This window comes from Maylandia zebra, linkage group LG3 (assembly GCF_041146795.1).
Source record: "Maylandia zebra isolate NMK-2024a linkage group LG3, Mzebra_GT3a, whole genome shotgun sequence".
In the NCBI taxonomy this organism is placed as follows: domain Eukaryota; kingdom Metazoa; phylum Chordata; class Actinopteri; order Cichliformes; family Cichlidae; genus Maylandia; species Maylandia zebra.
In genome coordinates this window covers 22012954-22083108 of record NC_135169.1, presented here as the reverse complement: position 1 = coordinate 22083108, position 70155 = coordinate 22012954, and the positions used below count along the sequence as shown (strand labels likewise).

General features: G+C 40.0%; 8 protein-coding genes and 1 long non-coding RNA gene across 14 annotated transcripts in view; 4 read left to right on the top strand and 5 right to left on the bottom strand.

Moving 5' to 3' along the window:
• Window positions 1-19713: 19713 nt before the first annotated feature.
• Window positions 19714-30246, bottom strand: LOC112429650 (protein NLRC3). The gene is made up of 7 exons (XM_024801515.2): window positions 29956-30246; window positions 24139-24190; window positions 23443-23662; window positions 21681-23345; window positions 21205-21399; window positions 21040-21116; window positions 19714-20791 (listed from the first exon to the last, which is right to left on the bottom strand). Exons 3-4 carry the CDS (start codon window positions 23660-23662, stop codon window positions 22450-22452), a joined length of 1116 nt encoding a protein of 371 aa, XP_024657283.2. The 5' UTR covers window positions 24139-24190; window positions 29956-30246; the 3' UTR covers window positions 19714-20791; window positions 21040-21116; window positions 21205-21399; window positions 21681-22449.
• LOC106674909 (histone H2A-like) lies at window positions 24551-25290 on the bottom strand. Its single transcript, XM_014408402.3, has one exon. The coding sequence runs from the start codon at window positions 25155-25157 to the stop codon at window positions 24771-24773; it is 387 nt and encodes a 128-aa protein (XP_014263888.1). The 5' UTR covers window positions 25158-25290; the 3' UTR covers window positions 24551-24770.
• LOC106674720 (histone H3) lies at window positions 25432-27185 on the top strand. The gene has a single exon (XM_076882428.1). It carries the CDS (start codon window positions 25483-25485, stop codon window positions 25891-25893), a length of 411 nt encoding a protein of 136 aa, XP_076738543.1. The 5' UTR covers window positions 25432-25482; the 3' UTR covers window positions 25894-27185.
• LOC106674910 (histone H4) lies at window positions 28959-29394 on the bottom strand. Its single transcript, XM_014408403.4, has one exon. The coding sequence runs from the start codon at window positions 29311-29313 to the stop codon at window positions 29002-29004; it is 312 nt and encodes a 103-aa protein (XP_014263889.1). The 5' UTR covers window positions 29314-29394; the 3' UTR covers window positions 28959-29001.
• Window positions 30247-32502: 2256 nt separating the features above from the next.
• Window positions 32503-37250, top strand: LOC143416804 (uncharacterized). Its single transcript, XR_013097058.1, has 6 exons — window positions 32503-33581; window positions 34780-34924; window positions 35030-35118; window positions 35289-35596; window positions 36280-36466; window positions 36560-37250. It is a non-coding gene; the product is annotated as an uncharacterized LOC143416804 (long non-coding RNA).
• Window positions 37251-37454: 204 nt separating this feature from the next.
• Window positions 37455-44767, bottom strand: LOC105940625 (uncharacterized). The gene is made up of 4 exons (XM_076882423.1): window positions 44609-44767; window positions 38575-38630; window positions 38108-38467; window positions 37455-37982 (listed from the first exon to the last, which is right to left on the bottom strand). Coding segments are annotated over exons 1-4 (570 nt in total). The 5' UTR covers window positions 44611-44767; the 3' UTR covers window positions 37455-37830.
• Window positions 44768-45181: 414 nt separating this feature from the next.
• LOC112433265 (uncharacterized) lies at window positions 45182-47663 on the top strand. 2 transcript variants are annotated; one of them, XM_024801526.2, is made up of 4 exons: window positions 45182-45395; window positions 46091-46146; window positions 46254-46613; window positions 46793-47662. In XM_024801526.2, the coding sequence occupies exons 1-4, from the start codon at window positions 45343-45345 to the stop codon at window positions 46948-46950; spliced, it is 627 nt and encodes a 208-aa protein (XP_024657294.2). In that variant the 5' UTR covers window positions 45182-45342; the 3' UTR covers window positions 46951-47662. The 2 variants fall into 2 exon arrangements, with proteins under 2 accessions (XP_024657294.2, XP_076738532.1); XM_076882417.1 differs by lacking the exon at window positions 45182-45395 and adding an exon at window positions 45683-45727 and having other exon boundaries at window positions 46793-47663.
• A 4852-nt stretch (window positions 47664-52515) lies between these two features.
• On the top strand, window positions 52516-57015 carry LOC143416799 (uncharacterized). Its single transcript, XM_076882422.1, has 4 exons — window positions 52516-52576; window positions 53969-54086; window positions 54194-54553; window positions 56112-57015. Exons 2-4 carry the CDS (start codon window positions 54038-54040, stop codon window positions 56279-56281), a joined length of 579 nt encoding a protein of 192 aa, XP_076738537.1. The 5' UTR covers window positions 52516-52576; window positions 53969-54037; the 3' UTR covers window positions 56282-57015.
• Window positions 57016-68997: 11982 nt separating this feature from the next.
• Window positions 68998-70155, bottom strand: part of LOC101476146 (inter-alpha-trypsin inhibitor heavy chain H3-like) — a 17312-nt gene continuing 16154 nt past the window's right edge. For all 5 annotated transcript variants that reach the window (XM_076882368.1, XM_076882371.1, XM_076882369.1 and 2 more), the window contains 3 exons: window positions 69672-69820; window positions 69408-69492; window positions 68998-69317 (listed from right to left, as the gene is read on the bottom strand). In XM_076882368.1, the coding sequence (XP_076738483.1) occupies window positions 69203-69317; window positions 69408-69492; window positions 69672-69820 (349 nt within the window). In that variant the 3' untranslated portion in view covers window positions 68998-69202. The remainder of the gene's footprint in view (window positions 69318-69407; window positions 69493-69671; window positions 69821-70155) is intronic.

The following is a 70155-nucleotide window of genomic DNA, read 5'->3' as shown; positions in this document are numbered from 1 at the left end:
AGGGGCTGCTCTTGCGGCGACCAGCAGGCTGTCTCTGTCTGTCAGTGTCAGTGTTTTAACTTATTTTACTTCATTCTTTTATTCTTTTATTTTTTGAGCCTGAGGAAATCCTATAGCATTGGCTTGTGCTTTGTGGAACTTCTTTTAACAAAGATGGGTTTTTTATTTCGCATGGTTTTACTAGCAATCCTGATGGTTGTTTGGAGTCATACTCTCAAACAATTACATACTCACGGGAGTTTCTTCTGGATCTTCGGTGGACAGGCCCGTCTCTGGACTCTTTTCACCCTCCAGTGTTTTCCAGCTCTGGATTATCCAGTAACCACAGGGGCACTTTTGTTTTTAACAGAGTCAAAGCTAGGAAGTGGGTTAAGAAGGGAGGCTTACGTCAGCGATTGCAGAAGCAAATGCGATACAGTCGTATTCCTTTACCATCAATAATCCGCGCTAATGTGCCGTCTCTGAGAAGTAAATTGGACGAACTGCATTTGAATGTCACACACTTACGTGACTACAGGGATACATGTCTAATGGCATTCACAGAGACTTGGCTCAAGGATTCTGACCCTGATTGTTCTCTGGAACAAAATGGCTTCGGGTTTCCCATATGTTTGGATAGAGATCCCGGAGCTACCCAGAAATCTCAAGGAGGAGGGGTGTGTTTGTATATAAATCAGAAATGGTGTAAAAACATGACCGTTCGTAGACAAGTGTGTCTGCCTGACATTGAGCTCCTCTCTGTGTCTTTGAGGCCGTTTTATCTGCTGAGGGAATAAAATACAAGGATAAGATAGAGGCGGAGATGGGTAGCAATAACTTAAGAGTGGCCTGGGCAGGCATGAAACACATGACTGGTCACTGTTACAGTGACTGTAATAAGATAAGTCTCCCTGGTTTTAGTTCAGATTCTCAGTTAGCCAATGAGCTGAATAAATTTTATTTGTGATTTAATGATAATTACAATTCAAGGAATACACTTGATTTCTTAATAGAGAGCACCAAAGCCCCCCAGCTTTGTTGTCTGATGAAAGAAGGGTGGGAAATCTTTTCAAAATGAGTAAGACTAATAAGAGTCCAGGTCCTGATAATATATGTGGTGCTTAGAACATGCGCTGAGCAATTATGCACATTTTTTTATTACATCTTTCTTTTATCTCTTCAGCAACAGAAGGTTCCAGAGGTATGGAAAAAACTCTTTTTCTTCAGCTTTTAATATAATCCAAACTAAACTTCTTAACCAGTTTAAACTCGATTTTAATCTCGTTGGTTGGATTTTAGACTTTTTAACTGACAGATCTCAGTGTGTGAGAGTAAACGGCTGTTTCTCCAAACAGCTGAACTCTTCTACTGGCTCACCACAAGGTTGTTGTCTCTCTCCTTTACTTTATATTTTGTACACTAATGACTGTCGAAGTACATAGGCCAACAGGCATTTCATTAAATATGCAGATGACACAGTGAAGAGGATTCACATGGGCCTGTTGTGGATGAGTTTGTTTTGGGCTGTGATCAGTCCTTCTTAATGATTAACACCTTGAAAACCAAGGACATGGTTATTGACTTCAGGAAGTGACCACCCCCCCCCCCCCCCCCCCCATCCTGCACTAACAGTGGTAAATGGTGCAGCCATTGAACTGGTGGACAGTCATAAGTATTTGGGGGTTGTTCTTGATCAGACTATGTCCTTTGAGTCACATCTTGCTGCTACAGTGAAAAAGGTTCAACAAAGACTGTACTTTTTAAGGAGGTTGAGAGGTTTTAATGTTTCATCTGAAATGATGACTCTTTTTTATAAAAGTTTTATTGAATCTGTTTTAACTTTCTGTATCTTTGCTTGGTACGGTAATATGTCCCTGAATAATAAGACCAGAATTAGCAACCTGGTTAAAGTGACTGGTCAGATTTCAGGGAGGTCTCAGGTCCAGCTTGTGGACTTTTATAACAGGCAGGTGCTTAAGAAGGCAACTTCTGTCCTGTTGTGCTCAGGTCATCCTCTCTTTAATGATTTTCTTCTTCCATCAGGTCGTCATTATAAAGTGCCTGCAGTAAAGACAAAGAGACATAGATTGCCTTTTGTACCTACTGCAATTATCATAGTTAATAACACTAAACCATAAGTGTTGTTGGCATTGCACATTGCGCTTTTTTGATGATAAATTCTAGGTTGTTTTCTCAGGCTTATATTATATTATATTATATTATATTATATTATATTATTTTTGTGTGTGTATGTGATGTGTTGTTTGTTTGTTTGTTTGTTTGTTTGTTTGTTTGTTTGTTTGTTTGTTTGTTTGTTTGTTTGTTTGTTTGTTTGTTTGTTTGTTTGTTTGTTTGTTTGTTTGTTTGTTTGTTTGTATGGACATACTGCAAATCAATTTCCCGTTAGGGACAATAAAGTTACTATTGACCATTGATTAAGGTCTAGTAAGGCTTCTGATTCTAGTAAGGCTATAATTAGGTTTAATGTTCTTATTCTTATGAAATAGGCCTGATACAGTTTGTCTGCCCTGTCTGCAGTTTAAAAAGAAGAAGCATCAGAAACTAACAGAGATCACTGTAATTGTTTCCTCTTTACACAAATCAACTGACCTTCACTAGATGTAACTCAGATTTAAAAGCTTTGTGAGCTCCTGATGTCATTTCAATGTTAGAATTCATAGACACTGTTGCGTCTAACATTTTATTTTCAGGCTGAATAAACTTTTTGTATTTCCCATCAGTTTCACTGCAGTGTTTTCACACGTAAAGAACAACACGAGAATTTCTGTAATTCTCCAGCAGACATGTCTGATCAGATTACTGGAATAAAGAAATATTTATGGCTTTTTAACTTATTCCATTTATCTTTGGTTAGAAAAAATAAAACCATTTAATTGTAAACTGGTTTGGTTACTACATATTTGTGTATGAACATATAAACTCTGTTGATTCTTTCATGGTGAACTTCACCATCATTATGTGAGTTGGATGTAGCCAAGCCTCATGTAGAGGCACAGGACTCCCTTGAGGAGGAAAAAAAAACTGACACCAGAGCTTTTCACCAAGACTCAATCCAACAACAGACTGTAAGATTATCTTACTGTTACGTCTGTTTTATTGCCAGAAAATAAATTATATATCAGGTAATGAAGCCACATCTAAGGAAGGTTATATACATATGTGGATAGATACAGTGTTGACAGTGACAGTTGACAGTGTTGCAAATACTTTACTTTAAATTCTGTTTCCACCGGCATGTAAGCTACAAGATCTACAAAGCCCTGTTTTTACTTATTATTACTTTCTTTTGGTCGTGTGAAGGGAACCTGCAAAGTAAGAATTTCATTGCTCTGTGTAACCATTTGTGTTTTGCGGTGTACATGACAATAAACCTCTTGAATCTTGAATACTTTATTAATTCCAGGTGGGAGATAGTTCTGTTTTAGATGATCAGTTAAATTATGAAAGCTAGAAAATGTAAACATTGGAAATATAAACAAAATAAGTAAAAATAAGTAAAATAAAGTGAAATCATAAATTAAATATTTCAAAGTTAAAATAACACCATGGGGAGCTTAAGACTCATCATGAAGATCGATCACTCCACAGAGCTGGGAAACAAGCTCTGAGGACTGGGGTTCACGCCATCAGGAAGTTTTCTTCTGATTGGTCAGCAATCAAGGTGAGTGTGTGACAGTTCATGTAATCAAAGTTGGGGTAACAGTCAGGTCTCTCTCCTGACACATAAGATTGATGCGGATGAAAGCTTTACCCTTGAAATACACGAAAACTTTACAAAGGATGTAAACATATTACAGTGATTATCACACCAAACATTAAATTAAACAAACCCCAAAATCACAGTTTTGTTTTCCAATCCAATGAAAGAAATAAACGATGGTAATTATGAGAAAACAAACAAGTGTACAGTGTAAATTGCTCGTTTTGGAAAAATTGTGTAACAGAGGGCTGAATATGGATGTTTACTTATTGTCTCCAGTGTGTTTACTGGTTCTATGACCTGCAACTCTGGCACTCTCCCCAACTTCACACCACATGATTTATATCATTATGTTATCAACAAGGCCTCAAGTTAAAGTTCATGTATCAACACATAGACAATATTAGTCATTAGTCATTGACTTGTGTAAAGATACACCAACATATTACTCCAGTGCTTGCTTCCCTACATTGGCTTCCAGTGCATTTTGGAATTTAATTAAATTTTTTACCTTTGACTTATAAAGTGCTAAATGGTCAGACACCAGACTATTTGTCTGAACTTTTGCACCTTTATACGCCCTCAAGAGCCCTTCGATCAAGTGATCATTTACTCCTTACCTTACACAAGTCTAAAATGGTTCACAGAGGGGATCGGGTGTTTGCGGTTGTGGCGCCAAAAATGTGGAACAATCTACCTCTCTACATTAGAAAGGCCCCAACTGTCACTCTTTTTAAATTCCATCTTAAAACATATTTTTTTCTCTTTGGCTTACTTTCCTAAATGAGAGTTACCAATTCTTTTATCCAATTTACTTTTAATTTTCTTACCTGTTGTTGATCTTAATGTCACTGTTTAATTATTACTTTGTACAGCCCTTCGGTCAACTCTCTGTTGTTATTAAATGTGCTTTATAAATAAATAAATGAAATGAAAATTAAATAATAATTCACGTAGTTCATCGCTCGTGTTCGGTTCAATTTAGTCCAAGAAATAAATAAATACAAAGTGGAAAATAATCCAGTCTGTGTTTTATCGCCAATCCAATCCAGAGAAAATAATTTAAAAAATTAAAAATTAAAAAAAAATCATAGGAAGAAAACTCCACTGTGTATTCCAATCCAATGAAGGGAATAAACTATGGTAACTATGAGCAAACAAACAAGGGTACTATTGTTTGTGTTGGAGGAATTGTGTAACGGAGGGCTGAATATGGATGTTTACTTACTTATTTACTCCAGTGTGTTTACTGGTTCTATGACCTGCAACCCTGCCACTCTCCCCAACTTCACACCACACGATTTATATCATTTTGTTATCAACAAGGCCTCAAATTATATTGGATGAGATCTGAGGGCCTACAAAAGTTTGCGTGCTTCTCAGTATTTTTTGCCATGATGAGAAACACGCTGCAGCCACGGTCTCAGTCAATGCTCAGGTATTTATGTGATGAGAGGAGAAACTGACAGAATGAAAGCTGGAATGAGTCTTTTTGCTTCTTCTCCTAAAAACAATTCATAATGTAACGTTTCATACCTGGAGCATAACACACCTCTGTCCTATAAATACACGTGTTGTATAAATGTTTACAAAGACACTTATAAATCATCTTCCTGCCTGTTTTTTCCTCTGTTCCTCTTCTTTGTTTTTAACTCTCTGAACACAGTGCACAGTTTGTCCACATATAAACGCTTTCATTTTAGTGTTTTATATAAACAGTGCAACACAGTAACAGACCTTTTTTTTATTTATTTAAAAAACAGCTGTTTTTAAATTCAATTGGAGAATATTTAAACAACAAAGGTTTAAAGTTAATTAAACACATGTTTGTTTGCACATGGGAGAAGTAAAGAATAGAATAGAATAGAATAGAATAGAATAGAATACTTTTATTTGTCAATTTCTTCAAATGTACTTGCCATACAAAGGAATTGAAATTACGTTTCACACTGTCCCATGCGTAGACATTGACAACAATAAGGTGCAGATGCACAACAAAAACAAAAACAGCCCTAACAATAAGGTAATAAATAGTAATATAATAATATAAATAGTGCTAAAAGAATACTAAATATATATATATAGCAGCAGGTGTGTGCAATTGCAATACAAGTCAGGAATGTTTTCAGTTCTTGGTTCAGAGAGTGTTTCCTTGTTGGAGAGTGTGCGTGGGTGGGGGGGGTAGAGTCCAATCTGTCTACTATACTTCTGCCAATCTGGTGATTCTGCTGGCTGGGAGCCGGGAGGGAAGAGAGTTCAGCAGTCTCACAGCCTGGTGGATGAAGCTGTTGGTGAGCCTGGTAGTGCGGGAGTGGAGACTTCTGTATCTCTTTCCAGAGGGCAGGAGGCTGAACAGACAGTGCGCGGGGTGGGTTGCATCGTTGACAATTGTGATGGCTTTGCGGGTGAGGCGAGTGGTGTAAATGTCTTGCAGGGAGGGGAGTGGTACACCAACTATCCTCTCAGCTGTTCTCACAATGCGTTGTAGAGCTTTTCTGTTATAGTCAGTGCAGCTACCGCCCCACACAGTGATGCAGCTGGAGAGGATACTTTCAATAGTTCCTCTGTGGAATGTAGTCAGGATGGGTGGTGGAGCACTTGCCCGCTTGAGTTTGCGCAGGAAGTAGAGGCGCTGTTGTGTTTTCTTGGCCAGTGATGCTGTGTTGGTGGTCCAAGAGAGGTCCTCACTGATGTGCACCCCCAGGAACTTGGTGCTGCTCACCCTCTCCACCGCAGCGCCGTCGATGGTCAATGGGGGGTGACAGGTGTGGCCTCTCTGGAAGTTGACAATAATCTCCTTGGTCTTACTGACATTTAGCAGGAGGTTGTTGTCTCTGCACCACGTGGTCAGGAGCTCAACCTCTTTCCTGTAGTGGGTCTCATCGCCCTTGGTGATGAGCCCCACCAGCGTTGTGTCGTCCGCAAACTTCACAAGGTGGTTGGAGCTGTAGGTTGGTGTGCAGTCATGTGTCAACAGGGTGAAGAGCAGAGGACTGAGCACACAGCCTTGTGGAGCCCCCGTGCTCAGGGTGATGCTGTTTGAGACCTTGTTGCCCACTCGCACCGCTTGAGGCCTCTGGCTGAGGAAATCCAGCAGCCAGTTGCAGAGGGAGGTGCTGAGGCCCAGTCTGTACAGTTTACAGATGAGTTGTTGTGGTATTATGGTGTTGAATGCTGAGCTAAAGTCTATGAACAGCATTCTCACATATGAGTCTTTCTTGTCCAGATGAGTTAGGGCTGGGTGGAGGGCAGAGCAGATTGCATCCTCTGTGGATCGTTTCGCTCTGTATGCGAACTGGTGTGGGTCCAGGGTGGGAGGTAGGGTGGATTTGATGTGTGACATGACTAGTTGTTGGGGGAAAACTCTGTAAAAGACCCAGGAGAAATAAAGACACAATGAGACAAAGTTACTTTCTTTATCAAACGTGTACACGGGTGAGCTGCGAAGAACAACTCACACCATGCACAGTGGCTTGGTAATTTTTATAGGAAAGACAGTGAGAACAGGATAAGAAAATACAAAACAAATAAAATAAACAACTCCATATGTGGCGCTAGTCTCGTCAGCAGAGAGCTGGGAGAAGGCTGTGAGAGATAAAACAATCTAAAACAATATGTCCCAAAACAGTATGTCTTTGCTGAGAAAGTCTAAAAAGATTATTCTAAACTAATCTAACCATAGGCAAAGGGCAGAGAAAAGGCATCTTTGTACATTTAAAAGAAGGTAAAGAAACATAGAATCATTTTTCCTGTAACATTCCCCCCTGTTTAACTTATTTTAAATGTATACAACAATTGTCTATGAAAATTATTTATTAAGTATCTCAGGCAATTTTTAATTTTTCAAAATGTCAGCATAGCAGAAATGGCAGTCATTTGGTCTAAAGAATAAAACAAAAGAAAATAATAAAAAGAGAAACATAGGAAATGAAATAACAAGTGGAGAAAATAATAAAACTAAACCTACAAAAAAATAAAGGATAAAAACCTTATATTTTAAAACGAAAACTTACAAAAAATAAAAGAATGAAAAGTAAAATGAAAACTTTAAAAAATACAAGGATGAAAACCTTATATTATGAAATGAAAACTTAAAACTTCAAAAAGTACAAGCATGAAAACCTTATACTTAAAATGATGCAAACCTTAAATTGAAAACTTTATGTGTAAACTAATGAAAACTTCATATTTAAAATGAAAAACTTTATGTTTAAAAGTCAAGACTTCAAAAAAAAATAAAAGCATGAAAACTTGCATAACCTACTAATGTTTTAATCAGTGCATGATCACTTGACAAGTCATTTTTAATCACCACGTCATTTATTAGCAGCTAGTACAAGTTCTCCTCTAACAGAATTGCAACGGGATGTTGTTCTTCTTGAGGCACGGCAACATAAGCAGTCATTGTAGTTGTTATCATCTTTGAAATCATTACTCTTAGGCATGGCAACACACACAACACTAATATGAGCAGTGCTATCATGATGAGACCTAGAAGAAAAAATGGCTTTGCTACAGCAGCCATCCATGAACCGCTGAACAGCCAGTCAAGCCAGCCTTGTGCTGTAGCTGCTCCAGGTGTGTGGTCAGTGACATATTTTTGCAGAGCGGTCAAATTCTGCAAAGCTTCATAAATGTCTCCTCCAGTTTCGTATCCATCAGGGATAAAAGTGCAACATGTTTCCCCGATCAGCTTGCAAACTCCTCCTTGTGATGCTGTTAGCAGGTCTAGTGTCAGTCTGTTCTGCAGCACCATCGTTCTGATGGCCTGCTGTTCTCCTGCTAAGGCGGTTCCAGGGCCTTAGTTAAGTTGATGTGTCGTAGCAGAGCATATCGGTTGATTTCCACATGATCCCGCACCTCGGCAACTCCAATGCCGGGGATCAAGCTCTGTAAGAATTTCACTCCTCCTCAGATGCGAAACTCTGGTTCCTTTACTGCTTGGTGCCGTCCGTGCACATCCTGTCTGGTAATGAGTCTTTGTTTGTAGTATCATTCGGTAGCTGTAGTTGGAGCGACAGTTGAGGCTCATCAGTGTCGCATTACTGGCACAGGTTTCGTTGAGTGAACAGTCCATACACTTCCTCTCGTTCCTTGGTGGGCAGAAAGTGTATATGTATTTGCATAGCAGTCAGTTTTATTATTCAAGTAAGCTGTAGTGTTCATAAACTGCCACCAGAAATTAGTGGCATAGCCATGGGGAAACTTGGTGTACTTTCCTTTGTCATACAGTGTCTGCCTTTTCTCCATATAACGTGACTTGTTGTCCCTCACGGAAGCAAAGGTGAGGAGCCCGGCCATGGTCAGGGCCGCTGCAGTTGTTAAGAGCCACCACCTCATGACGACGGGACACACCCTCCTGTCGCGAGTAGACCCCCCGGCCAGGAAAGCTGACCCCTCCACCGGGCGAGATCACAACAAGTGGGCGAGCCTGCCGTCAGCTGTGTTTAGATGGCTTCACTTACTGGCTCTGATGGATGCAAGATGGTCGTTCCGCTATTTTGCAAGCTCCAGTTTTTCCTTTGGAGCACTTTGATCAGAACCCAGTCACCGGGCTGTGATCTGCAAGACACTTGATAGACATCATTACATTCTTCGTCATTTACAATCATCTCTTTATTTTCCTACAACTTAGACATACATTTTGCTACTGAAATTGTATCTGCCTTTTTCACTGGGTAGATTTCTGGCCACTTTGAGAATACATCTATAACCACTAGGGTGTATTTTTACCCTTGGCATTCATTTAGCTCAATAAAGTCCATATGGATTGTGTGGTCTCAGGTTTCCCTGAGCATTACATTTTTGACACGTCATGCATGTTCTGACAAATTGTTTTGCTGAGGTTTCAAAATTTACAGTGTAGAATTTACAGTGTAGAAATGAGAGTATTGTGTAGAATTTACAGTGTAGAAATGAGAGTTGACAATACTGGTCAGTCCCCCCGTTGACAAATGCGTACAGCCATGAGTCACTAATGCCGCCATTTTGTGGAGGAATTTTGGCAACACTAGCTTGCCATAACACATCATTAAGTCGTTTGTCAGAACTGCACCGTGTTTTAGCCATTTTGCCTGCTCTGCTGTGCTTGCTGCTTTTTGTTCATTTTTCAACACATCCAGTGGAATCTGATGTGTGTTTACTGCCATCAATGTGATGTTTGCCTGTTGTGCCGCCTATTTTGCTGCTCTGTCAGCAAAATTGTTGCCTGTAGTAATGAAAGAGTCAGTAGGCGTTGTAAGAGGTTGGCATGCTGGTTTGCCAGTTGGTGTAATCATTCCTCTGGTTTTCCAGATTTTTTGCAAAATGATGCACAGCAGAGAAAACATACTGGCTGTCTATATAAATGGTTATTTGTTTATCTTTGTGTATTTCACATGCGCAACAATCTCGTGTGAAGTGACCTTCCTCTCCACGGTTCTAGCAGGCGTTGTCTCTATGTTATCTGCTGTTTCTGCGTGGCTGTCTGCGGCCTTGGTGTTTGTGACTTTGCTCGCCTCTCTGTTCCTGATAGCCACCTGCGAATTAGTGTTTTAGTCTGTTGTCAACAGTCAGCCTTATTTTTAAGTTACAGAATGCTTCTCCCTTTTTTTGTTTTTTGTTTTTTTGTTTGGGAGAATAGATGCAACTCTACATTTTCACTTAAGGCAGTTTTAGATAATTTCTAGTTCTTTAAACAATTCATGGATCTCACACATTTCAAACTTTCAAGTTAGGGTTGTTTCCCATTTATACAAATATATATATATTTAACTTTGCATTGCTCACAGCTCATAGCTCACAGCTCTAAACCTAGGCATTTTTCAATCATATGCCTAATCACTATGTGTCACTGTGATTCTCAAGTATTGTCACAAGTTCGTTTAAATTCGTTTCCAAAACCAACAAAATAATCAAACAAAAACAAAAAACATAAACGTGTCAGGACACAAAAGAAAAAAGAAAAATGCTGCCACCCGAACAAGGCAGAAGTCTACATATGTTGGCTTTTAATAGCATGCAGCTTGTAACATGGTAGACTAATGTGCCTGTGTTACTTCAGCTCCATATTATTGTGTGAAGTTGCACTGGGTTGGGAGTGGTTTTGTGTGTGTCACATTTTTGGTGAGCCAATGGCTGGAATGGGGTTGGACTAATTAGAGGCAGGTGTACTTGATTGCACTGATACACTGGTCTACATATAGCCCACACTACAAACACTGCTATGTTGTTTTGTCTCTCTGTGCAGGCCAGGGCCTATTATATGCCACAGCCTAAAGGCAGCAGGGTTCCAGAGGCTTGAGTGACCACTGACTATATGCTTGCAGGGTGGTGGGTCTCCAAGGACAACTTCTAACCCTGTTAAAGGCAACATGTGGGGTGCAACTTGGCCGTGTGGCATAGCTGGCTCTGGCCTTGGGACTGTGTGTTTTTATACAATTCTTAAGTGGGACACTGGACTGTTTTATCTTTTATCTCTTGATATATTTTTCGTCAATAAATTATCTTTTAGAATTTTATTGACTGTCATCTTTTTGCCCACGACTGAGACGGTTGGTGAGACCTAGAGTCTTTCTTTGGGTGTGTTACAGCAGCTTCTGCTCTAAAAGAAACAAATAAATAAAAAGAAAAGAAAATGTGGAACATGCTCATCAGCTTAGCAGTGTCTACATATTTAATTCAGCTTCTCAATCCTGTAGTTTTAGCTGTTGTCTACAGGGTTTTGCTTATTGGTTGTTATTATAGGTGTGCTCTATATCTCAGCAATGTGTCATTCTAGGATGATAGGTTTCAAGCTGGTCAAGTGCCTCTATGCACTTCATTAGTTTAGTTATTCTCCGTATTGTCTTCATCTCACATGTCATTACACTGAGTTTCAGCAAACCTTAAGCTTGATGCAGACTACTGTTTAACAATTATCCACCTCACATCATAACCGATTAAGGTGCCTCTTCATATTAATATTGTCATTGTTAATATTATCCTCTTTGTCTTATATAACAGCAATAGCATATTATAATATTTTATCAGTGTGTACCACTATACTACTCCTGAGCCAATTTGTTAGTTAGGATCATCTTATTCAGCAAACAGATAATTTAGAATTCATCCAATCTACGGTCACATTTGTTCTCTCTGTTGCATGGCGGACCAGGCAGTTCTATTATAATATATTATTTATATTTTATTTTGTATCCATCAAGGGCTTCAGATGACCTGCAGAATCATCCTTTTCCCAGGGTGGAGACAGTTACCTTTTCACACACTGTCCTTGGCTGAACAGTGACACAGTCTTAATATACCTTATTTATTTTATTAAAATATTTTCGTGTGAATTATTTGCTTTATATTCATTTTATATATGCTGGGCATGGTCATCATGCCAACTGTGTTTCATTGATAATATCACTTTACAGGTTGTTATCCTTGCTATTATTAATTTCAAATACTCTAAAGATAATTTCTACTGTAACTTTCCCTTTGTTCATCTTTATTTCGTACTTTTTATATTTATATCTACTCAGTGGGGTCTGTTTTCAACCCTTTTAAACTACTACAAAACTACTGCGATCTCTAGTTTTCACTTAAGGGATTATTAAGTTCTTCCTGATATGGGTGGTGCTGCAGATGCGGCTGCAGGAGTGAGTGATGGTTTACTAAAAGGATTGTGGGAACTGCACAGTGTCTCGTCTTCTGGTTTTACTAAACTGGCAGTTGAGTTCTGTTCTTCTGACTGTTTATATTTTGTTTTCTTAAATCTCTCAGTTTACAGACACTGTTTTTGTCCGGCGTCTGGACTTTTCTTTTCTCACCACTGCTCGTCAGCAGGAATGAGTTTTAATTTCACTTGCTTGATTACCCATCTTATTTATGTATTTACTTATTTTTGTTTAAGTAATATATACACAATACAGCTGCTATCACCTTCGCTGGTATTAGAGACGAGAGTGGTTGCTCACACGCCCTTCTACTTTCGGACTATTTCCAAAAGCGGTGTGAACTTTACGAGACGGAACTCGACCGTTCTCTCAACTCACCAGCACGTCAGTGAATAGCAGTAAAAGAAAAACACAGTAGGAGCAGCTCAGTCTCTTATTGGACCGTGAAAATTCAGCTTGCTCCGTTAATTAAAACAATACACACACACATACATTCACATTCACACTTATTCGCGCGATCGGAACCCTTATCATAAGGGGAGCTGCCAGTCTTTCTGTAGACGAGCTACTTATTCCCTTGACCCAGCTGGGGGAGCTACCCAGAGCTCCAAACCTAACCCACAAGAGTGGGGAGCTTCCAGTCGACGAGCTCCAAGCTACCAGCCGACGAGCTACTTTAAACCCACAGAAGTGGGGAGCTTCCAGTCGCGACGAGCTACTTTCGCTATTTTAAATTCCCTGAATTTAAAATACGATTTTACGCAAGATTGTGTCAGTGTGTCTGTATCTACCTGGTCAGTGTCGCCGGGTCTGGTCCACCTCGATCGGGCCCCACCACCGTGGGTCGCTTTCTAAGAACGTTGGCCAAGACTCGAATTTAACGCCCTTGGTCTTTGACCACACACCTAGTGTGTGGGCTGTCGACAGACGAGCAACGTGGACTGGTCACGGAGATGGGACACGATGGAGGCGCTCCGGCTCCGAAGGACCAAGAAATGTTGGGGGAAAACTCTGTAAAAGACCCAGGAGAAATAAAGACACAATGAGACAAAGTTACTTTCTTTATCAAACGTGTACACGGGTGAGCTGCGAAGAACAACTCACACCATGCACAGTGGCTTGGTAATTTTTATAGGAAAGACAGTGAGAACAGGATAAGAAAATACAAAATAAATAAAATAAACAACTCCATATGTGGCGCTAGTCTCGTCAGCAGAGAGCTGGGAGAAGGCTGTGAGAGATAAAACAATCTAAAACAATATGTCCCAAAACAGTATGTCTTTGCTGAGAAAGTCTAAAAAGATTATTCTAAACTAATCTAACCATAGGCAAAGGGCAGAGAAAAGGCATCTTTGTACATTTAAAAGAAGGTAAAGAAACATAGAATCATTTTTCCTGTAACACTAGTCGTTCAAAGCACTTCATAATAATGGGTGTCAGTGCCACGGGGCGGTAGTCATTGAAACAGGCTGGGGATGGTTTCTTTGGCACAGGTATGATGGTGGCAGTCTTGAAGCATGATGGGACAGTGGCTTGCCTCAGGGAGGTGTTAAAGATGTCTGTGAAGACATTCTTCAGCTCCTCTGCGCAGTCTTTCAGCACACTACCAGGGATGTTATCTGGACCCGCTGCTTTCCGGGCGTTGATGGTGATGAGTGTCCTCTTCACGCTGGCAGCAGACAGGCACAGAGGCTGGTCGTGTGGAGGTGGTGGTGTTTTCTGTGGGCGTGTGTTGTTCTGTGCTTCAAATCGTGCAAAGAAGCTGTTCAGGTTGTTGAGCAGAGTGGTGTCGCTCTCACAGCTACGCGCTACAGGCTTGTAGTCTGTAATAGCCTGGATGCCTTGCCATAGGCTTCTTGCATCCTTGCTATCATTGAAGTGGGAGGTTATCTTGTGTGTGTAGTCCTGTTTCGCTTTCCTGATGCCACGGGACAGGTTGGCTCTCGCTGTTCTCAGGCCTATTTCATCCCCAGATCTGAAGGCCTTGTCTCTGGCCTTCAGCAGCCTGTGGACATCTCCTGTTAGCCATGGCTTCCGGTTGGCTCGAGTTGTGATACTTTTCACCTGTGTTACATCATCAATGCATTTGGTGATGTATGAGCTCACCGTGTCTGTGTACTCCTCGATGTCTATGATGTTATTATAGGTGGCTGCTTCCTTGAATATGTCCCAATCAGTTGACCCAAAGCAGTCTTGAAGAGCAGAGGTGGCCTCCTGTGGCCACACTCTTACCTCTTTCATAACAGGTTTGATGACCTTCACTCTCTGTCTGTATGCTGGCATTAGCATAACAGTGAGGTGATCAGAGGTGCCGATGTGGGGGAGGGGGATGGCTTTGTATGCTCCTTTTTCCTGTGTGTAGACCAAGTCCAATATGTTGTCTCCCCTTGTTGGAAAATGTACATGCTGATGAAACTTTGGGAGAACAGTTTTAAGATCAGCATGATTAAAGTCTCCTGCGAGGATGATGAAACCGTCTGGGTGTGCTGTTTGTTGTTCACTGATGGCCTGATACAGTTCGTTCAGCGCCGCATTTCTATCGCTGTTGTTGCTAGATGGAGGTATATAGGTAGCGACCAACAAGATCGAGCTTACCTCCCTGGGCAAATAGAAAGGGCGACACTTCACGATCATGAACTCCGCCAGTGATGAGCAGTGTTTGCGTACTACAGTGGCATCCCGACACCACTCGTCACGGATGTAAACACAGACCCCGCCACCTCGGGTCTTGCCTCCGTCTATGAGAGCCCTGTCGGCTCTGTAGCATGCTAGCTGCTCCAGTTGTATGGCTGAGTCCGGAATGTTGTCATTAAGCCATGTCTCGGTGAAAACTAGCACACAACAGTCACTTACTTTGCGATTCGCTGATCTCAGAAGTCGTATGTTGTCCATTTTATTGTCCAGAGATCGAACGTTGGCTAAGAGGATCGATGGTATGGCTGGGCGAGTTGGCTTAGCCTCAAGCCTGATTCGGACTCCTCCGCGCTTGCCCCGCTTCCTTGTCCTAGCGCACCGCTTTCGACGCCTCCTTGCCCGGGGAGGGTTAGCAGGCGAGTCCGGTGAGTTGCTAGGCCAGCTAGCAGGCTGTCGCAGAAGTCCTATCTCCCTTAGCATCTCAACGTTAGTGTTCAAAACTTGGCAAATCTTGCTTCTCCGAATGTGTAAGAGAGCCTGACGACTGTACACATATTCCGACGTGGACTGGCGAGAAACACTTGCAGAAAGACACTTACTTGACGAACAAAACATCGCATTTTCGGGAGAGCGTGAGGTCGCTGCGTCTACACGCGCCGCCATTTTACAACACCTTATGCACTGACACTGTCTCAGTGTTTGTTTCATATGCAACAAGTCAACAAGAAAAAAAACCACTGTTTACATCTATTTTTTTTTCTTCTTCACCTTCACATTTTGTTACAACTCAGGATTGTGTTTTTTAACATAACCAATCACATAATGTCTGTGAAGGTCATCGTAGTCTAAAGAGCTTGGAAAGAAAAACGTCTGGACTTTTTTAAGTAACTTGAAGAAGTCCAGACGCTTTCCTTAGATCAGTCAAGAAACACAGACTGGAGGTCATCTATAAATCAGACTGTTTTTACTGTGGTCCTGTGGGTATTTAAAATGTAACATATTAATAGAAACTGATAACTGCTCTTAAAAAAGGCACCGAAGACAATAAGATGATAAAAGACATGTTTTAAGGAGAATCAGTCTCATCCAACAACTCTGGACTGCAAATCAAACTAATATATGCACAATTTATGAATTCAATTCAATTCAATTCTTTATTTATTTGTCACATGTAGTTATAGCTAGTACAACATACAGTGAAATGTTTTTCCTGGCTAAAAAATACTCCCCCCGACTGTGAGAAACATACTAGAAAAAAACCTTTTACCTAAACTAAGAGAAAGAAAAAACTATAAATGAGACAATTTACCTGATATATTTAACATTCACAATATTTAACTAAGAAAAAGTATGAAACACCAATGTGAGAATATTTCTCTGCACAGTAAGTTCATTATTGTGAGTCAGCACAGAGGTGGATACTAGAGTCAGGCTTCACTCTAAACCCAGCATATACAGGTTCAGTGAAGGTGGTGTTGAAGGTGTGCAGGTGGATCAGTTTATCAGAGGAGACGCTGTAGAAGGACACAGTTCCTGCAGAACAGTCCACATACACTGCTACTTTGTGAGAGAGAGCTGAGGGGAGAAGAGGGATGGCTCTTCCTATGTAATCATGATTTCCATAGTAACCCCTTTTCTCACTGCGGTAGAGACTCCAGGATTGATTAGTCCTCCCAAACCTGCTTTCATCGCCGTCTCCTTTCCGTCTGATTCCTCCATAAGCAGTGTTGGGAAGGTTACTTTTAAAATGTATTCCATTACAGAATACAGAATACATGCCCCAAAATGTATTCTGTAAGGTATTCCGTTACATTACTCAGTGACAGTAATGTATTCTGAATACTCTGGATTACTTAATATATTATCATGCTTTTTACAACAAATCAAATCAAATCAAATCACTTTTATTGTCACATCACATGTGCAGGTACACTGGTACAGCACATGTGAGTGAAATTCTTTTGTGCGAGCTTCACAAGCAACAGAGTTGTGCAAAATACAATAATGTAAACAAGCAAAATACAAGAATGGCTACATCTGAAACTAATAAATATATGTACAATATATAATAGTATATGCATTTCTGGATGTGTATACTAAATATTTTTCTACGTGTGTGTGTGTGTGTGTGTGTGTGTGTGTGTATACACATTTTTACAAATTAAATAGTTAAAAAATAAATAATAATAATAATAATAATAATAATAATAAAATATATAAAATATACAGAGTTGAATATGTGCAAAACAGTGGCATTACTGTACAGTGTAGAGTGCATAATGTTGAAGTTCCAGTAGTGAAGCTGAGGTGTCTATGACGTGTTCAGCAGTCTGATGGCCTGATGGAAGAAGCTGTCTCTCAGTCTGCTGGTTCGGGACCAGATGCTGCAGAACCTCCTTCCTGATGGAAGCAGTCTGAACAGTTTATGGCTGGGGTGACTGGAGTCCTTGATGATCCTCCCCGTTTTCCTCAGGCACCGCTTCCTGTAGATGTCTTGGAGGGAGGGAAGCTCACCTCCAATTATCCGTTCAGAGAACCGCACTACTCGCTGGAGAGCTTTGCAGTTGTAGGCGGTGCTGTTGCCATACCAGGTGGTGATGCATCCAGTGAGGATGCTCTCAATGGCACAGTGATAGAAGGTGAATGTACTATTGCTGTGTGATTTATTACCAGTGTTGGGAAGGTTACTTTTAAAATGTATTCCATTACAGAATACAGAATACATGCCCCAAAATGTATTCTGTAACGTATTCCGTTACGTTACTCAATGACAGTAACGTATTCTGAATACTTTGGATTACTTAATATATTATCGTGCTTTTTACAACAACGTGAATGTACTATTGCTGTGTGATTTATTACTATTACTGAAGGTCCGCGACTCCGAACTGTAGTAAAGGGACCTCTGACTAATACGGCGGGGTCCCTGTCGGCTTGTAGCCGAAAAATAGCTTTACTTTGTTGTGTGGGTCAACTTTTCTTGCGAGAGACAGAGAGAGGCGTTGAAAGGCTGCTCCAACGGAACTTATTGTTTTCGGAGGAAAACACGAACACGGTGTACAGTCGAGTCTTAATAGCTTACTTACAACTGGGCTCGTCAGGCTCTCTTCTTGGCTGAAGTGGTTATTATTATATTTACATGCTTCCAGCTCCCGTTTTTCCTCGATGACTGCTCGTACCTTTCCACTCCCCTTTTTCTCCCTCCTCGCGCTCACAGACCCATAACGTGTATGGCAGTCCATTCTCCCTGCAACACGGACTACACTGCCCATGATGCTACATTCTTTAGAGCTATGCTTGTAGCATTCTGCCTGTTAGCTTAGCACAACAACAACGAAAAGGCGCTCTCTCACCCAGGAAACACACAGTCGCAGAGAGAGAGAGCGTCGCCCTGTAACCATGGCAACCGTAACGCTGCCGCCTGCAACAACAGAACGTAGCTGTCAAAGAAAACCCAAACAGTCCTGACCCGTAACAATATCAAACAGGAAAGTACCGCAGTGTAATCCGTTTATTTCAACAAAGTAACTGTATTCTGAATACCACCTTTTTAAACGGTAACTGTAACGGAATACAGTTACTCATATTTTGTATTTTAAATACGTAACGGCGGTACATGTATTCCGTTACTCCCCAACACTGTCCATAAGTTACTGCAACATGAACCTCTCCACTCGACCTCCCAGTAACAGCGACCACTTAGACTGTTGGTACACAGTAGCTGAGGCTGATCAAACCTAAAATCATGATCAGGATACAGCTGGTCTTCTTCCACATGTGTCACCTCCTTGTTGTTGTCAGTTTGAGGTTCCTGTGTGCTGTGTTTGGATCCAGCGTCAGATCAAAGAAATCTAAAAGGGCCAATAAGACACAGTGCATAAACACTTAACTCTAACAACTCATTAGCAAATTATTAATTAGAGCCAATGTGTAACAGTAAATGTGGACCTCATATTTTGTGGTCTGTAGCTTAAAAATTCAATAATGCAGGCAGTGTGATGATGAGTGTTAATGAGAAAAAAATAAATCTTAAAAAACAAAATTATCAACAATACTTATTTGAAAGGGAAGTGACTAAAGCTATAATTAAACAGGCTTTGTATTTACATTCACTTCACATGCATTAATAAATACAGCTAATAAATCAAAAACACACTTACATATTTTTAGACCTGGTCTTATCCACCGACCAACCAACTGTTTGCGGTAGCATGTATGCTGTCAAATTACCAGAACACAGCATTAGTTTAAAAAAATGGGTTAAGTGAGACAAGATGGATTTTTCCCAAGACACCAGTGCCAGTAAGTAACTTATGGAAAAAGACCTGCAGCTGAGGCCACTACAGTTGCATTTCTTCCTTCTCAGCTGACAATACTTGATTACAGAACTGGTACTTGGGTGCTGATAGTTGAGTTCCAGTTATTGATAATTCTACTTCATTGCAAATGTTGAATGTTAATAATACTGTTTAATTATAATACTATATTACTATTCAGATTCAACAAAATTGTTTATCAAAATTATAAAGTAAATCACTAAATCATTTTAAAATTATAAGTGACATTGAGCTTTTGTAACATCAAAAATACCATTTGTCATTTTCTTCATTCAGTTGTCTTATTGTCTAAATGTATATCAGTATGCTAGGCATGGACTTTAAAATACTTACCATGTAAATAAGTTCTGGCCAAATTCAATGTTTTAATGTGTGTTTTTTTAAAAAAAAGAAATTGATGCCATTGCTTAAATAACAGTTTATTGATTTGACAACAAAAAATTCATGAAATACATTGCAAATAAAACATCAGTTATTTTGTTCCAGCCAGCCTGAAGGATCTGTTTTTCTGTTCATTTTTCCAAACACAGGTATCTTGGCATATATATGTACAAAAATAAGTAGTCAGCCTTTTCTCTGATTGCATTGTGCACATCTGTATCCATGTATATTCTTTGCACTAGGTAGTCCCACACAACAAAGTCACACCACTGCATCCCACTGATGAGCAGTTGCCCCTGCACTTGCCAGTAATATGTGTGGCTCTTTTTTTAGTTTAGGGGTACCACGTTAAATTTGAACATATTTGCAGTCAATAAAGTTTTGTACATTGGGACATTTGAATTCAATGAGGCCAAACTGGGGGTATTCATTGGGGTCAAAAACAACACCATCAGGAGATGCAGCAAGCCAGGGGGCAATGGGGTGAATGACCAGACCACAGGGTGAGTAGTTAACATTCATTAGCCTACTATACTCTGGTGCTATTGCATGCTCCATCTCAGTTCCTCTCCTCATGTCTGCTGTCTGCCTTGTTCCCTTCAAGATACGCTCTGCTAGTGACTCTGCCGAGCTCTGGCCTCTGACATGACACACCTCCCGAAACCTAAAGGCAGTCACTCTGGGCCTGCGGAGCTGATGCCACTCAGACAAAGAGCTTTGCTCACATGTAGCTTCCTCTATTTTGTGAGCCATTTCCAGAGTTACAGACAAGTTTTTCAGATGCAGAAGCTCTTCTTCTGAGCACACAAACACACAATCTGATGGCAAGATGTCGTACCCCTCCAGAGGCAAGTGCGATGTTGGTGGTGCATCACGTTGTAGTGTGATGTACCGGGTTGTCAAAACCGGCTGCTGATATGACAGAAGACTGCCCCCCTGCACCAGCCCAAAGGCACTTTCCACAAGGGGCTTGTCAGGTCTCATGTTCATTGTGTCTCACAAGTGGCCTGTCCTCAATATTAAATTTTGCATATGCTTCCGTTATTCTGAACAAGCAGGGATCTGGTAACGGACCCACCATGCCTCTTTAGAAGCCACTCCTAAAGAAAACATCAATGACAATAATGTAAGGAAGAAGGTTGTTATACTGAACAACAACTAAACTAAAAGGTGTAAAACAGTGGTGCATAAGTTAGAGACTGGGATGTATATGTACATGACTGAGTTAGCCGTCTTCAGAAAGTGTAATGTTGTATGTAAATTAATACCTATTCTGACACATGTATGTATGAACAAATAGCAACATACATTTGTAACACGTGAAACCAAATTTTACAAATCTAATTACCATACTCCAGTCTGGGCCATCCTATTTGGTACCGGCTTAGTGAAGATCATGGAGTTGATGGGTCCTGGTCTCACACCCTAACAGAAGACACATTTACTATGGATGGTGTTGCTGTTCACATGTAAACATGGACTAATTCAAAAACTTTAACCTCATTTAAATTACCACTGTCCGTGGCTTGTGCCATTGCTGTTCAGATTCCGTGCAGCTATGCACAGGGGGGACGACCGGCACTCTGAGTTGTGAGTAGTGTGCTGTTTGGAAGAGCAATGCCACTGTGTGATTGCACATAACAGCGCCTGCCACACAGGAGCACTGGCTATGTGTCAGTATCACCAGCGATGAATCCAGAAGCTTAATCTAAGAAGAAAGAACAAAAATTTAAAAATGTAACATCTTCGTGGAAGAGCCAAACAGGAACATAGTTCAGTGTTATGGTTACTGACCCCTACAGGCTTACCCTCCTGAATGCTTAGTGTTTCCTTCTCTCCCTATTAAAACAACTTAACTATCCTTGAAAACTGTAATAATTGTGTATATTTGCAGTATTAACTGTGATTGGTTCTGAGTCGTTCACCCACACAGCTGCCCACTTAACTGGACATACAGACTGTATTACTGGCAATCAGGTCAGTGGTTACCTTACAATATGCTGGAGAAAAAAAACAGCTTTATTTCCTCTTTTGTCCAGTTTCACATGTGGATCCTCCCTTAGAGCAAACAAAAGCTTCATTCCTGAGTCTCCTGGGTGATTATAGCTCAAGTCCAACTCTTTCAAATAGGAGGGATTGCAGTGCAGAGCTGTGGCCAGAGAGGTGAAGCCTGGTCCTGTGATCTGATAGCCTGACAACCTACAAACACACACAACACAATCATTGTAAGGAACTGCTTTGAATTTGATGATGTACCATGGTGGCCATTTAGAAGTTGCCCATCTTGGATACATCTTTTGTTTTTTTCAATAGGGAGAGGGCCATGTGACACATCAAACTCATTGGTAATGTCACAAGAAAAAACAATGGTGTGCTTGGTTTGGTTTCAAGGTAACTTTCAACATAACAAGTCCAGATGTCCATTTGGACTCTTCAAGGCCTTGTCCACAGCACTCTGGTAGAAATTTTGTACTAAAGACTCTCCAGTCTTCACTGATGCCATTTGTTCCTCTTCCAGCAGGTTGATACCAGAGTTGGCGAATGTCAGATGGACATAAAGAGCAGCTAAAAACTCCCGAATGTTCAGATGGACAAAACAGTAAAACTTGTCCTGGTATACTCCTCTCTCGTCTTTAAAAATCTGTGTGAACACTCCTGAGTACACTGAGGCTTCTCTGACCCACACTCTGTCAGGTCTGTTTCATAGAAGATCAGGTTTCCTTTCTGCAGCTGCTAAAAAGACAGTTTCCCCAGTGCTTCAATCATCTTCCTGCTCTCTAGAACTGTAGCAGTGATCCAGCAGAAGATTGGGATGTGACACATGATGTGGAGGCTTCGTGATGTCTTGATGTGAGAGATTATGGTGTTGGCCTCTTCCTTGTCTCTGTCTCTTCCTGAAGTACTCTTCCTTCTGTGGGTCAGTGAACCCTCTGACCTCTGTAACCATGTCTATATATTCAGCAGGGATCTGATTGGCTGCTGCAGGTCGTGTGGTTATCCAGATGTGAGCAGAAGGAAGCAACTTTCCCCTGATGAGGTTTGTCAGCAGCACATCCACTGATGTGGACTCTGTAACATCAGTGAGGATCTCAGTGATGTGGAAGTTCAGAGGAAGTTGACACTCATCCAGACCATCAAAGATGAACACAACTTTGAACTTTTTAAAGTTACAGATTCCTGCTTCTTTGATTTCAGTGAAGAAGTGATGAATAAGTCCCACTAAGCTGAACTTTTTATCCCTCAGTGAATTCAGCTCTCTGAATGGGAATGGAAAAATGAACTGGATGTCCTGGTTGGTCTTGTCTTCAGTCCAGTCCAAAGTGAACTTTTGTGTCAGGAATGTTTTCCCGATGCCAGCCACTCCTTTGGTCAGAACTGTTCTGATTGGTTTGTCTCTTTCAGTCGAAGCTTTAAAGATGTCTTCACACCTGATTGTTGTTTCTGGTCTGTTTGGTTTCCAGGAAAACATTTCAATCTGTCTGACCTCATGTTCAGTGTTGACCTCTCCAGTCCCTCCCTCTGTGATGTAGAGCTCTGTGTAGATCTCATTTAGAGTGGTTCGGGGTCCTGGTTTAGCAATCCCCTCAAAGACACACTGGAACTTCTTCTTTAGGTTACATTTAAATGTGTTCTCACAAAGTGGATCAGGACTTTCTACAGGAAAGCACCAGAAACATGGGTGTTATGATTATAGAAAATGTGACAATTTCACTCCTGTAAAGACTGAATTTATGAAGAGAAATCCTCTCACTGCTCTGCAGACAGTCAGCCAGCTCCTCCTGTTTCATTATTCTCAGGAAGTTAACTGCAAGTTTCAGAAATGCCTCTCTGCTGCTCCTTCTCTGCTTCTCTTCCTCACTGTCCAACACCTCCTCTTCATCCCTCTGACACTCTGAATAATCTGGATTCAGATCATTCTGCAGCTTCTTTAGTTCGTTCTTCACAAACATGATAATGTTTCCCTCCAGCATCTGGAAAGTAAATGACACAATCAAAATTAATGAAAATTCAGATCTTCATAGTAAAAACAAATTTTCACAGATTTGCTTAGTGTTTGTTTTCAATTTAACAAAAATTAAGTTTTAAATTTTATGCAAGTAACTTTTTAAAATAAAACTCCTGCCAGACAACATTATCATTACTGGATAGTTTTTGCGGACTATCAGTTTGGTTCTTATTCATATAAGAACATAGATTATTAACATTAATTTGCTTTTCTGAAAAAAATGTGTTATAAAAATACATATGTATTTTAAAAAAAGCCTGTTTTGATCCATCGATTTTAAGTAGTGTTATCTCCACGCTACGCCTTTTATCCACAATATAAAAAATAAAGTGAAACTAATTCACTGTCTAATTATTTGTGGAATTTTGCCATTATTTTATGAATATTGGACTGTGCAACATAAAAACAATTTAAAAAGGAGGTTGGTGTACATGTACAAACCTTAAATACTGAGTCCAGATCAGTTTGATGCTGCAGACTCTCCTGATCAGCTCTGTGGAGACATCATGAAGACATTTGAAGCATTTAGCACATAAATACAAGCCACAGATTTCTTCTGTTTCGTGATCATCTTAAATAAAACAAATACTACTGTGCTGTAGCAAACCTATTATGTTTATTTACAGACTTATTTATTATTTGGAGTGTGTTCTTGTAATGACCATATTATGGATATGCCCTGCACTTTGCATGAACATCAAGATTAAAGAGAATTTTATAAAAAGGGGAAAAAAAATAACAGATTTTGTGTTGAAGTGTTTTATTTAAAATGTTGCCCTTGTGTCTAAAAATACCAGCAGCAAGGAAGAGGAAAGGAAAAACAAGAATAGACCAAACGCAAAGAGGTTTGGAGTTAATGAAAGTAGTTTTTATTTGAAGGTGGATTTCAGTCCCCGATTCTGTAAGATGACATGAATAAATGTACATTTCAAAGTAAATCAAGATGAATAATCTACATTTCCCAATACACAACTTGTTACAGACAGAGTAAGAGCAAGAAGGATGTTTGCTCAGAGAGAAGTGTGTGGCTCTTAAAAGAGCCTTTGTTGTTGGTGAAGCCGAGCGCTTTGCGTTTACTTGGCCTTGGCGGGCTTCTCGGTCTTCTTGGGCAGCAGCACAGCCTGGATGTTGGGCAGCACACCACCCTGAGCGATGGTGACTCCCCCCAGGAGCTTGTTGAGCTCCTCGTCGTTGCGCACAGCCAGCTGCAGGTGACGTGGGATGATACGAGTCTTCTTGTTGTCGCGGGCTGCGTTGCCAGCCAGCTCCAGGATCTCAGCGGTCAGGTACTCGAGCACAGCTGCCAGGTAAACGGGGGCGCCGGCTCCTACACGCTCGGCATAGTTGCCTTTGCGCAGCAGTCTGTGGACACGACCCACGGGGAACTGAAGCCCGGCACGGGATGAGCGGGTCTTGGCCTTAGCTCTGGCTTTGCCTCCGGTCTTTCCGCGCCCACTCATTTTGACAGGTTCTTTTCTTCGTAGTATCGAGACTGAGAGAAAATGTGGCCCGATCAGCTCAAAGCCTCGCTTATATTTCCGCAGAGCGCGCGCAGCTTCGTCACGCACCAATCGCAGAGAGGCTTGCGGCAGCGCGCAACATCAATGCACTTTTCTCCAATGAGCAGCACACACCGAGGCGGGGCGATGCTCCACGTGGAGCCCGTCACCAATCACGAGCCGGAGCGGCACCGCGTCACAGCCAGTCACACACTTTAAGAGCAGCGAGTCTCCTCTGTTCGCTACATTTTCTGCTCGTATCACAAGAAAAGAAAAGTGAGGAAGAATGGCAAGAACCAAGCAGACTGCTCGCAAGTCTACTGGCGGCAAAGCCCCCAGGAAGCAGCTGGCCACCAAGGCCGCTCGTAAGAGCGCCCCGGCCACCGGAGGCGTCAAGAAGCCCCACCGTTATAGGCCTGGTACCGTGGCTCTGCGCGAGATCCGCCGTTACCAGAAATCCACCGAGCTGCTGATCCGCAAGTTGCCCTTCCAGCGTCTGGTCCGCGAGATCGCTCAGGACTTCAAGACCGACCTGCGCTTCCAGAGCTCTGCAGTCATGGCTCTGCAGGAGGCCAGCGAGGCTTACCTGGTCGGACTCTTCGAGGACACCAACCTGTGCGCCATCCACGCCAAAAGGGTCACCATCATGCCCAAAGACATCCAGCTGGCTCGCCGCATCCGCGGAGAGAGAGCTTAAGCTGCACGCTCTCCTACAAACAACGGCTCTTTTCAGAGCCACCTCACTCACACCAAGAGCTCGCTCCTTTATTCTTTTTATTAGTATTCTTTTTATAACACAAGTTTTATGCTCACTTCAATCTTAATGCTGTTTCTATACCAGAAATTACAGTTTGCATCAATGTGGAATTCACTGACTTTATTTTCACAATTGCCTCACTATGGCCAATGTCATTGGCTGGGCCTTTCACCGACCTGTTTACGTCTTCATGCATTCTCAGTCATCCAGGAAAGTAAATCTCCAAAAAGTTGATTCTGTTCATAGATGTAAAACAAATATGCCAGCAGTTTATCTCACTTAACGAGAGGAGCAGGCATGTGTGTGTGGCCCCTTCACATAGTGGACATTGAGTTGTTGTGTGGGGCATGTAGTCCATGTCTTTTGCTGTAACAGTAGTTCATGTTGAGAATAAAACATCCCAGCTCACTGATTTGATCGGGGCAATAGTGCCTAAAATGTTGCATCATTTTGCCGAGAGATCTTTTACTTTGTGGTCATCTTAGATGGACAAAAACCACCAGGTCATTCAGTGTTCCCTTAGTGCTAATGCACATAAGAGATGTTGGTGTACTATAACTGAACTAATGTTAAGTCCTTAAAGTCATATTCTTTTATTATCATGACTGTATTTGAAGCTTCCTTTTTTTTGGTATGATACCTGATTGATATGGAATATGGCTGAAGTAAACTAAAGTCTAAAATACTTACTCAGTCATTTGTTTAATGGTAATTTAACATTAAGTAATTCACATATAAAACTATGAATTGTAATTTTAAATGGTTTAAAAGCATGAAGAATAGCATATGTAGGCAAGTATATTTCTCCTCTTTAAAAAAAATAAAATAAATAATAATAATCAAGAAACAAAGACAAAAGCAGGGCAGGGTTTGGAGGTTGAATCATCCATCCCCACCAATGCCAAAACCAAATCTAAGCCCTTGTCAGGATCATCCCCCACCACCTGCAGCTGGCCGTCCACAACGACGAAGAGCTGAACAAGCTGCTGGGCCGACAACATCCAGGCCAAGAAGAATGAGAAAGCTGAATAAAATCCAGCCACTTTCCTCAACCAACTAACAGCTCTTGTAAGAGCCACTCACCTCTGAGAGTACACTTGGTTAAAGTAATGACACTAAATCTTTAATCCATAGGTGTCAAACTCATGTTCACACTAGAACTGAAGTGGGACAGCCCTGTTAGTCTATCAGTATGTGCAACACATTTAGTTGTTTTAGTACATGAATAAAAATCTGAAATCTGTGAAGTTATTACCCAGACTTTTCTTTTTAAAAACTTGCTTTGAAACCAGAGATCTGTGTCGTAAGTGCATAAGATAAGATGACCTTGATTAGTCCCACAGGTGGGAAATTTGTTTCGTTACAGCAAAAGTGCAAAGTTATGTAGCAGAAATTAGAAAACACTGGTATGCAATAGAATACAAATGCTATATACAACTTTGTCAGAAAAAAAGAATTGCACATATAGCAGTCTTATTGCACTTGTGTGGATGTGTGTGTTTGATCAGCTGCAAGTCTTTGTTGTAGAGTCTGACAGCAGTGGGGAGGAAAGACCTGAGTAATCTCTCTGTCCCACATCGTGGGTGCTGCAGCCTGCCACTAAAGGAGCTGCTCAGTGCTGTCAGAGTTTATGCTGTCAGAAGCATAAACATTGTCTCATTGTTTGTTCCTTAAAGTACTTGCATTAAAACTTAAAAACAAGACAGCTGAACAGATTAAAGAGGTTCAGACTTATAATTGTAAATCACTACAAACTCTCATTTAGGTCTAAGATTCATTTAGACCGACAGCGAACCACAGCTGTGAGCTACATGCAAACACACTTTGTGTGTGGTGTATTTTCTGTCATTCTGATCCACTCCTTCAAAGGAGCTTTTTTTAAATTATTATTATTTATACCTGGACGCACGTCAACTAAATGTAGACAACCTGGCAAAACTTCTTGTTTGCGATGTGGGTCGTTTCATCACAGATCATTTACAGTTGCCTTTGATACTTTGTTTGCAGTTTAAACAGACATGTTGCATTTCAAGTGCATAAAATCTGCGTACTAAAACATATGTTAGACAATGTTGCTTGTATGAAGGTTATGTCAGGATTGTGAGAGTGAGTAAGCCTTTCAGAAAGGAAGATCACATCAAAACTGTTATATTGATATGATTGGTGAAGATGATATTTCAGGCACACATCAGGAAGAGGTTTAAGAAGCTTCATTGGGTTTCAGCCACTCATGTCCACCTTTTACTAGATCAAAGGTGGGTTAGTTACCTAAAAAAAAAATAAATAAATTAAAAAAAAAAAAAAGAATCTACTAAGCAAGCACTTCTGTTTCAAGCAGATTTATGGCAGGAAGACATTTACAAATAAACTGATGAATAAGTGAAATTTATTATTTTTCTTTTGTTTGGTCTATGACTGTTCAGTGAGTATTAATAAACAGTGGTATTGAATAGGCCTGTAACCTGTGAAGTTCAGTTTGTGGTCATGACAGTTATTGTAACGTTGTGAAGAAAAGCACGCATTACAGCTGAATCTTATAGCAAAACGGAGAGTCAATATAATCTTGTAGCGTCCCTCGACAGAAGATCAGCGTTCCGGTTACCGGTGTTTATTCAGAATAGTAACACGGGCTACTGTGGGCCGTAGCCAACGCCAAAACAACGGGGGGAAAGTGCGCTCTACAGCAACAGCACAACCCCCGACACTCTTCTGTCTTCCGCCACACACAAACTACTCTAATCCCCGCCCCCGAACACTGTCAGCCAACCACACACCTGCTCTCCTCCAGACTGTCATTGGTAGCTGATGTGATTGACAGACTAACCGGCCTCTCGACTACTGCACATTCAAGGACACTCGGTAAATCGCCATGCTGCCGATGTGGTCCAACTATGAACACAATACACTGATAACACAACAGTCAACTGACTTGTAACCCAGTCAATTACAATATGTAGGCAATGTCAGTCTGTCATAAGGGAACAAAACTCTCAAAGTGAAAGTGGGTGGCTCTTAAAAGAGCCGTTTGATGGATTAGGGCGAATGAGTTTAACCGCCAAAGCCGTACAGAGTGCGGCCCTGCCTCTTCAGAGCGTACACCACATCCATGGCGGTCACAGTCTTCCTCTTGGCGTGCTCAGTGTAGGTGACGGCATCACGGATGACGTTCTCCAGGAACACCTTGAGCACACCACGAGTCTCCTCGTAGATGAGGCCGGAGATACGCTTCACTCCGCCACGGCGAGCCAGACGACGGATAGCGGGTTTGGTGATACCCTGGATGTTATCACGGAGAACTTTACGGTGACGCTTGGCGCCTCCCTTGCCGAGTCCTTTGCCACCTTTGCCCCGTCCACTCATGGTTACAGTTTCTTCTTTGAACAAACAAAGTCGAATGAAGTTCAATCCCACGGAGCCGTCTTATTATGTGTGCTCAGCGGACGTAAAGGAAAACAGCCGGGCGGCTCGGAGCTCAGTGGCTCCACCCTCTCTTCTATTCTCTATGTGGAAATCGTGTCTTTTTTTTAATGACAAATTAAGTCTAACCAAAGGGAGGCTCTCACCAAATTGCACCCACAATGCCCGAGTCGAGTTCATATTTTTATTTCACATAATTAATCAATTGAAACTAAAACCAAGTGTCCACATTAGTAACAAAAACCAGACACCCTCTTAACGTTTTACCCAGAGTCTAGTGTGACCTCTGTGTAGTGTCTTCTCTGGTCTGCATTCACAACAAAAAGGCAATGGTTAGAATGCTCTCTTTTTAATGTCGTGGGCAATCAGCACAAAATCTCGCAGGAATCCTCCATTATTCTCAGGATTACATTTCCACTCGCAGTGTGATCGTATAGTGGTAAATTTATACAACCAAAATAGAAAAACTTCAACACCATTAACATTGCATGTTAAATTTCCCAAATGAAAGGAATATAGAAATATATTTCAAAGCTGTACATGAAACAATGTAAATTCTCTAAACAGTGTGGCACAGTCACATACCTGCATTCACAACAAAAAGGCAATGGTTAGAATGCTCTCTTTTTTATGTCGTGGGCAATCAGCACAAAATCTAAACGGGAAAGCAACAACAGGGTTAGCTAACTATGCTCCCATTTTGTTTCCTCTCCTCCCAATAAATAAATCTCACATAAACGTGCACTCAGTTCAACATAAAGACTGGAGAAATGACCCGCAACAAATGATGTATACACAACAAAATTAATCGGGTCTGTATTACTTTAACAGCCTGCGATATGATTTTTCCTCCACACGACATTTGCGCATCCCTTACCTCGCAGGAATCCTCCATTATTCTGAGGATTACCCAGAATCCTCTGCCCTTTGTGAATATTGCAGGGTGACTTTTTCAACAGTAGGTGGCACCAATGTCCCATTTAGTGGGATTTAACTTCAAATCTATTTAACTATGTTACACTAGCATAACTTTTCAAGCTAAATTAAAATGTATTATTAATATTAAACATGAAACTAAAGGCTAAAAGTACAAAAACAAATCCCGTTTATTTATTGTATTTGTAAGCCTGTCCTTTACAGTCAGAATTGTAATGTGAAGCCAAATATTTGCTTCACCAGGGTGAGCACTATAAGCTCTTCTTCACATGTCATTTTATTTCTGAGAAATCTACAAGTGTATTTATTCAGTGTACAGTACAGCGATGGGGACAACCAGAGCTACTCCACCCGCAGTCACAGTCATGCTGTTCCTCATTTCCGCCAAAGGCCAGTAGATGGCGGTAGTTTTAGCCGCTCCTGTTTTCTTTTATATCTTCTTTTAAATGAGATGTAAATTTAGGAGTCCATCAAGCAACCCTTCAGATTAATTTCCTAACAGCAAAAGTGAGTGGAAGAGTTAAGTCTTTTGTTCACAATGACATAGCTGACAGGCACTTTTGACTTTTTGTACACAGTTAATTTTGTAAAGCCCCTCGCATTGCATTCATAATCAAGTTCACTGATTGACTGTCCCGCAGTGTTGTTTTGTGTATTTCTGTTTCATCCACTTTAATAAAGTGTCCTGTGTTAAAGTAACTGTGAGTTGTGGATTCACTTAATGAATGCCTAAGTTGGGCTTTAATCGGCCTTAGACTTACTGATTTAACGGGTGTAGAGCCAGAGAGCAGCACGGCTCCTCCCGAAAACCCTCAGTGTCTATATGCATTTAAAATTGAGGGTAGGGCACCAGCGCCAGAGGTGGATTGGAATACACCAACCATCCAAGGGCACCAGGTATCTATACTTTTGTTGTTAAAATATTACATCTCAACCAAGTACTGTATGCTTTCTATATTTTTGCAGTGTATCACACACACAAAAAAGACAATATACTGTACCAAATATTGTCAAAAAAGTAAGAAATCTTTTGGGGTGCTTTAATTCATTTTGGGCTAAAACACCCCTGAACTCAACACAAGATTTCTCCATGAACCATGATGATAGTTAAATCCAGAAAGTAATCTTTGTTTTTATATAGCAGTGAGCCTGAGAGGAGGTTTTAAAATCAGCTAAGTGAAACACAAACCTGGTCTCTGGCTCATTTGACACACCTCATAAAAAGTTTGCACTCACACATATTTGTGTCCTGGATAAATAAGAAGTGCCAGGGCGCAAATCCCTGTGTGGAGCCAGTCAAGGAGCAGGCCTGATCAAACAGGACTGAAAAACCACAACGTTTTGACTTCTGTTAGTGGAAAAGATGCTCAGGAACAGACTAGAATTCTTGGAACTGAGTTTAATGCACTGAATCATATGAAAAACAAGAAAGTAGATACACATAACAGCAAGACAACACATAATAAAGCAAGCAAAGCAAACCCCAGGATGTAGAGCCGTAAGCACAGACAGCAGAGCCACTCAGAGACAGTTAGAAAGAGAAGAGCCCCGGTCTCCTCTTTATAGGGGCCAGTAACCCCGCCCCTGCTGCTGGGTAACTTCCCATTTGTTCTCCAACATCTCCGTTATAATGTTACTGTTTTTTAAGAGACAAGTTTTGGCTGTGCGTGAAAGACGTTGAGTGTGTATTGGGGGGGGGGGGGGGGGGAGTTATTCACACTCTTAGAAAGGATGTGTTAAAAAATGACACAAAAAATGTGTTGTTACACTATTAACACATTTTGTGTAAATTTTAACATAACATGTGTAAGAAAATGTGTAAACATTGAAAAAATGTGTAAAACGCTTAACACACTTGATGTGTTGCACAGTTTAACACATTTTGTGTGTTATTTTCAGAATCTAACAACAGGACCTAAAATTAGCAGCTCAGTAATTTGATGCTAGCCCTGTGTTTAGTGAAATAAATTGTAGATTAACAATGTATTATAACTATATTAACTGAATAAATAAAATGTTTAGTTATTGTTTGTTTTCCTTAATCCTTTCCTCATTACTTTCAACAAATAAAACATTTTATAATGTAATGTGGACCAAGGTGTGTATGGTGTACTAAAATTCTGAAAGAGGATTAATTTTTTATTTCTCAATATGTATGGCATACCAATTAATGGCCATGGCTATACAATCCGGTTGTTCAGTGATGACGCGACGAATCCTACTTCCGGGTCTAAAGTAGTCTGCGTTTAATATGGCTTTTGTGTTGTTAACATGTTTAATGTTATGTATTTTCTTCTATTTGATCTCAAAAAGCTCCTAAAACAGTCAGCGACCACTGTTGACCTCCCTCGGCTTTTATTACCGCTAATCATTTATTTAAGCTCAGTTTTTAAAACCTTACGATGTAACTACAGCCCAGCCCATGCAGCAGTATATGAATGACTAACCTCGTATTGTGGATGGATTATCTCAGTTGTTCTCCTGGCTGAAGTTTGGTCCTTTTACAGCATCCTGCCATGCGATTACATTTGTTCCTGACCACCGAGAACACTCACATTAACTTTTATCGAGTGGAAAAAAAGTTAGCTTGTTTATATTATGCTAACATAGCTGTGTCGCTAGCGGTCACGTAGCACATCATTATATACCAGCTAGCCCAACTTCAGTAACCCTACAAACGTCACTGCTGTTTAGTTTTCTGTCTTCATTTATGCTGGAAGTGATAGCAGAGCTGTACGTTTTAATTTGTTTCCAAAACCCCGCAGTCAGGACATGCTATATTGTATTTAGATAGAAGCTAGCGAGCTAACTCCCTGCTAACTTCTAACTCCGTTAAATGTCATAAATTCCGTTTTCATGGATGCCTGGATGTTAAACTCAATTGTTACACCTGGTAGAGCAGAACGCTGATCATTTTATTAAAGATGAAAGACTTTAGACAGTTTTTCAACTCTCAGTAATCCCATAGTGATCGTTTGATATATGGACCTGCAGCGGAGTTTAGACCCAGACATGGCTAGTGACGTCAGACTGAACAACCGGATAAGCATAAGTATCCACAAAGAACAGGCTTAATTTTGACCGTAACATGTGAATATAATTGAAGCAAAAGTAGAAAATGAAATGAGTAAGAACACACATGCTTAAAATTGAAACAAATTCTGCCCAGCAACATGACATACCGGCGGCGGGAAGGGGGCGCTATCTTTCGCGCCACTGAGACAAAGGAGACAAAGATGGAGGTTACGTCGCCTAGTATGTTGTCAGACCTTACAGTAAGTATCATTTACCAGTTTATCTTAATGTACTGAAAATATGCCGGGTTTCTGGAAGAATGTGAATTTATATAAAATATAGGAGTTATGTAGGAGTTTAGAGTTTAAGTTAATTACTGCTTAACTATACCTAGCTAACCTTAATGTAACAGTCTTGCTAACATATCCTACTCTTAATTTTATTATTAGTTCTTGGATTTCGTGCCATACTCCATTAGAGTTAATGTGTTTTGGTAGTATTTTTATGTATTACTTTATTCATGTATTTATCTATTTACTTTATTTATGTATTAGAGTATTCAGAAATTGCTCTTAGAACCAGTGTGGTAGTTGGCTAGCGGCTCCGACAGGCATTATGTTGTCTATGAGCAACGCCAGAGTCAGCACCTAACCGTAGCAGTGTTGAGTAAAATGACAATATTGTCGTTAGCTCTGAATATCGTTAGCTTCATAGCATAAGTGCCTAAGTCATTGACTTAGTCAAATGACTTAGGCAATTATGCTATGAAGCTAACGATATAGCAAATGTAGTTATCACCGCGACCATTCGTTTACTAGCAGAGAATAGGAATAAAGACTGAGTAACTTTAACATGAAATATACCTCATATTGACAGAGATGATTATTTTTTCAAGCAGTTAAAGCAGTTTTTGCATCTAGTATGATTAACTAAAGTATGTGCACATTCTTTTTTGAGGCTTATTGCTGGAAACATGCTCTGATATAGTTTCTTTTTTATGCAGAACTTCTGAGGAAGTAATAGTCAGTGTTATTTAAAAAACCAAACAACAGCAACTTGACCATGCAAATTATCTTACTTATTTAGCCATGTGTTTCATTTTTTCAGCACACATATGACAACTTAGAATCTGTCAAAGTCCTTGTAACCACTTTTATAGATGAGAAAGAAATTTGTAAAAAAAAAAAATTCTTATTGTCAGCAGTGCCACAGACATCAGACATCACTATTAGTCAGGATCAGATTTATTCACCAAGTAGCAACTAGAAGATAAAATCAATTTATTTATTATTCAGAATTTCTTTTAGTCATTGCGTTATAATCACGTAGTTAAGAAACCGCCTTCTTCTGCTGCAGCTTTTTGAGTAAACTCGTGCTTTTATGCTCTGTGGAAATTTGCTGTCATGACTTTGAAGATTATTGCAGAGAGGTAAAGTGTCTGGTGTTGCCTTTACACAGTCTACCATTACCACAGAAGAACAAAGTCAACCCCTGAAGTCACTCAGGAAAGCCCCACAGATTCTTAAGGAGTATGAAACCTGTCGGTGCCATCGAGGCTCCTTGTGAAGACTTGCATTGGGGATTTGGTGGAGAGGTGTGGTTAGTAAGTATAGCACTTTACTGTACTTTGTTAAAATTTTGCAATGAATGTTTTCCTTTAAAAATGTTGAAGTGCACAGAAGTAAAAAAGTTTACCTTTGTTTTCCAGTTACCCTCTTAGTGCAGAGAAGCTAACTGTAGCAAAAAGCATCCTCACCACTTTTCCACCCTTAAGTGGCAGGACAGGGGGAAGGATTTGTAAGTAAATTTAGCATTTTAATAATGTAAATTCCACTACATACTGTAAATTGCACTTGTTCCCACTTACTGTGTATCGTTTAACCTTTATCTAATTATTTATTAGAGCTTTTTTTCTCAGTTAAAATTGCTCAGCTGTTACCCATATACCTCTGTCCTTTCTTCCTCAGGAGCATTATTATGATCCAGTCTCTCATTGTGGATTCCTAGAGACTAAACTGCGCAACCTTAGACGGAATCTCGACCAGGGGCAGAGACATTATAAGAAGCGAAAAGTGACAGATGACTGTGGTGAAGACAAGAAGCTCAGGCGAGAGGATGGGAATACCAGCAGCACAGATGAGTGGGTCACCCAAGTTATTGCGGCCCTCAGCTGAGAACCTTCCAATTATCATGTCAGGCATGGAGGAAACATACACCAGTCTCAGAGCCTGGAATATTCGGAGAGTACCCACGGTTTTTGGACATGCCAAGTCTGGTAAGTTGCTTGGTTCTCTGGTAATGGTTTATGTACTCCTTCTCCACTCAGTTGTGTTTTGCATACAAAGTATGTAACAGGAGTCGATACATTGGAGGTATGTTTATGAGCTCCTAGTGAATATTTTGAAAGTTTTATAACTTCAGAGTTTGATCATTACTCCCTGCGCACTGATTACAATGAGCATCACTTTTCACATGGTCCAAAATCTTAGTTGTACCACCAAATGACTATCTAATAGTAGGGACATCAAATGACAATGCAGAAAGTGCTGCTCGTGGAAGTGAAAACCCTACAAAAAATCACCTAAATCTGTATGAAACTCTGCTTTCAGCAGCACTATTTTCAACAAAAAAGCTCTACAGGACAAACCGCAGACAGACAACATAAGAAATTGTCTGCTAGAAAGTTGAACATCAGCTAAAAAGTCCTAATTTTTTCTCAGGGTCTGATGGGACCCAAATCATAGCTAAAATTAAGGAATAATGGACTTGTATTCAAATACCACTCCAAGTAAATTGTTGTTTCACTGTGTAGGTAAGCTTGATGTGGAATGGGTAACAGAAATGTGATACTGTAAAGTTTGATTTTAGCCATACAGCTACCAAATGGACAGAATGTACTTTTGATTTAATGTATTTAATGCTTCATTTTAAACTTAAACACTTCTTTTATTTCCGTAGGCTGGACTTGGAGTTTGGCAATCTTACAGGAGGAAAGGTGGACCTCTTTTTGCGAAAATGGGAAGCCAGTATCATTCCGAAGCTCAAATCAGTAGCTGCCCTGGAAACAAGAACCCCCCCCCCCGCCATGTGTTAACACACCTACTCCCACCAGTTGGTGCCAGTCGTTGCAGCCTTTTTTGCACTGGTATGTATTCAGTAAAGTTCTCACGGTATTTACCTGAGGAAAGCATTTGTCTACACCTCACTGAATACTATCTTTATCTTCCCCATCTCCAAGCCTGGAACAAGTATTGCATCGCTTTGCAGTGATCCTGAAGCATCATCCACAACACACCAACCCCAGCTGATATGCATCGGTGATCTAAAGAGGGCAACCAGGCAGTACATCATTGTTGCTAAGAATGACAGAGTAACCATTTCTCTGAATGATGGCCTGACGTGTGCTGTGGATAAGCTTTTCAAACTGTACTGGGTATGTAACTTGTCCTATCCAGCACCACTTGGCTCCGTCTTCACCTTCTTTGAGTTTGTCTATGACCTGCCGCTGTCCACCCAAAGGAAAACCAAAGTACTGGAGCTGATTGCACAGATTAAAGGATGCAAGTAAAATGTTCACCTGTCCAAAATGTAGAGAGTCTCTGTTCACAGAGGTGAGAAACCTCATTTGGCATCTTTGTCAAATACACTGCTTATCAGGACTGACCATTTTTATGCCTATGCAGTGGAAAGGTCAGACAATATGAACTGATTGGCTGAAATTTTTGATTTTCGTATTTAAACCCAAGGTACAAAATTGTATAACCTGGATGCTATATTCGCCAAAATGTATGTTTTTCTGTTTGCATGCAACTGCACATTTGTTAAATGTTGACAATTTGTTGAAGATGACAATTGTTACCTTTAAAAATTTTAATTCATGTATTGTCTGGATTATATCAGAACATTATATATATATTGAAAAAATTGAAAAATTGAAAAAAGGGCAATCATATATATGATTGCCCTTTTTTCAATTTTTTTTGACATTTTAATGATCTAGAGAGATAGAAAGCTAGTCAGATATGAATTTTGTTTGATTTTGTAAAGTAAAAATTGTGATATAGCTTTGGCTAAAATTGAATTTAAAACATTTTAATTGAAAAGATTCTGACAGCTGTTGTTCATTCATTTTGTAATGATTTATAATATGCCAAATAAAAAATGGAATTCAATAAATGTATAATATATACCCATCTTTTTTCTCCTTTTTTAAAAAAAATTGAAATGTACACATTTTAACACATCTTTGTGTCAAAATAACACATCTTTGTGTTTACATTTTTTAACACAGAAGATGTGTTAAAGGAGCAGACACATTAATTGTGTTAAAACTGACACATCATGTGTTGTCCCTAATCTGATGCAGCACATGTGTTAAAATTTAACACATGATGTGTCAATTTTAACACATCCCTTCTAAGAGTGCAGGAGAACTCTCCCCAGCATTAACTGCCCTTTTACTGTGCCACCTAAACCCTGGTGAAGGCAAAACAGCTTGTTCTTTAGAGTCTACATGAAGATTACAGTATATATCTTCAGTGCAGATAGATATATAGGTACATAGGTGTACATGTCACCCAGAAACCCACAACAGATGCTTCCTCGACTCTCTGTCTGTGGGTTCATTGTTGGAGTTTGATGTTTGGTCTCAGCAGCAGCTGCTGGAAAGGACAGAAAATATTATTTTATCCTGAAAGTTCATAAAATCTATTCACCAAAGTTCATTATCCTAAAGATCAACTAAAATATGACCTATCCTCACGTTTTAAAGTTTCACTCATCTTACCAGTAACGTTGAGTCGACATCTTCCAACACTAAAGCCATAATCAGTGTTGACCTCACACAGGTACAGACCCGAGTCATCAGTCCTGAGTCTGGACAGTTGAAGTCTGATTCGTCCTTCTCTGAGGGCGTCTTTGTCACTCTGGACTCGTCCTGAAAACTTTGCATCCTGAGACTCTGACACCTCAACACCTTCATGAACATGATACAGGACTGAGACTTTATCACTGATGAAGAGTTCACAGAGGATGTTGAGAGTTTTGGTGGATCTGTCAGGTTTGGTGGTGAACGTCCACTCCAGTGTGATGTTGTGGTTCTCCTCTGCCTGATAGCAGGTCTGTGTCACATTGACTACAAATGATCCTGTTGAGGAGACAGAGAGGGAAAGAGAGGAGCAGACACACTGAGAACTGGAACAAATCTGTTGTTGAGCTTTATTTGGAGTTCATAAAGTGAAGCTGTAAACTAACCAGAGACACATGAGGTGAGGATGATGAGCAGCAGGATCCTGCAGATCATCTTCTCCCTGTGAGAGGAGACAGAGGTGAAGAGTCATCAACACATCAGGTCAAAGGTCAGTCAGTACAGCTAGAAGAAGGAAAATCTACAGTCTGACTTGATTCACTCATCACAACATCAGATCCTGTTTGTGATCCCCACCCACAACTACATGAACTAAAACCACTACAAGGGAAGCAACCAGAAGAAAAGCCTGCACTTTGATTTACTCTGAAAATATTTTAGATTTTTTAAATTTTCCGACAAATTGAAATGTTTTTAATTTGACACAAGGTGGCGCCATGTGTCAAATGACAAGGAAATTATGAATACTTAAACATTTTTTTACTGAACTTCTCCTACAAACAGGAACATTTGTTAATGTTCATGTAAAGAGCATCAATCCAGGGAAAAGTGAAGTCTCTAATTTGGTTCTTTTTTAAAATTTCACTCTCATATAATTTTCACGTCTCTGCAGCTGAGAAACTAAATACTTTTGAGTAAATGTAAATCTTCAGAAGAAGCAACATTTCAAATGAAGCAGCGTCTCTGACAGATCACTGACAGTAAAACAGAATGAACAGACTGAAAAAGTGCCATTAACTGCTGTCCTTACCAAAAAGGTGACCTCATGCCTGACATACATGCTGAAGATGTAACACAATTTTTACATTATTTATCACAAAGTCAAAATTTTTATATTCTAAAATTTACAATTGTCTCCCTGTCTGTTTGTTCGTAGTCCAGTGTCCACTGGTATCATTTTCGAATGTTGTGTGATGGCAGAAACCAAGAACAGCTCAGCTGATTTAATTTTGGTGAAAATCAGGTCAAGGTCACCTCAAATATGTAAATCAATAAAATTTTATATTACCCATAATTTTTCAAGAAACTTTAAAACTTTGTTTTAAAGTTTAGAGTAAAATGTCAGTCATAAACATTTCACCTTCTGGGTATTTAAACTGAGCTATTTCTTATATTTTGTAAACTTTGTAACATATTGTGTTACTTAATTTAGTTCATTCTGTTACTGTTTGTATTTCATAACAGCTGTGTGAGGCAGGCACGAATGGACCCAAAATGCAGAATTCAAAGAGCCTAAAACTAAACCACAAAAGTAGCTTTTTTTTTTGCTACAATTAAAGATTACAAAATAAAACTGGGAAACACCAGAAACTAAACAGACTGGAAGAACACACAGAAGTGAGGGAGATGCAGACATTACAGTTTTTTCTGATTGCTTAAGCACATTTTTTGTAACTATTGGCTAATTTTGCAAAACTCTTCACACAAATAAGAAAACCTGTCACCCAATAATCAAAACATTGTAGTTCTCTTGCAAAAGCAAACACAGCTAGATTAACTCTTCACACCTTCGTAAAAATGGTGTTTCCGTATCAAACAGTACACACAAGCCATCATCTACTAAGCACACAATGCGCCAACTGCACGTTGATGATATGAATACAAAACACATCTGGCTTTTGCTTTCTCTGTGCACAAGGTAGGCTATGTCAGTTTGAGCTCATACTTCTGTCATAGATCCATAAGCATAGAGGGATCCAAACTTCAAGTACTGGTGTTTATTCAAACACATCAAAACAAACACAAGTGTTTATTTCCAAGTATAGGATTATTTGCAATCGCCATAATGACTATATGGGTTACTTGGTCTGCAGTGAACATGCTTCCTCTGCCCCAGCATCTGGTCATCTAGCAATTCTGTAAAGTAACAATTTCAGTATTTTTACATCAATGGTATTGGTGTGTTTCTCATTGGCATATGGCAGTGCTACAAATCTTTGTGCGAAGTGACTGTACTAACCGATTCTCATTTCAAGATGTCCTTATGGTGCTTGCTACAGTGTAGCGGCTCGAGTTAGGCTGGACCCGTTGGCCAGCTACCCTCAGGGTCATTCCACGGTTGATTACATGGTCCACTATTGTAGCTCTGATGTCATCAGCAATTCTATTTCTTACTCTTCCTACCCTTCCTCTCCCCCCTCCTCGTCTTCCTCTTGCTCCTCCTTGTCCTTGTCGTCCTCTTCGTCCTACTTCTTCACCTCCACGTCCTCTTCCTCGGCCTCCTCTACTTCTCACTCTTTCTGCTCCCACCATTGTACTCCGCACACACAGCTTACCTGTATTATAGTGCTTAGGCTGATTGCAAAGTGAACTAATTATCTAAAAAAGTTTTCACATGTGAAAGTGTGCCAGACAGTTGGCAAGTTAGTGTTAATGATAGCCATACATGTGTATACTTTTGCTAGGAGTGTGTTGGAAATTTGGTAATTGAGTGTTGTGCAGTGAATTGTGCCTACAGTTTTGCAAAGTGTGTGTTACAAAATTGCAAACTGAGTGCAAAGCAGTTTTTGTGCTTTTAGTTTTGCAAACTCAGTGAGTGGTTTTGCTATAAGTCTGAATAGTTTTAGAGATTGTGCTACAGGAATCACAGTTAGGGTTTAAGCATTCAGAAAAAACTGTAAATACACCCAAGAGCAAACGAGGGAACAGACCTCAGGTGGGAACGCAGCAGAGCAGGATCTAATTAATGAGACGAGCAAACAAAACACAACATGCTGCACACAAGACAAGTGACTATCAAAGTAAAACATGAAGTACACAAAACGCACACAGAGACGCAGATTGACTAAATACAGAGAACAGAGGGAATGAGAGAAACACAGACCTGAAAAGGAAATAGGCGAAAAAACAACATGACCGAAGATACGGACTAATTAACACGGAGACAAGACTGAGGTCAAAGACAGGTCCTACCACAGGAAACTAGAAACAAGAGGACAGGCAAAGAGAAGAGAAAACTTGAGGCTAGATAAAACAAAAGGGACATCAGGAGACAAACAGATCAAAACTATAATAAAATTCCTCAGGCATTAATAAAGTATTGTGATTATAAAAACAGCAGTAATATGGATGAACCTGCTTTTATCAAAGATGTTTTTAACAAACGTGACATAAAAATAAAGAAGACATAAATCAAGGGTGTAGATTTGGCATGGAAGGAAGGGACATGTCCCCACCAATATTCAGCGATTATTGAATTGTCCCCACCAATAATTTGATCTCTTCGAGTAAAGAAAAACAAATCCGACAGAAAGAGAAAAAAAAAAACATGTCAGCGTCTCATTCAACCAGCGGTGCAGAAAGAGTTAAATTACGTTCTCTACTGGAGTCCTACTCATGTGACAAATATGGCCAATGTGATTGGCTGTGCCTTTCAGGGAGCTCTGTTTAGTTTTAGCAGCGGCAAGCCTGCGCTGCGAGGAGGAGAGGAGGACGGCAGCAAAGAGGAAGAATCTGGATATAACAAAGTGTTTTTCAAAGAAACCTGTTAGTCACTTGAACTCAAGTTCACTCATAAAATGTGTCCGTCATAATAACGTTACAGGCTATGCTAGGCTTTGGCCCACATCAGTCTAAAATTGTATGTAACCATGAATAACGTGTTTTGGAAACTAACTGCACAACAGGCAGCACTATTAGTTCTCTCAGTCTCAGAGCAGCATTTCTAATCTTGATTGAAACTGTCAGAGAAAACGGCAGCCTCGAGCAACCCAGGATATTAGTTTACAGAGGCTGTTACTGACATATTCATAGGGTTAATTTTTGAGACAAAATATCATGAGGTAGTCATGATTGCGCAAATATTCCACCTTGTAGTGCAGTTTGCACAAATTGTTGTAAAAATGCAGTCAAGATCTGCACAAACTGACAGAAACACTGAAGCAGCTTCACATTTTATTCTTATTGTCATGTACGTCCTATTTGTCAGGTGACAGAAGAACCAACACAAAGCTCAGAGAGTAATGGTGACACAAGATCACAGGTGAAGTTGGATGATGACTTGGTGGTTCATGACTGTATTTGAAGCACATGTGTGACTGCATGTATGTGGAATGGCTCACTGTTATTCATCAGGTGACAGAGGCAGCTCTGCCATGTTGTAGCTCGGACAGAGGTGAAGAGGCGAGGTCACGGGTGACTGACTGATGATTTGGTGCTATAGATTAACTAGTATTTATTATCATCATCCCAGTATCCTCGGCTGAGGCTAAAAGAAGCTTCAGTGCTCTCACAAGACTAAAAACATGGCTAAGGTTAACAATGACTCAAATGAGATTAAACAATGCTGCTCTATGCCATGTCCACCAGGAGAGACTGGACAGTATAGATGTAAAACCAAATGTAAAATGTAAGATGTAAAACAAACATGCCAGCAGTTTATCTCAGTTAACGAGAGGAGAATCAGAATCAGAATCAGAATGGGGTTTATTGCCAGATGTTGAGGTTTACAACATTAGGAAATTGCTGCGGTGCTTCAGTGCAAACAATAAGAATTAAAGTGCTATGTAGAAAGAAAGATATGTGCATGAGATATACATGAGATATATACATGAGAATAAGAATTAAAAGTGCTAAGTAGATAGATATATACATGATATATACATGAGTGCAGGTGGTGATCAGTGCCAAACATGAAATGATGCAGTGACACAGCGTAGGGTCATGTGTTAGTGGCGGGGACAGTCATGTGGTTATTGTTCATGTGTCCAACAGCAGAGGGGAAGAAACTGTTCTTATGGCGAGAGGTTCTGGTGCGAATGGACCGGAGCCTCCTGGCTGAGGGGAGCAGGTCAAACAGACTGTGTCCAGGGTGAGATGGGTCAGCTGAGATCCGAGCTGCACGCCGCAATGTCCTGGAGGTGTACAGGTCCTGCAGAGATGGGAGTCTGCAGCCAATCACCTTCTCAGCAGAGCGCACAACACGCTGCAGTCTCTGTTTGTCCCTGATAGTGGCTCCAGCGTACCACACGGTGATGGAGGAGATGAGGATGGACTCGATGATTGCAGTGTAGAATTGCATCATTGTCCGTGTTGGCAGGTTGAATTTCTTCAGCTGCCTCAGGAAGTACATCCTCTGCTGGGCTTTCTTGATGACGGAGGTGATGTTGGGCTCCCACTTCAGGTCCTGGGTGATGGTGGTACCCAGGAAGCGGAATGAGTCCACAGAGGTGATGGGGGTGTCAGTCAGGATGATGGGGGGGAGTGGGGCTGTGTGCTTCCTGAAGTCCACAATAATCTCCACTGTCTTCTGGGCATTCAGCACCAGGTTGTTGTGGCTGCACCAGGACACCAGACGTTCAACCTCCCTCCTGTAGGCAGACTCATCCCCGTCCGAGATGAGCCCAATAACGGTGGTGTCATCTGAGAACTTGATTAGCTTGACAGACTGGTGGGTGGAGGTGCAGCAGTTGGTGTACAGGGAGAAGAGCAGAGGAGAAAGAACACAGCCCTGAGGCTGTGTTCTTTCTCCTCTGCATGTGTGTGGCCCCTTCACATAGTGGACATTGAGTTGTTGTGTGGGGCATGTAGTCCATGTCTGTTGCTGTAACAGTAGTTCATGTTTAGAATAAAACATCCCAGCTCACTAACTTGATCGGGGCAATAGTGCCTAAAATGTTGCATAATTTTGCCGAGAGATCTTTTACTTTGTGGTCATCTTAGATGGACAAAAACCACCAGGTCATTCAGTGTTCCCTTAGTGCAAATGCATATAAGAGATGTTGGTGCACTATAACTGAACTAATGTTGTTAAGTCCTTAAAGTCATATTCTTTTATTATCATGACTGTATTTGAAGCTATTTTTATGTTTGTATGATACCTGATTTATATGGAATATGGCTGAAGTAAACTAAAGCCTAAAATACTTAGTCAGTCATTTGTTTAATGGTAATTTAACAAATTCAACAAAACTATGTCTTTTAAGTTTAAATGGTTTAAAAGCATGTATAATAGCATATGCAGGGAAGTATATTTCTCCTTTTTTATCAAGAAACAAAGACAAAAAGGAAAAAAAAAAAACAGGGCAGGGTTCGGTGGTTGAATCATTCGTCCCCACCAATGCCAAAACCAAATCTACGCCCTCGACATAAATAAAGCAGCAGGAAGTAGAAATAGAGTCAAATATATGACAAAGCACATACATGCTGCTGTTGTCTCCTCTTCTTTAGTTGGTGGTTTGTTTTCTTCAGCCAGCTGTTTCATCAGGTCTCTCTCTCTCTCCTTTGACGTGACATCAGCATTTTTGTTTTGTTTTAATAATAAAATAGTTTGGAAGAGTTGATCATTCACGATCAGCTCAGCAGACAAAACCAGTTCAAAGCTGCTTATACAAAGAGAGAAGGATGATTATTGCTTCAGTCCTGTTGCATCACAGCAGATTTTGAAACCTCCTGTAGAACAGTATTTGTTTTAATAACAGATCGTTTTTGTTAAAGAATGAAAAGTCAGTAAAGTTTAATCTGTAAATCATTTTAAAGGAACAAATTATAACTTTGTCAAAGTCATCACAAAGTGAAATGCAAAGTGTTGCAGAGGTGTAAAACATGCCGTCACTGTTTTTGTTCTGTGGTTTGCACTGAAACAGCTTCTGCCATGTTGTTCTGGCTGTAAACGTCTCTGTAATGGGAGTGTTTCTGTGTGAGAGACTCTAACAGGATATTACTGAACTGTGAAAGTCTTCTGGAGCAGTTTGGGCTAAATGGTCTCTGCATCAGCCAGACTGTGAACTCCACATTTATACTTCACGATATTAACTGTACAGTTTTGAGATTACATAACAGCTCAGCTGTTAAACACATCTTGAAAGAGGAAGAAATGCATGAAACGTTAAACCCACTGACAGGTCTGCGTCGTATCTGACGTTTGTGTCCACACTATGAGGAAAGCAGCCCCACCAAACATCATCCTAACGAGAATGAACCAACAACAGTAAGTATTTCATCTTTATCTCTGTGTCCTTCCTGATGCTCTGTGTTTGTAAGCAAACTCAAACTGTCTCTGCCACATTTACTCAGACTGAGTTCAAAAAGAGGAAGAGTTTAAGTTTTACTGTCAGGAGAAACTTTGTGTCAGTGTCTCTGTTGGTAATTATGACAATCTGAGAAAACTGCTTCATCTAAAAAGTTCAAGTGGGGAAAAATCTGACTTTTTCAATCAAAACTTTTTTTTCTTTTTGAATTAAAATATTATCATAGGACAGGACTCAGGGGGGAGTTCAGAGAGTGATCTCAACCGCTTTCACAGCCGGTCTCAAACTTCATGTGTGTACAACTGTTTCTTATTTCAATTGTTTGTATAGACAGCATATATATTCTAAATATCATGTTACTTTGGACCTCTGACCTCTTCTTCAAGGTCAAATTTTCATAATGTCGCTTTTATCTTTGAAACTATATTGAAAATTGTGCTGCTTTAATTTCATGATCTTTTCCTTGATTATTTTCTGAACATTCACATGAAACAAATCTTGTTTTTCCCTCTAGAGAATAAAAAACCTCTGTAACTACAAAACTGTTTCAAAAATTCGTTTAAATCTAATTTAACAGATTTTCCTTCTTCTAGCTGTACTGACTGACCTTTGACCTCATGTGTTGATGACTCTTCACCTCTGTCTCCTCTCACAGGGAGAAGATGATCTGCAGGATCCTGCTGCTCATCATCCTCACCTCATGTGTCTCTGGTTAGTTTACAGCTTCACTTTATGAACTCCAAATAAAGCTCAACAACAGATTTGTTCCAGTTCTCAGTGTGTCTGCTCCTCTCTTTCCCTCTCTGTCTCCTCAACAGGATCATTTGTAGTCAATGTGACACAGACCTGCTATCAGGCAGAGGAGAACCACAACATCACACTGGAGTGGACGTTCACCACCAAACCTGATGGATCCACCAAAACTCTCAACATCCTCTGTGAACTCTTCATTAGTGATAAATCGTCAGTCCTGTATCAGGTTCATGAAGGTGTTGAGGTGTCAGAGTCTCAGGATGCAAAGTTTTCAGGACGAGTCCAGAGTGACAAAGACGCCCTCAGAGAAGGACGAATCAGACTTCAGCTGTCCAGACTCAGGACTGATGACTCGGGTCTGTACCTGTGTGAGGTCAACACTGATTATGGCTTCAGTGTTGGAAGATGTCGACTCAACGTCACTGGTGAGATGATTAAGTAGAAAAATAATAGTAATTTTTTGTACATCTGTATCACTGCTGTAGTGACTGAGCTGTTTAACAACAGACTTTATGAAGCTTTAACTGTATGATTCATTTATAACTGTAATATTTAATATTATTAAAGTCCAGATGGCTGACATTTCCATTCTGGTCTTTAACAGCTGCTGATCAGGTCCAACCTCAGAGATCAACTTTGAGTGGAGAAGTAAAGAGTTGCGGAAAAACCATGCTGAGCACTATACAGGGTCTAACAGCACTAACAGCTCCTCTGTCTGCCATGCTGGCTGCTTTCATTTGGTTTATTGTAGGAAGGAAATAAAAGAGCAAAATCAAAAAACAACAAGTTACCCTCAACCTAAAGACTACACGACTCTCTTCCTTTGACTAATGGCGGAAAATAAGTTGTAGAATAAAATGTTAAATTTCCTGGTGCTGAATTTAAGTTAATGCAGCTGAAATAATCTGCAATCTTATAAATAACATTTCTATTGTAATAATTGTTCATAAAAAAGTTTCTTAAATCACTTTGGATAATTTCCACATAGTGATAGAATGTTTCCCCACACAGGGTGGTGTAGTGTTTGGGTCAGCTGGACCTGTAGGACACACATGTTTGTCATACTTTGCGAACACATCACATCACAGGACTTTCTTCCACATGACTTCCTCAGACGTGATCTCAAACCATTTTTACATCTCTGCTCCTCGGCTCACTTCCTCCATTCAGGCTGTTTTTCTTTTCATTTCCTCACAAAGACACAGATAAATATAAAGAAGCATGTGAATCATTCAGAGTTACTCTTGTAGACTCACAGAATACAAACTCAAAGCTGGAAATGATCAGAATATTTTTACTTCATGTTCAGATGTTGAAAAGCTCAGCTCAGCAACTTGAACTCATGAAAAAATTTAAAACATGTCAGTATAAATTTGAAGTGATATAAATGTGATCTGAGGTTTTCAACAGTTACCTACAAACACCTACATTATACATCAGTAACAGAGAAAAAGAGCAGCATGTTGTGAGCAGTGATGCCTCAAAGGAACAAGGAAAAAATGTTTTCATGTCTATTGAAGTTCCAATAAATACTGTAATTTTCTCCATTTGGTGAAGCTGTTGCTGCTGTGGTCATCCTCTCCCATAATACATATGAAACTGTGGATGTTTTATCTTTATTCAGGAACATCCCCCAGCCTCCATTTTTTATTTCGTTGACCTCAGAATCTCCACCGATGATTTGTGTCCTGCAGGCAGCAGGTCTCAGAGTTGTGTCATCATGTAGTTCAAAGTTCAGCCTGGATTTAAAACAAAAATAAAAGTGAAGCATCAGGAACAAACGTGAGATTCATCCAGTTCAAGAACTCTGCTGTAGAAATCTACACTTTGGATCAGACTGTAGCTGAGAGGAGCTTCAATAACACCAATACTGGACATCTTTATTTGCTGATAGTTGTTCATGATCAGAAATGTGTGAGTGTAAGTTCTCTAACAAAGGTTTCAGTATTATCACAATTATTTATTGTGGCAATAAGCAGATTAAACATGTGACCCTGGTGTCTCCAGACAGCTGAGTCAACAACAACAGCTGGTTAAAAACATTATGACAGGTAACATTAGTTATTGTTGCGAAACATGGCAGCACTTCTTTATCAGTTTTGAAAATCACTTCCAGTTCATTTCTTTGTAAGAGAACTGAACCTTTTATTTGTATTTTATATTTTTACTGACTCATCTATGTCCTAGTCTACTCATCTGAGATGTAAAACAGTGGCATGAATGTTTCTGTTGTATTTTAGCATCTTATATGAGCTCTGTCGTCACATCTGTTTTCCACCGGTTATCTGACCTCAGAACAGATTTAAATAAGTTAAATACAGGAAATAAATAGAACAGGTACAAACAGTGTATATATCACAGTAATATACTGACTTATGAGTGTTATAGAGGAGGAGCATCACAGCAGCAACAGCTTCACCAAATGTACAAAGTAACATTCAAAGAATCTCACAGAAATGCTGCAGTTTGAACATCAACACTCAGCTACAGTTAGAGCTGAAATGAGCCTGTCTGTCCAGATGGTGGCGCTGTAAGCTCACTTTTCCTGCTCTGTTACAGACATGATCTTATATTCTGATCAGAAACAAAAGAACGGAAAAGATGAGCAGCTTTGATTCATGATCAGTAAAAGGAGGAAACACAAGAGTCGATTCATCTGGAATCAAACATTTTCAAACAAGTCTGGAAAAATGACAAGAAATGTTTCTTTGTTTGTGAATACATTTCTGTATTTACTCTGTGAAAATCTCTCCTCTGTCTGTGAGCTCTGCAGGGAACACTGTGAGTCAGTAACACAACTAACAACACAAATACAACCAGAACACAATGTTCTATTTTTCTGGAGATCCCAGAAAAGTTGGAAGATGGACCAAGCACAGGGCCTTACTTAAAATGGAGAGCAGCTCAGAGTCAAATAGATATTGCTGTAGTTCCCTTCTGTTCTTATGTGTTCACACTGCTTTGTTCCCTATTCTCACTTTGAGCAATAGTGAACATCTCACAGATGTTTCTGTTTAGTTCAGGATTATCTGTAAGCTGGAGATATATATTGGACTGTCAACCTTCTGTCCAATGTATTTCTGTCTCTACTCGTCACCCTCACAGTTTCTGTATTTTATTTCTTTTTTCTTTTCTTTTTCTTTTTTTGAGCAGTATAGAATCAGGATACAGTACTTACCTCTGAACAACTGTGCCACTTAACACCGGGTCCATAGATGGTCATGATCCGGCACCATTTCAAGCCATTTATCAGAATGAATCACCTCTTCCAACTTCACCTCTTTAGCTATTAAAAGCTTCCACTGGAAAAAGATCAAACACCTGCTGATCAAACTGATCCTCTGAGTCACATCAAACCTGCTGTAGAGCAGAGAACAAGAAAACAGACATTATGCAAAGGTAACCACCATGTCGACTTAAATCTTTATTAAAGTGCAGCCTGAAACTGTTCCTGTGTGATAGAGAGATTCAGGAGTCCTCACAGTATTCACTCTGAAGTCATGTTGAGCTGCATTTAACAAATCTACTGTGTTCAACACGTTTTTGCTTCATTAAATGCAGAAGCCCAAGCACAGAAAACCAGAAGTAGTCTTTGAGAGATCCCCGTGTTTTCAGTTTTGATTTGTTTTTTTGGAAGACATTTCCAAAAATGAGTGAAGAGAGGTGAAGGAAGTCTGTGTTCATAACTGTGCTTGGAATTTTTTCAAGTGTTTATGTTGTTTGAAAATACTAAAATCTCCATTTGTCACTACAGGCCTGTATACAGTCAGTGTTGGTAAATTTGATGAGCTGGATATTTAAATAGTTCAGAAAGAGATGCAGCCCTGTGGATTTGGGAGGAACTGTGACTTTAGTGAAGTCAAAAGTCCAACGACACAATAATATTCCCCCAAATAATTGTTCACAAGAATACCTAATGATATGTTTTGGTAGTTCCAGATGTTTATAGAAGTCACTTTTTTCATGGTGAGCATCAGTTTACCTAATAATGAGTCCATGATCACTGGTGAAGGCAATGACTCCTGATTTAAGGAAAGAAACGTGAGAAATAACTGAAAATGATTCTGACTCCAGATATCCTGACAGCTGCACCTGATCACACCTGTTTGCTTTAACATCACTGATCAAGTTCAACGATCAGGACATCAGATAATGTTCCTGAGCTCACTGAGCAGTCCATCACTGAGTGTGATTAAAACTGAATGACTGATGGAGACTCTGAATCTGGTACAAACTAAACTACAGCTCATCAATATCGGATTTTTGCAAATTTCCTTTTTCAAGTCATAATCAATAAAAACAATCTGATTTATACATGAAATCTATTTTTTGTTTCTCAGGTGATCAGAAACAGTTTAGCTGCTGTGGCTGCAAACATTTGTCTGTGCAGAAAACACAAACATGACAATAACAAAAGAGAAGTTATAGAAGATATTTTGGGATGTTGGGGTTACAGGTCTGAATAAAGTCTTCTGTCAGAAAGATGGCAGCAGTCCAGGAACAGTACATGAACTTATTGCTTTACAATATACGTGTGACTATGATTATGGTCATAGATAACTAGAAACACAATCATAATAACATTATTTACTTGACACAAATAATATCTCAAAATATCCACAAGGGGTCACTGTCAACCAACAATTTACTTCATAGCGCATCACAAAGTTTGCTAATAGTAAAAACAATAGAAATGTCGTTTAACTTAAGTCCTAATATAGATGGATGTAATTAGTGCTAAATAATCTTACCAACATAGCATCAAAGTACTGAGACATAAAATCAACTCAGTCCTATGAAACTGTTCCTTTGGGGAAATCCACTAGGACTGGCCGCTGATGCAAAATGATTCTTTTCCCTAGACATCCTGAGGCCAAGTCAGAGCAGGGAAATCTGAACAAAGTGGGAACACTGGACTTTGTTGTGCTGGTTACCTGATCACTCACAACATTTAAACTTGAAACCACAGAGTGGTGTTTCCATCAGCTGCAGGACAGAGTCATGGACAACAAGGATGCAGCGAATGTTTGAAAAGAATAAACATTTACCAGCTGAAACAAGAGGAGACGGCAGGAATAAGAATTTTATATTTTACTGTATCATTGTGTCCACTTCTGCTCTTTATTTGTGCACAACTTATTTGACACTTTTGTCTGTTTAAAGCATTTAAAAGCAGCGAGGCTCTCAGGCTGTTATGGTCTGTTACACTGCAGCTATAAAACTGTCATACTGTGGATGGTAGCAGGTTAGGAGCCAAATGCAAAGCTGCAGAGTTCACAAAGAAAGTACGAGCCATTGATATAAATCTAAATCAGAGTGCAAATTATAAAAATTAACACAAATCCAGGAAGTCAAGGAAGCCAAGCATACAGGCAGGTAAACAGTATAACACAACAAAGAACACATGAAAGAGCACACTGAGCTAACAAAGCGAGGATGTAAAACAATCCCACAACCAGTAAACCAAGAACTAACTGAGAACATCTTTACAAAGAACCACAACAACAGATGACCTAAAATACAAAACTCAGAATCACATTTACAGAGGACAGAAAAGAAACTATAAAAAATAACAAATAACAAAAAGTATTTAAAAGTAAAAATTAAAATGCCAGGATACACTTAATAAACTTTTTGTTTCAATCATCAGTTGAAGCTGGTAGTTCATGTAGTTTTGTGTAGTCAGTGTAATAATCATCATTTAATGATCAACACCCACACAGCAACAGGCTAACAGTCCAGTTTAACATTTATAAACCTGCTGCTTTTGGTCACACTGACAGTTTGATCTATATGTCAGACTGTTTTTACTGATTATGAAAGATGAACAATAAAGTTAAAGACCCAAAACAACACTGATGAGCTGCAGACTGTCTTACAGACCATCCACCTCACTTCACCCATATTTAGACACTAAACCTTGACTTGGCCCATCCTGTCTCACCACGTGTTCCTGGATCTGTACTATGAAGATACCCAGGACATCTTTCTGCTTTGTGCCTTTACTTCTCCAGCACTGACGACAACATTTGTTCTAATTTTGTCCCGATTGCCACCAAAATCAAATCAGCTGCAACTGTGTTTTTATGCACCATCACGCAAACTTTAAAAACGACATCTTTCAAAAATGTGGAACTAGAGGATGCAGCATGTAAAGCACAAAAGTGACTGCACTGAAGATTTTCCACACTCAGTTTTACTTTTAAATTCAGCAGACAGCGAAAGCGCTCCCTCAGCAGGGTCATAGCGAAACAACACCTGGGAAGGTGAGTGTTGGGTGTGTCTTATATAACCTAACAGCACTCTACTCTCCAGCTCAGTGAGTGAAATCTGTCCGTGGATGTTGGTGTGTGCAGAATGTGAGTGGAAAGAAGAGCAGACAGCAACAGTAAGTATTTGTATCTGTAACTCTGTTTTTATGTCAAACGTCTCTGAAAGTGTTTAAAGTGAAATCTCTGCTCTCATTATCATTAAAAATAATGTTATTATTTTACCAGCTGATGTTACAGTGAAATACAGACGCTGTCTCTGTCTGATGTCATTTCTGATTTTTTTTCCTGCCTCGAGGGATTTAAGAGGAAACCCTCTAAAATCAGGTTTGTCTGTATTCTCAAATTCCATTTGTTTTCTCAAGTTCCCAGAGTCCAGATGAACATCTCACACCCCATGTCAGCTCTTTATGCATTTTTTCCTGATTTGTTTTCTTTTTAAGGACTTTTACTTCTTTTGTCCTCCATGTATCCAGTTTCTTCTTTTAAGGACACACTACACACCAACTTTCTAGCCAATAGCTCTTTGGGAAACCTTCTTGCTGGCGCCTCATGTCTGTCAGACTATTTAAGCTTTTGGCAAATGAAACTACAGAAATAAGACGGGTTGACAAGGTTCTAAAAACAAAGTACCTAAAGATAGATTTTAAAACTGGTTCCTTGACAAGTTTCAGTCAGGTGCGTTTGTTTGAATTATTGAAAAAATTCTGCTTCCGTCGAAGATAAATTTAAAGAAGTAAGAGCTGGCTCAAGACTTTTGCACACTACTGTAGCTACCAACAAACATGTGTTGGATAATATTTGATATATTCTAAAACACAGAGCACAATTGTTTTTATACTTTCTTTTAAAGAGCTGTTTGATCAGCTTAAAGCTGAGAGCACATCCAAAACCTGATTTTTTTGTCTGTCTACTGATGGTGAAGATGCCAGTGAGATTATAGAGAGATAACTCAGTTATAGCAAAAAACAAAAAACGATTGTGATCCCCAAATGTGGGGGCTTATCTCCCCACCACCACACTCCCTGCCATTGGCTGATGCCCTCTGACGTCAGTGCGTAGGTGGTTCTCGGTGTGCGAGGCTGGGTGCTCAGGTATGTACTGGCACACTCCCAGTGGCTGCTCGGTGGGGCCTGGCACCCATGGCACGGCCAGGCCCCTTGCAGAGAGTGGAGGGTCCCCGGCTCTCAGGTCTCTGAATCCGGGGACTCAGTCTGTTCTGGCCAGCTGCTGGTGGAGCCTGTGGGCATGTCTCCCCAGCCCCCTGTGGATTCTGCACCATGGCTGCTGGGTGGCCCCCCACTCCCCACGCTGTCAGGGGCTCTCCTCAGCTCTTTTCTAGGAGGGTGGTGAGGCTGCCTCTCCAGTGCTCCTCCTTTGGCTCTCATCATTTCTGATTTCACTATATTTTGCTGTCAGCTTGGATAAACCTCTGCACACTTCATCCATAATAGAACATGCTGCTCTACAGTAAAGGATATATTGAACACTGTAGATTTTCCTTCTTCTAGCTGTACTGACTGACCTTTGACCTCATGTGTTGATGACTCTTCACCTCTGTCTCCTCTCACAAGGAGAAGATGATCTGCAGGATCCTGCTGCTCATCATCCTCACCTCATGTGTCTCTGGTTAGTTTACAGCTTCACTTTATGAACTCCAAATAAAGCTCAACAACAGATTTGTTCCAGTTCTCAGTGTGTCTGCTCCTCTCTTTCCCTCTCTGTCTCCTCAACAGGATCATTTGTAGTCAATGTGACACAGACCTGCTATCAGGCAGAGGAGAACCACAACATCACACTGGAGTGGACGTTCACCACCAAACCTGACAGATCCACCAAAACTCTCAACATCCTCTGTGAACTTTTTATCAGTCGTATATCCTCAGTCCTGTATCACGTTCATGAAGGTGTTGAGGTGTCAGAATCTCAGGGTGAAAAGTTTTCAGGACGAGTCCAGAGTGACAAAGACGCCCTCAGAGAAGGACGAATCAGACTTCAGCTGTCCAGACTCAGGACTGATGACTCGGGTCTGTACCTGTGTGAGGTCAACACTGATTATGGCTTCGGCTCTGCCAGCTCTCGACTCAACGTCACTGGTATGTTGATTTAGCTGAAGTTAATCTAGTTTCTCTTATTACGATGGTGTTCACTGTTCGATCCACTGAGCTGTTAAAACAGACCATAGACTGTGTATGAAAGATGTCCATAGCTTCTGGGCCTGAACAATGAAGTCAACGTCAAAAGACTTCAATTCTTTTTTTAGTGAATAGCAGGGTGTGGTTGCAAAGCACCTCCATTAATCTTTGATCTCAGTAACCACTCTCCCCTTTCATTTTTCTTTTTTTCCCCTTTTTAACTGAAATGAGACCACAACTGAGGCCATGATACTTAAACCCAGTAGTTCTAATGGTTTTCCAAAATGGGACCTGTGACCGTTCCTTGTTTCAAAAACCTCAACATGATACGATGGACTTTAACTTAAAATTGAATAAAAAGATTAATTTTGTTATAAAATTGGGTTTTTACTGACCAATACTTCTTTCTAAGGTCAATCCCTTCTTATCTTTTACTCATTTTCTACAGTTCTACATGTTTTTATTACATTATGACTTGACTGTTACACTGCTGTATATTTTGGTGTGAATCATGTTTCCCTTTCATGCCATCAGTTGGTCCAAAATTTGAAACCTGGCCTTCTTACTAGAACTCAGAAACTGGAGCCTCCTGTCTCCTGGCCTCCATTCACTGGCTTCCTGTGACTTTTAGGACTGATTTTAAAATGTTTTCTCTTTTTAAAAATACCTTAATCTCCTAACATCACATGTTCCTTCAAGCTCTCTGACATCTGCTCACCAGTTACTCCTCAGTGTCCTATTTGTCAACCATTTAGTTATATTTATTGATGTGAGGCATCTTTGCTTTTTATTATACAACACTTTGGTCAGTCCTGTAGTTTTAAATGTGCTTTATAAATAAAATTGGATTGGAAACATCTCTGCTCTAGCTTTAGGCTCAGCTTACACAAACTAAAAGCAAAGAAGAACATTAGTATAAAAGGCAGCACAGAAAACACAATTCCAATGACTAAAGTGTGATTGAGTGGACAGCCTACAGCCCACCTCCACAGTGTCCCACTGCCCACAGTCTTCATGTGATCAGAGGTGCAATCACTAAAAGGAAGAAACAGACGGCTGTTTCTCTCAGAGTTCAAATATCTTCAACCTGCAGACATCAGTCGGCTGCTCTAACCTCAGACTGTTTCACCAGTTAAACACATTTTTTTTTATCTGTTAGTCTAAACACAGCAGAGTAGATCTGCTGCTGAACTCAAACCGAATAAAACAAGAGGTTCATTTCATTCATGTTCAGGTTTCCTCAGTTTCTCACTCAGATTCACCTCCTGCTCATCACGTGGAAACATCAAGATGACCATAAGAAAACAATACTAATCATGGCTTCATTAAACAATGTAGGACGTTATGGTGACTGACTCCATCTTTTATATACAGTCTATGAAGTAGCCCTGATGTAGCTTACCTGCTCAGAGTCATGTTGATCTATACGTAAAATTATGACTTGAGTAACTCTGTGTAACCGACATTTTACTTCAATCAATCAATCAATCAATGATACATATTTTCATGTCATTTACAGCAGCTGATCAGCTCCACCCTCAGAGACCGACAACAGCAGAAAGTGGAGGCATGGCCGGTTTCTATAGTTTAATGGGAGTGTTGGCAGCTCTGCTGGGACTGCTTGTAATATTTTTAATTGTTTTCAGAAATAAAGCCAGGAGACAAAACCCTGTTACTCTGTTACTCTGAGTTAATGAGTTTACAGTTACTCTACTGTAAACTAATTATCACCAGATGACAGTGTTGGATTACATTCATCCATGTGGTGATGTAGCAGCTGTAGAGTTAGGAGTTGGTTTAACACAGAAATGAATGAACTAGTTTCAACAGATTGTTTTATAAACCCACATAATCTTTAACATTAATGTAAAAGTTGTTTATCGTTGTTTAATTTTTCACACACAGCATACAAAGTGTGTAAAACCTCAGGCTACAGTTTATTCCTGTGCTGTGTGAATACCTCCAGTAAGTAAAGCAATGACTGGACTCATCTGATCGACTGCTGTGTGTCCTCAGAGACGCCTCATTGTATCCACTCAGCATAATCCCAACTTCAGCTCCATCAGCTCACAGAAATAGTCCAACCACAGTAAAGAGGACTTATTGTTTACCGTGTTTAATAAATGTCAACACCAGATTCAGTCTCTGCAGCTTTATTTTCATGCTGCTCTGAAACTCTGAAGGAACGTTTACAGTCTAGATCTCCATGATGTAACAGGACTGTTTAACCTGAGCTGCTCATCGTTCTTCAAAGCTCTCTGGGCTTCTACAGGATGGCAGGAAAAATAAACAGTAACTATGTTGATGAAGCAATGAGGGGCTGAAACCACACACTCAGTAACTGATGCTGAAAATAAAGTCTGACTACAGAAAGTAAAAACATGTTTGTCTTTTTAATAAAGGTGGAATAAACCCAGACGGGACTGAGCCCTGGCGTTAATAAAGTTGTTTTGTGTGTTGATTGTAAACTCTTTTTTGTTTTTCCACTTGTTTAAAAATAAATAAATGAAAACACAAAAATAAGAACTTCTCTAATACAAATGATTTTATTTACAATGTAAACATTATTACAGCAGTGATATGTCTGCATAAACATTTTCCTTGTACGCATCACATATCTTACTTATTTTAATGATAAAACGTTAAACGGTAACCCTCTCAATCAGCTGTTACAGTCTTTAGTATTCATGGAGGTGAGAGATGAAGCTGAAACTTGTAATGCAGCAACAGGATGGGACACAGAAGAAAAAGTCTGTTCAAAGATTTCTCATTTTTTAGTAAAACAAGAATCATTGTTTACACTAATGTTATTTATCACTCCTGTAAAAGCTTCAATAAATAGGAACTTAATTAATAGATTATATTTTTTTCATAATTTGCTTTCTGGAACTTAAACACATGTTGAAGAGTTCGTTGGTTAAATTTGTGACTCGGGTCTTTATTTAAAGCTCAAATAATTTGGGCTCAAACTGATCCTCCAAAAAAAGTCCTCTAAGTGGTGATTGGTTTAATTTCTGAAACACTCGTCAATGTTTGTTTCCTTTTTTTTATGCCAACTAAACAGAGCAGAGCGCAGATGACCACTAGAGCTAGTAGTGGTAATACCAGTGACAGTCCAACACCACGCTGGCTTTCTCTGCTCTCTGGTTGTGGACTCACAGTCTGAAGGTTGGACGAATGAAAAACTGCTAAAAACAAACAGACCAAGCCCAAAATAACAGGTTTTGTTTTAACTTGAATTGAATAATGTTTGCAAAGTGTTAAAAAAATATCTTACCAGTGACATTGAGTCGACATCTTCCAACACTGAAGCCATAATCAGTGTTGACCTCACACAGGTACAGACCCGAGTCATCAGTCCTGAGTCTGGACAGCTGAAGTCTGATTCGTCCTTCTCTGAGGGCGTCTTTGTCACTCTGGACTCGTCCTGAAAACTTTTCATCCTGAGACTCTGACACCTCAACACCTTCATGAACCTGATACAGGACTGAGAGTTTATCACTGATGAAGAGTTCACAGAGGATGTTGAGAGTTTTGTAGGATCTGTCAGGTTTGGTGGTGAACGTCCACTCCAGTGTGATGTTGTGGTTCTCCTCTGCCTGATAGCAGGTCTGTGTCACATTGACTACAAATGATCCTGTTGAGGAGACAGAGAGGGAAAGAGAGGAGCAGACACACTGAGAACTGGAACAAATCTGTTGTTGAGCTTTATTTGGAGTTCATAAAGTGAAGCTGTAAACTAACCAGAGACACATGAGGTGAGGATGATGAGCAGCAGGATCCTGCAGACCATCTTCTCCCTGTGAGAGGAGACAGAGGTGAAGAGTCCTCAACACATGAGGTCAAAGGTCAGGCAGTACAGCTAGAAGAATGAAAATCTACAGTCTGACTTCATTCACTCATCACAACATCTGACCAAAACAACTAGAACTACAAACACTGCAATGGAAGCAACCAGAAGAAAAACCTGCACTTTGATTTCTAAGGTTTTCAGAGCTGCAGAATTTGTTTTCTGTCAGAAGGTGGCGCCATGCTACAACTGAAATAAATTAATTAATTAATAAATTAGATTAAACTCATTTTCTCAGAAGTTCTCTCAAATCTTCCAGCTCACCCAGAATAAATATAATAAATGATTCATGAGTATCACTGATACAAAAGCATTTAATTTACTGTTTACGCAGAATGTTTCTGTTTATACCTCCAGTTTAGTCTTAACTTTTCTACGATTGATACAAACAAAGTGTCCATAAAATAATAAAATAATGTTTTATTTAAATACTTAAAACAAACAGACATCAAATAAGACAGCTTCCTGTTACGAGAAAATAAAACTTTAACTGCAGTTTAATGGTTGGTGTCAGTGTTTGGTGTTTGAGCTCTTCTAAAACCAAATGCAACCTAGTGACATATAAATAAACTGTATCAACACCACTATTTTACCACAAAGATGACCTCACACCTGACTCGGATGCTAATAATAACAATAGAACATTATTACATTAACAGCCTTCAGCGCAGCATATATTTCACCCACACAGAGTGTCTATAAGAAAAGCACAAACTCACACAGTTAAAATAAAGTGAAAGTGTGCAACAGGTTATCACTCATGAACAGTTGTAATCACATATTATTTTACTCTAACACAGAAACGTTTCCATATTAAATTCAGTCATTATATTACCTTTATGCTGTAGTTATATTGTTACAATAAACACAGATCTTACTGGTGCTGTCATCCTCATAGAGATTTGTGTCTCTGTGTGAGAGTGCAGTCTAATGCTCATATTGTTAACTGTTAATCAAAGCACAAGTAGTCAAGTGCATGTATGGATGAGCCCAGTGCTTTTAAATGCACCGAAAGTTAACAGACAGCAAGCTGCTGGTTGAGCTGGTGAACCACAGGTCAAAGTGTGCTGCAGAGGCCTGAGTCTGGGTCCATCTCAGGCCTGCTCATTCCTCTTCACTCTGTCCCTGCTTTCCTGTCTTATTTGTGCACTGTTCAATGAAATAAAGGCTAAAATGTTTAAAAAAAAATCAATATTTAACAGACAAAATAAAAATAAATGATGCCCAGAAACACGGTAAAGTTTAACAAAGATAAAGTACATGCTAATGTTGTCTCCTCTTCTTTCAGCTGGACTCTGTTTCTTACCTTTAACCACTTGATTTATCTCTGAAGTGCACAATGACTCCGTCCTGCTGCAGTTCTGTGAATCAGCTTAAGTGTATATATGGGAGCACGTCTCTGTCTTTGCGACTGAGTATGAGTATGAGTAATAGCTGCCGCTTTTTAAATGCTGACCTAAAATTAAAAATATATTTTGGTCATCATTATTTCCTGTTCCTCAGTGCAGTGTGCATGTTTACCAGAAAACAGTGACCTCTTTACACACTGACTACAGATGTTCTGTCAAATATAAAGGGCTACATCTCACTCTGGTGTATGTAAAGGACCAGTTCATCAAATTTACCAAAGGTAAAGTTAGATTGGATGCTAATTGGTTTTGAAAAAAAGTGGAGATATCATGAGCTAACGTTGAATGAGACAATCCAAGTTGATGAGCACTTCATATGCATGTGTCATAACCAAGCTGTAAAAAAGAAAAAAAAAGAAGATTCAATCAAATCCAGGAAAAACTGTATAAAAACAGAAAATAGGATCTGAGTAGAGGACAGAACCGCGACTTGCTTTCACTGTTTCTCTGCCTGACGTCATCACTTTGGTCGCAAAGGGACTGGTTTCTTGGTGCCACTCGCTTGTGTATGAAGCTCGAGGAGATCGATGGACAAACTTCCTATTGATCGTTTATGTTCTCCAGGGTGAGACGTCTGGGTTTTTTTGAGGGGAAACGTGCACCAACTGCGCAGATCTCTGTGTATTTCCTTGAGCATAACGAGACACCAAAGCTGCACTCGCTCACGTCTACCAACTAACAAACTTCATATGATCGGTGTCACAGAAGCTGCAGACGATCACTGCTCGGCACAACGGCCACGATGCGGAGCCGTTTCCCAGAAGAAAATACTCCGCGTGTGTCACACAGTGGAAAATTGTGTTTTTATATTTTGTTTTGTATCAGACTGTGTACATAGTGTCGATTTTATTTGCATGATTTTATTGTAATTGATATTGCTTATTGTTTATTGATATTCCTATTGCATGATTTTATCCCCATATTTTTAGTGTGTGTTTGGTGTTGTTGTACAGTATTCTTTTTATTCCACTGTGGATTAAGCGGACAATTGTAGGCACCTGTGAGGTGGGGGCGTTCCCCGAGGTGGCCTATCAGCCGCCAAACTGACTTAAGGGAGATGGTGAGCGCAAAGACTGAAAGAGAGACACACGAAAAGTGAAGAGCTGGAAACAAAACGTGTGCAAGCCAGCTGAACAGAAGGACCTCCGGCCTGACTGTGGGGCACCACGAGACATTCGGCGATCGGCCAGGATAACCCGGCGATCCAGTCCCGACGGACAGAATAGCGACCGTGGGAGGCGACGCGTGAAATCCACAGTAGGGCAGGGGTACGCCTCTGCCTGCATCTGTGAGTATCGCTTTCCCACTGTTGGGCGCTAGGCGTAGCTTTGCCACGGGAGGATAACAGCGGCTGCGCCGACAACGTTGCTGGCCCGTGTCTGTTGTTTCAGGGCGGAGCTACGAGGGAGGCCGTGCGCGGGTGGGGAGAGTGGCTGGACTGCACGATCGCGCACCGTCAGGTGGAGATAGGAGCCTCCTCCCTGGTCTTCTGCTGGCGAGATTCCCCATCCCGGAAGAGGAGTTCCTCTCCTGTCTGTTTCAGCTAAGGAATATTTGCCCGCGTGTGGCTGGACTCTGGGAATATAGGACTCTGGGGGGGGGAGTTTTTAGCATATGAAAAACATTAATTTAGCTTTGTGTGTGTTTTTTTTTTTTTTTTTTTTTTTTTAAGTGTGTAGTTATTCCTGCCGGCAGGGCTTTTAGCGGGTTGTGAACATTATTTTTATCGTATAGCGGGGATTTTAGCTTTTATTTGGGGATCTGACTGTGTTTTATCCTGAAAATAAATGGTGTGTTTAAAGCCGGCTTAGCTTCTGTGCTCAGCGCTGACCCACTCACTCCCTTTCCGCTTGTATAGACGTGGTGGTGAAGATTTAGGTCCACCAGTTTAGCGGCTACACGTGCACAGCTTACCTGTCCCCACTTGCAGCAGGTAGCGAGCTGCCGTGTACCTGTGACTTTTCCACTCAGCACCCTGAAAATGTCTGTGTGGAAAAATGAGAGTCCAGCTCCTCACTGAGCCTGTTAACTGCTGTGTGTTTCTACTTTAGTGTTATATACACACTGAACTCCTTTTCACGTCTTTTTCTAAATCTTTTTCTTTTCTGTGCTGCTGTTTCTTTCACACTCTTGGTCTTTAAAATCCATTTGGCTCAAACACAACACAATAAACTGACGACTCCAGTTTCTCTGCACTGACTGTGGAGGAAACGTGAGAGGTTTCCATTTTTTTTTTTTTTTTTTTTTTTTTTTTTTTTTTTTCTTTCATCAGCTAAAACATGGCGCCACCGTGTGTCAGAAAAACACTTCTGCAGCTTGAAAGACTCAAAGTACATGAAGTACACGAATACCTTTCATCAATATACTCTCTAAATAGAAAACTGTATTTATATTCAGTCCAGTGATGAATACTGATCAACTTCCAGCTCATCAGATCGGTGTTTGATCAACCATGTAAACGAGGCTGTTGGAGTTTAGTTCAACAACACGATGACCGAGAATAATAATCATAAACTTAATGGAGGAAACTGTTCATCATGTTTACATTATTTTGAAGGGAATCTTGATCAAAGTGTCAAAACTAACACGATGAATATAAACTGTGATTATTTTATGGAAATAAAAAAAAATGTGAACATTGACCTCACAGAGCGTTTATTGTAATTATCGCTCTCTGTTGAACAGCAGCTTATTATGACGTCGTCAGGTTAATGTTATGATGATGATAACGATCTGTGGTTTCATATACATTAAGTGATGCTTTGCCTCCTGACGGAAACGGTTTTAACTGTAAATTAACTGTAAATGTAAAAATATGTTTTGGTTTTAGAAATGTAGTTTTTAAAAGCAGGAACCTGCTTCAGATCCTGCGGTGAGTGAGTGTCATCTCAAACACACTGACACTGGTCCTGAGCAGCGTCTCACATGAACTCTTTCTCCTGAATGTCTGTCGAGTGTGAAGGACACAAAGATGAGCTGCTGTCTTGTTACCTGCTGGACTTTATTCTGCTTCAAAAACAGGATCATCAATAAACAGTATTGATACCATGACTCCAAAGGAAGGATGAGAGTTTAATCATTTAAAATGAATGAAACACTGCAGTCTATAAACTCAGAACAAACAGAGTTTTCTCTGATCAGCATTCACAGCTGTAACATTACACTAAAACATTTCCAGCATTGAGGAAAGTTTTCATTCTTCATTTATATCTTTCTATTATACATGAAAGCAGATTATACAGGCACAGGTAAAGATCTCAGCTGACCAGGAGGTTCAGACATGGAGGCCTCGCTAACCACTGCAATTTGGAATAAAATATTTATGGATTTAAAAAGAATTTAAGAAGCAGAAGTTGTTGGTAGAATATTCAAATTCTTCAGCAAATTAAAGGAAGGAAAGAAGACTTCCAGCTTTGAGTCTTGGATGTGTTTGCTCCAAAAATCTGACTGTAGACTTCTGCAAACTCAATCTAATGTTTTGATAGCAGCTTCAAACCAGAGCTGATAAGAGAATGTGTTGATATTCCCTTATTGCTGCTTTCATTTGAGTTCTCTGTCAAATCATCACACAGCAACGTGATGAACTTGTATCAGTGTTCGTTAATGCTCTTCTCATCTCATTCTTCACAGGTCCAGTACAGTCTGATCCAAAGTGATCCCGAAGCTTCACTTTTGGTACTGTTTTGAATCCAGTCTGAACTTTGAACTACTCCTGCTCTGTCTGATGCTTTTCAGTAATTTTTGGCCAGATGGTGGTGCTACAGGATTCCTATCCAAAAGCCTCTGAACTATGCACTTGAATTGCAAACATATTATAACCACCGTTTCACTTAATCAAATGTTTTGCTTGTTTCTAAAAATTTTTCCTCAGTTTTCTATTTCCACTACTACTGCATGATCTAGAAGTTAAGAAGATGACACTAGGACTTTTGGTGGACTGTTGGTGTAATTTGAATCACATTTGAAACATTTACCACATTCAAATGTATAATGTTGTGCATTTTATAATATATGGATGACAGTTATATTACTGTAGCTCAGTAACTTTGTTATATTGCTACTTTATGAGCTCAGGTTCAGTTTTCTGAGTCAGCACAGATGTAGATATGAGAGTCACGTAACCCAACTCTAAACCCAGGGTATACAGGTTCAGTGAATGTGGTGTTGAAGGTGTGGAGGTGGACCAGTGTGCCAGAGATTATGTTATAGAAGGACACGATACCCATAGGACAGTCCACATACACTGCTACTTTGTAACAGGCAGAGGAGGAGACAGGGATGGCTCTTGATTTGTAATTGTGAGTTGCAAAGTATTCGCCCTCATCACAGTACAAACACCAGGAATGATCAGTTTTGCCAAACCTGCTGTCATCACCGTTTCCTTTCCGTTTTCTTCCTTTGTAAGCCACTGCAATATGAACCTCTCCACTCCACTCAAACTCCCAGTAACAGCGACCCGTCAGAGTGTTGGTACACAGCAGCTGAGGCCAATCATCAAATCTTTCATCATTATCAACATACTGCTGGTCCTCTTCTACATGCACCACCTTCCTGTTGTTATCAGACAGTTTGAGTTTTCTGTGTATTGCGTTTAGATCCAGATTTAGTTCACAGAAATCTAATGGAAAGAATATGGGGAGAAGATATGCAATCAGTTTGTAGAACTCTAATCATTCAAACTACAAGAGTTACTGTGCTATATAGTCTGAAGATATTCTGGAATTAAAGGAATCATAAATACAGATTACCAGGAAAATTAAGACATACAGTACCTAACTGCAGCATGCAGTGATTATTCAACTCCAAGCCTGAAATCTTCTGCATTCACAGCTCAGGGTCCACTACAAAAATTACTTACCACTTCACAGGATGGTTTGTCATGAGATTGTGTTGTTTGTCTTATAGTTGATGATGAATATCACCTTTAGCAATCTTTTAAGTCAAGTTCTCATCCAACAATCCACTTTTTCAATTCACATCTGAACTTTGTATTTTAAATCACACCGCTTTAATTCCCCTTGGGGTGTTTTGAAAAATTCTACTACTTAAGAACTCCCACTCTATTGAGTTAGGGTACACTTGGAGTGTTGAGCAGAGGTCTAAGAGATCCTCAACTCCCAGTTGCATCGGAATGTCAACACAATATTGAGTATGAAATGTCCCAGATAGATGCATCTCAATTATTGAGGCTGGAGCACAGAGCTGTGCCTGTAAAATGACAAGTCCCTAATGGAGTGGTTGGTTTTCCTAAGCAGTCCACATTACACTCCACCAGGGCTTTCCTTTTCATGAAATCTATGAAAATAGAGTCGACAAAATACAAAAAGGTTTGTGGATTATGTCTCATTTAGTGCATGATATGGTCATGTGGTTATTTCCAATTTGTAGAGGACCAGTTTGCAGTCAAGTGTGAAGATGACTGAAGTGAGGATATGTGAACCTTCAAGTCTGAGGCCATGGCTCTAAGCTGCAAATTATTTACACACTTTCAGTGCCAAATGAAGAGTTCAAGTATCTCTGGATCTTGCTAGGGAAGATCTGAGGAGACAGTTAGTCAGTTATTTGTGTATCCTCTCCAGTGATGCAGACACTCTACTGACCCTGGTTTTCACGTCACTTCATGAAGATCAAACTCCAGCTGGTAAAGTGACTTTTTATGGTTGTACAACCATACCTTATGATTTTACCTTAAGGTATGCCGGTGGCTTTTTACCTATGCAAATCTTTCTTGGAACTGATTGTTTGTATACCTTTGCTGTGGCTGTATTTTTTAAAACTGATCACTTCAAATATACATATATAAAGATGATAAATAAAGTATACTAATTATACTACACAATATAACAGGGTTTAAATTAGAGATAGACCGATCCGATATTACGTATCGGTATCCGGTCCGATACTGACGTAAATTACTGGATCGGATATCGGAGAAAAATAAAAAATGTAATCCGATCCATTAAATATCAAAAAAGCACCTCACAAAACTTGCGACACGGCGTAACTCAGCTCATAACCGTAGCATGTCGGAGCAGTGTGCATCACGTGATAGAGCGGCTGTGTGTATTTGTAGCCTCGCTACCAATCCGGCATTTCATCTCCGAGGAAGTGATCCCAGAGAGAAGTAAAGCAAGTGTGTAAGTTCATCTCTTAATGTTTGTAAAGCATTCCCACGTTAAGCTTAACAACCGACATATGGAGTGACTGCCTCTCTCTCTCTCCCTCTTCTTGCTGCTACTTCAATCATGAAACTGATTAATGATCAGCTGATCTGCTTTTCTGTCGTGAGTCCGTCTCTCGTTTGTTTTTGGCCCACGTTGCACCAGAAAGAGGAAACCAGCGGCTGAACAACAGCAGCACGTTTAAGCTTGATAATCGTTTGTTAGAATTTATTTAATATTACTTTCTACACCAGGATCTTTTTCTAAAGGTATACTTCATGCACTTATCAGCATACAGTTTAAAAGCTTGCAATAGAGTGCATTGGTGCACAGTTGGGCATCTTTTATGGTTATACCACTGTGAATTTTGCTATATAAACATGCTCAAGAGTCTATCATATGTTTGACATCCAGCTAAAAATTTGAAAATATATATTTTTAAATCAGTAACTTTGCAAATTTAGAGGAAATGTTTTTGGACAACAAATGAGTCACGTTTTAAAAACAGACATTTATGAAGCGCCGGCTATAACACACATGCTTACTGTGTGAAAGGACCCGCGATGTCTTGGAGCAGAGAACCGCGTTGTATTGTTGCTTTTCTCTTATGCATAAGCAACGCCAGCCTGTCAGAAACGCTCTGTGTGGGTAGAAAATGGTCTGCACCGGCGCTGGTCCTGACGCGAAATGGCGAGGGTCTCACGCTCTGAGGAACGCTTCATATAGGACCGGGTGCTTCCAAAAACAATAGATGGGGGGCCGATAAGTCTGGGGGCAATACACCTGCTGGGCATGTTGCTGGCTACTTCAGAAAATAGGCGAGACCCTGCTCGACTGGTACATCTGCGGGGCTTTTACCTTCTCGAGGAATTACAAAAAGAGCTGATACTGGCCACTTTAAACAATAGTTGGGCCCTTGTTCGCATGGTACTCTCAACAACTAAGTGATCCACCTATCATTTGTCTTCCTATGGAATCACAACAGTTAAATGATACCCGCGGTGGGCTTTTGCAATTCTGAACAATTTCAAACAATAACCGGCTGTTGAAAAGACGGAGCAGGTCTGTGCGACTGGTTTTAGAAGTATCACTGCAGCATTTATTTTCTAAAGAGCTGAATGTTATTTGCGACCATCTGTTGTGTTAAAAACTACTCTAAAACCATGAAACCCCTTATGGAAGAAATTCCCGTTTGATCCGTTTTTAAATAAATAAAATGCTTGCATCACTGCATGCTGTGACATCAGAATCACAAAATGAGTGTGATTAAAAGACAATTAGTTTGAAAGAGCGATACTGGCTGCTTTGGGGGAAAAGGTGACATCATGTGCAACGTGTTTTAGAAGTAGCCCAATAGCGCTTATTTTCAAAAGGGCTGAATGTTATTTGTGACCATTGACTGTGTTAAAAAACTAGCTGGCTCTGTCTCCCTCTTAGTTCAACATTCCGAAATCCCGATTTTTAAATAAAATGATCACATCAACCCTTGAAAGAAACCCCAGTAGATGCGTAAAAAACTAGGGGTTTGATTAAATGAAACGCTTGTGAACAGGCTGACATTACCCATTCAGAAGAAATTCCCATTTGTGCCATTTTTAAAATAAAATGCTTGCATCGCTGCATGCTGAGATATTGTCAGAATCACAAAATTAGTGTGATTAAAACACTGTTACCAACACTTTTGACTAGATGTAAATAAAAAGCATTCCAGCTTTGTTGATGCGCACTGTGAAGCAAAACGGCTTCCACCCCTCCACGCAAAAACAAAGAATTGCTCTTAAGAACACCTATGTCTGCATAACTGAATGTGGAGGCATGCCAAAGCGATAAAATAGTTTAATTAAAAACTCTATGGTTTGTTTAAATTAAAACCCAGTTAAAAACACATAAACTCATATAACCTCTCTGACGCCCTGTGTGTTTCCACACGTGAACTCGCATACCCCGAGCACACCTGAACGTGCATGCGCACATGCATGAAACCGGTCAAACAGGTTGTCAATCTGGTGTTGTGCCAAAAAGTGATTGTCTGCCAAAAACTGATTTCCGGTATTTGCCAAAAATTGATTGCTCGTATTTAAACTGCTATAACTTGTTGGGCTATAATATATGAAACATATGTCAAATGCATCCCTTATGGATGACATAAAGTCATCTTGAACCACAAACAACATTCGTGTAACAAGGTAGAAGGCGCAATCAGTTTTTGGCAGTGACTTTTATATAACCTTTATTTATGCACTTAAAAAAATCTCATTAATATGAAAAATGTCTTTTGTAAGAGTAAGTTGGCCAAGAGGACAGCAGAAATAGCAGCAAATATTACAATAGTTCTGTAAAAATATTTTAAGTGGGGATAAAGGACCGGATTGGTTATAATGTAAGTACAATAACACAGAGTTGTAAAGATACTTTAAAAACGGATAATTTTTTAATTCTCTATATAACCCCTTTGTAAACCCTGTTCACTGAAGTCTATTTACGAACATACGTAAAGATATTACACATGAAAAATACACAGAAACTTTGGAAATCAGTTTTTGGCAGACAATCACTTTTTGGCACAACACCGGTTTGGTTGGCCGCCATATTGAACTAGTGCCATCGTATTACTACTCATATGTGTGACTAATCGCATCCGGTGGGAAAAAAAATTATGTTTTCTCCCTTAGAGGGAGGGGGGTCTGTGGAGGGAGAAGAATAAAAACAGAGGGGCCGGCACACACTTTTCTATGCACAGACAAGATGGAACCTTTCACTCTGCAACCCTGCGTTCCTCTGTACTTGGACGGGGAAGAGATCTGCTCTCCCGACGCCACAAGCATGGGAGGCAGCGGCGACTGGTCCTCATCGGTGATCAGTGACACCCCCATCACTGTCTACAGTAACAGATGCGATGCGGCCGATGCTCCGCGGAGAGAAGAGAAAAATAAGAGCTTCCTGTTTTTGCCACTGCCACTATGTAAATAAACGCCACACACGTCATCGCCGCCGTGACATTCATCTTTATTTTTAATGAAATTCACACAGTTGGATGTATTAGTTTGACTTCATACACATTTTTTCAATAAAATGAAAATTGTGAGTCATTAAACAATCCAAGATATTTTTATTTGTTCATGCTGGAAGCAGGTGTTGCAAGTATTTTCAATTTCTCTTCTTAAATGAAATATTTTTTCACTGTTTCCACTTAAAGTTGTGGAACAATGAAATCGGCCAGTGGTCTCTGCAAGGCAGAGTCAGCAGATGTGAGCCAGCAGTTCATCATGAGAGGAGAGGCAATGCTATAGTCATTGGCATTGCCGCTACAAAAGAAAGGGAGGGGAAAATTTCATTTATGTTTACATAATAAAATATGGTAAATACCATAAACAACAACAAAAAACGATATGTACCTAGTAACATTGATGTCCTGGTTTTTAATCTTTAGTTTTGTAGTCGCAACTTGTTGTACCTCCTCATAAACTGCTGACTTTAGAGCTGGAAAAAGAACGTGAGAACAAACAAACATTGAATATCCACACAACAAGCTCTTTTTACAGAAAGCACCACCTTTGGGTGCAAACTTTTGTAATAATAATATGATGCAAGCAAATGCTGCACACACTTCACAAGTAATGGTATACAACATTTGAAAAAAAAAAGAACTTTTCACTCACCTAAAAGTCCATCAGTGTTGTTGGCTGAAGGATGCTGTCTTAAAACTGGCCAAAGAAATTTAATGCTGCTCTTCTTATGAACTAAAATAACCAGGCGCATGTCTCCTGCTGCAATGTCTATTTCATTGTTGCGCATAATCATTGTTACACTGGAAAAATATATAAATATTTGACATACATATATATATACATACATACATATATATATACATACATACATATATATATACATACATACATACATATATATACATATATATATACATACATATACATACATATATATATACATATATATACATACATATATATATATACATACATATACATACATATATATACATACATATATATACATAGAGCAGGGCGATATGGCCAAAAATATTTATCACGATATATATTTGAAAATTTGCGATAACGATATAACTGACGATATAATTGATGCGAGACAAAATACAACTCCACAACATTACTAGCGCAAAAA

What these genes read in the sequence shown, in the direction of transcription:
- LOC106674909 (XM_014408402.3), bottom strand. Translation starts at nt 25,157, where the DNA reads ATGAGTGGGCGCGGAAAGACCGGAGGCAAAGCCAGAGCTAAGGCCAAG.
- LOC106674910 (XM_014408403.4), bottom strand. Translation starts at nt 29,313, where the DNA reads ATGAGTGGACGGGGCAAAGGTGGCAAAGGACTCGGCAAGGGAGGCGCC.
- LOC105940625 (XM_076882423.1), bottom strand. An exon ending in CCTCACCTCATGTGTCTCTG is followed by an intron (nt 38,468 to 38,574) that starts GTTAGTTTACAG and finishes TCTCCTCAACAG; the next exon opens with GATCATTTGTAGTCAATGTG. An exon ending in ATGTCGACTCAACGTTACTG is followed by an intron (nt 37,983 to 38,107) that starts GTAAGATGAGTG and finishes TGTCCTTTCCAG; the next exon opens with CAGCTGCTGCTGAGACCAAA.
- LOC112429650 (XM_024801515.2), bottom strand. Translation starts at nt 23,662, where the DNA reads ATGCTGGAGGGAAACATTATCATGTTTGTGAAGAACGAACTAAAGAAG. An exon ending in GGCTGACTGTCTGCAGAGCA is followed by an intron (nt 23,346 to 23,442) that starts GTGAGAGGATTT and finishes GCTTTCCTGTAG; the next exon opens with AAAGTCCTGATCCACTTTGT.
- LOC143416799 (XM_076882422.1), top strand. Translation starts at nt 54,038, where the DNA reads ATGATCTGCAGGATCCTGCTGCTCATCATCCTCACCTCATGTGTCTCT. An exon ending in CCTCACCTCATGTGTCTCTG is followed by an intron (nt 54,087 to 54,193) that starts GTTAGTTTACAG and finishes TCTCCTCAACAG; the next exon opens with GATCATTTGTAGTCAATGTG. An exon ending in CTCTCGACTCAACGTCACTG is followed by an intron (nt 54,554 to 56,111) that starts GTATGTTGATTT and finishes TGTCATTTACAG; the next exon opens with CAGCTGATCAGCTCCACCCT.
- LOC112433265 (XM_024801526.2), top strand. Translation starts at nt 45,343, where the DNA reads ATGAGGAAAGCAGCCCCACCAAACATCATCCTAACGAGAATGAACCAA. An exon ending in CCTCACCTCATGTGTCTCTG is followed by an intron (nt 46,147 to 46,253) that starts GTTAGTTTACAG and finishes TCTCCTCAACAG; the next exon opens with GATCATTTGTAGTCAATGTG. An exon ending in ATGTCGACTCAACGTCACTG is followed by an intron (nt 46,614 to 46,792) that starts GTGAGATGATTA and finishes GGTCTTTAACAG; the next exon opens with CTGCTGATCAGGTCCAACCT.
- LOC106674720 (XM_076882428.1), top strand. Translation starts at nt 25,483, where the DNA reads ATGGCAAGAACCAAGCAGACTGCTCGCAAGTCTACTGGCGGCAAAGCC.